Source organism: Eublepharis macularius, chromosome 2 (genome assembly GCF_028583425.1).
Source record: "Eublepharis macularius isolate TG4126 chromosome 2, MPM_Emac_v1.0, whole genome shotgun sequence".
In the NCBI taxonomy this organism is placed as follows: Eukaryota; Metazoa; Chordata; class Lepidosauria; order Squamata; family Eublepharidae; genus Eublepharis; species Eublepharis macularius.
The window spans coordinates 183244782-183316870 of record NC_072791.1 but is presented as its reverse complement, the minus strand read 5'-3'; positions in this window follow the sequence as shown (position 1 = coordinate 183316870).

The following is a 72089-nucleotide window of genomic DNA, read 5'->3' as shown; positions in this document are numbered from 1 at the left end:
CTGTTGGAAGTCAACAAAAGGGGGGGGGAAAGGGAGGACGTTAGAACTGGAATTTTTTAAAGGAAATTGATTGTAATGGACATTAAAATATTTCTAATCCAATAAAAAACTTTTTTTTTAAAAAAAAAGAGATAGACACGGTGCAGCAATGTTTTCATCTTCCTCCTGAAAAGGTTTCTGACCTCAAGCTTAGGCTTCAGGATTTTAGGGCGAAGCATAAGGTGTCCTTATCGGAGCTGCAGCAGCTCGTTGGCCACTTGAACTTCGCGTGTAAGGCGGTTTCTCCTGGCAGGGCCTTTTTGAGGCGTCTTTGTGATGCCATGTCGGCTCTGCGTGCCCCACATCATCGCCTTAGGGTTTCTAAGGGGATGCAGGAAGACTTGGACGTGTGGTCTGACTTCCTTGGGGGTTATAATGGGGTTACTTTCTGGAGGGAGGACCTGCTTCTGGAGGCGGACCTTCAGGTCACGTCTGACACATCTGGCTCTACTGGTTTTGGGGTGTACTTCTGCAGGCATTGGTGCGCCGAGCAGTGGCCACCTGATTGGGGTGCCATGGGTTTGCTTAAAGACCTGACCTTTTGGGAGTTTTTTCCTATTCTTGTGGCAGTTCACCTCTGGGGGGAGGAGTTGTGCAACCACGTTGTTCACTTTTGGTGTGACAACATGGCTGTGGTGCAGGTTGTCAACTCTTTATCCTCCAAATCTGAGTGGGTCATGAGGCTGGTCTGCTCATTTACATTGCTGTGTCTCCAACTGAACATTTTGTTTAAAGCCAAACATGTTCCAGGAGTGAGCAACGGTGTGGCAGATGCTTTGTCTCGTGAACAGATGAGGTGGTTTTGGCAGCTTGCTCCGGAGGCGGACCAGGTACCAGCACAGATGCCCCTGGACTTATGGCTTCTTGGGAAGCTGAAGCGTTCAGGGCCATAAGGCTTGCGGTGGCACCCAGCACACGGTGCAGCTACGACAGAGCGGTAGGGCAATTTTGGGGGTTTAGAATGAATGAGGGCCTACAGCAGACTTGGCCCATCCCTATTGAGCATCTGATACGTTTTTGTGTGTATCAGAAGGGGTGTGGATTAGCTGTTAAGTCCATTAGGGGCCAGTTAGCTGAGCTAGCTTTTATAAGCAAGGCTTGGGGGTTCTCAGAGGCCACGGGGGACTTTCGAGTCCAGAAAATGTTAGAAGGTTGGGCGCGCGAGGGTGGTCCTCGCGACGATCCCAGGGAACCGATATCGCCTTCAGTCTTGAAAGGCCTGATATCTATTTGGGGTATGGTGTGCAGTTCAGAATTTGAGGTTAGGTTGTTTCATGCGGCTGCTCTTGCAGCCTTTTTTGGGGCTTTGCGCATCAGTGAGTTAGTGGCTCGATCTAAGACTGACAGGTCCGACCGGGCTCTCAGGGTCGGGGATGTTGAGTTTGTAGATGGCGGGGTTTCCCTTTTAATTAGGAAATCCAAGACTGATCAGAAGCAAAGGGGGGGTGACCCTTAAATTGGGGACCTGCGTTGACCGGGATTTGTGCCCGGTTCATACCCTACGCAGATATATGAGAGTTAGGAAATCCAACCTTGGGGTTTTATTTTGTCATGAGGATGGTTCCCCCTTGACACATTATCAATTTTGGGCAGTTACTGAGTGGGCACTGGCCAAGTTAGGGCTGGCGGGGGTCAAGTTTGGAACCCATTTATTTAGAATTGGGGCTGCTTCCACGGCAGCAGCAATGGGCTATTCAGCGCAGGCCCTTCAGGATGTAGATCCATGGCTTATCGGTCCTATGTTCGCCCTTTGAAGCAGTTTTAAGTGTTTACTAATTGATGTTTCCTAGGTGCTGTGTCTCACCAAGAGAAGCGACGAATTTTGATCTGCGGGCACAGCATGGTGTTTTGGGCGGCTCATCAGGCCAGGTGGTCTCCTGTTGAGTCCCAGCTGGGTTTAAGCGAATGGGCTTCAGTAGAATGGCTGGGCCGGCGAGGTCTTTGCTGGCCTGGTTTGTTACTGCTGTTATTTGGGCAGCGGCGGGGACCCATACCACACATATTGGTTATACATTTGGGGGGGAATGACCTGGGGTTCATTCATGGTAGGGCTCTGTCTCTACAGGCCAAATGGGACATGCAGGAAATTTTGCTGCAATGGCCTGGGGTCCTCATAATGTGGTCAGCCATGTTGCCTTGCAAGGTGTGGAACGAGGCGATGGACCAGCAAGCTATTGAAAGGGCCAGGATGAAGGCCAATAGGGCCATTCAGAAGGCCCTTGGGGAAGGTTTGGGGGTTTATTTACCTCACCCCAGGATCAGGGCCAATGTTGCCGGTCTCTGTTGTAGTGATGGGGTTCACCTGTCGGAAGCTGGCAACGTAATTTTCCTCAACAACTTGCGGCAAGGGTTTAGGTTGGCTCTAGGCCAATAGTGGGGCGCAAGGGCCTAAGCAGAGGCTTGGCCCTCGCGTTGGTGGGATAAAGTTGGGCTTTAGGCAGCGGGGTGGTGAGCACCCTTGGCGCTTCCCTATTTGTGGGGAAGAGGGGCCTGCTATGAGTGGCTGGTACTGCTTGTGATGGCTGCCAGCATGCGTGGGCAGGCTGCCCAGGTTAACCCCATGCGCAAGTCCTGCCTCACTGCTGTACAGCTGAGGATTAGGAGCTTGGAAGGGGGAACCATGTTGCCTGGCTGGCTGGGTCTCCTAACCAACTCTAGGGATGGCTCGCACCCGGGGCTTCGGGGCTCACCCAGACAGGTCAAGGCGGGGGTCGGTGTGTGACCACGTGGCTTGACCTGTACCGCTTTACCCTTGCCGCAGTTTGGTTAATGTTATGTTGAGGTTAATTTAATAAAGTGCCCCTTAGATCCAACAACCTTGTCTGCCTCTTCATTCCCACTAGGGGAGCAATTGTAATGTACTTTGAAATTCTTTAAGAACTTCACTGGCTGCCAATTTGATTCTGGAAACAATTCAAAGTTCTGGTGTTTATTTTATGCCTTTATATGACCTGGGACCAAGGTATTTGAAGGATGGCCTACTGACCCCGGCTCAGCATCAGAAGTCCTGCACCATGTGACCTTTTGAACTATGGTGGGTAAGAACCATATAGAGAGCTCTTTCATGGTAGCTCCTTAGGTGTGTGTTGATCTCTGCACAGTAATTTGCTTGACTCTGTGTCGGTTGAAAACCTTTTTATTTGCCTAGGCAAATTCTTTTGTAATGTTGTGCTCTCATTTTGATACTTAGAAGGTTTCATTAAATGTTGTGTGCTGACTTGGCTTATCACTTACAAAAAAAATCTTGTTGATCTAATAATAATTTTCTGTTCCATGTTTTTGCTGGGAACTTTTATACTATCTTTTGCTGAACTTCATTTACCCTGTTGTCACTGATACATGTAACACATGATTCTACCTGCTTTCCCTTTGAAATAATAGCACAAATCAACTCTGAAAGATACAGAGATAGGCTCAAGTAAGCCTCAGAAAGTAAGGTTGCACAGTATTAGGTTTAAAACAGTGAAATCTGTGCTCATTTCCCTAAAGAACCTACTTATTAAAAAATTAGGATTCTAAACTAGGAGATCCCGGAAACATCCCTGTGGACTGCAGTGTGAAGGAGGGCTTATATTTCAAGTGATGTGCTTATATATAAACAGTTATTTATCTCATTCAAGCACTAGGGAGATTAAAACACACATGGCCATTTAAAGGCTAAAGGAAGTTTAGGGAAAATAATTCCTGTCTCCAATGCGTAGTAAAGTGGTAGAATCATAGAGTTGGAAGGGGTCTTACAGACCATCTAGTCCAACCGCCTGTCCAATGCAGGAACAGCTTAAAGCATCCCTGACAAGCAGGACTTTTTTTCTGGGAAAAGAAGTTGTGGAACTCAGTGGGTTGCCCTTGGAGAAAATGGTCACATGGCTGGTGGCCCCGCCCCCTGATCTCCAGACAGAGGGGAGTTTAGATTGCCCTCCGCACCGCTGAGCAGTGCGGAGGGCAATCTAAACTCCCCTCTGTCTGGAGGTCAGGGGGCAGGGCCACCAGCCATGTGACCATTTTCAAGAGGTTCCGGAACTCCATTCCACTGTGTTCCAGCTGAAAAAAAGCTCTGCTGACAAGTATTCATCCAGCTGCTCCTTGAAGACTGCCAATGAAGGGAAACCCACCATATCCCTAGGCAGCTGATTCCATGGCTGAATTACATAACATAAAGAAGTTTTTCCTAATGTCCAGCAGATACTTTCCCTCCTGTAGTTAAAACCCATTGTTTCCAGTCCTATCTTCTGATGCCAATAGGTACAGCTCTTTCCCCTCCCCTGACAGCCTTATAAATACTTAGAGAACTCATGTCTCTCCTCAACCTCCTCTTCCCCAAACTGGACATTACCAGGTTCCTCAGTCTTTCCTTGTAAGACACGATCTCTGGGCCTCTGATCATCCTAGTTGCTCTCCTCAGTACCTGTTCCAATTTGTCCGCCTCCTTTTCTGAAATGAGGCCACTAGAACTTCATGCAGTACTTCAGGTGAAGCCTGACCAATGAAGTATATAGTAGGACAATGACATCCTGTGATTTGGATGTCATGCATTCATTGTTACACTCCAAGACTGCATTTGCATTTTTTTGCTGCTGCTTTACACTGACTGCTCATATTTAGCTTTCCATCAACCGGTATCCCAAGATCTTGTTTACACACGCTGCTACCCAGAAGTGCATCCCCCATCCAGTATGCATGCTTTGCATTGTTGTTACCCAGGTGTTACCCAGGTGGGTAACACTTATTCATGTTTTTGTAACCCAGCACTTATTCATGTTAAATTGCATCTTATTCAGATCTGCCCACTTTTATGGTATGTTCAGATCTCATTGAATTCTTTACCTATCTTCAAGGGGTTTTGCTACTCCTCCCAGTTCGGTGTAATCTGCAGATTTAATGAGTAATCCTTTCATGCCTTCATCCAGATCATTTATAAAAAATTGAAAAGCACTGGGCACAGAACTGAGCCCTGTGGCACTCCACTGGACACTTTCCTACAATCAGATGTGATGCCATTGACAACTGCTCTCTGGGTGCAGTTATGCAGCTAGTTCCCTATCCATCTAACCATCCTAGAGTCTAGTACACAGTTCTCTAGTTTACATATCAGAACAGCATGAGGAACCTTGTCAAAAGCTTTTGCTGAAATCCAGATAAACCACATAGGCAGCATTCCTGTGATTCAGTAAACCTATCACTCAGTCATAAAAGGAGATGAGGTTGGTCTGGCATGAACTGGCGGGGACAAATCCATGCTGACTTGCCCATATCACCATGTTGTCAGTCAGATGCTTGCAGAGTTGCAGACTGACGCCTTTGGTATCTGCTCCAGTATATTCCCTGGGACAGAGGTCAGGTTGACTAGCCTGTAGTCATCAGGATCATTCTTTTTTCCTTTCTTGAAGATTGGGATGACATTTGCCCTCCTCCAGTCTTCTGGAACATCACCTGTCCTCCAAGAGGCCTGGAAGATGATCAACAAGGGTCTACAAGTTCTTTGAAAGTTCTTTAAGCGCTCTTGGGTGCACCCCATCTGGCCCAGGGAATTTGTATACATCCAGTGCAGCAAGGTACTTCTCAACTTCTCTGCCAATGTCAATCAGCAGCCCTGAAGCCATGCCTTGCCTCTCTAGGTGGACCTGTTCTCTCCTTTAGGGAGGAAACTGAGGCAAAATAGGCATTGAGCAGTTCTGCCTTCTCTCTGCTCCCTGTCACAGTTTCTCCATTTTCACTCAGCAATGGGGATATTGCCCCCTTTACCTTCCGTTTGCTCCTCACATATCTGAAGAACATCTTTTTGTTGTGGTGCTCCTCCCTGGCTGGTCTCAGCTAATTCTGAGCTTTGGCTATGTTTGAACCATTATGTGTACCACGGTTAATTTCATTAAACCAAGATTTCGCATCACATCTGAATTGTGCCTTTATGTAGCCATTACTAACTCTCATATACTTGCTACTGTTCTGCCCTCAAATCTGTGATAGCAGTTCAGGGATTTTGCTATTGTTTCTGTCTTATCATTTGAAATAGAAACATATACACAAGAAGGAAAATATACACATTGCATGGCAAAAGCAATTTGTGAGCGTACCCTAGTAACACACTGGCATTGTCTGCGTTAGTGTTGAAGCATCTTGTGCATGTTTTTGGATTCCCAATTGGTTTTTGTGAATTACATGTATGTCTGTAATGCTGTGTAAAATACTGGTTTACAGTCATCATGCTTGCTAAGTTGCTATGCAACTTACATTGCCACATGAATTTTTTTCTTTAGTATTACATGTAAGTTATTCTTCAAGATAAAATGTATAAATATGAAACATTGTAGGGAAAGGCTTACTAAATGCTCCTCTGTTTGATGGACTGCCTACCATCTACTGAATGATGGCTGATTTAAAAAAATAGACCCCAATTTTACATAGATTTTGTGCCCTAATTAGCAGTGCTAATTAGGGCACACAAGTAAATTGCATTCTACCCTGTGGAGATTCTCAGTCAGTCAACCAAACCAGTGAATCACCCAAGAGCATGACTCTAACTCTTAGTTACCATTTAATCAGGTGCAAAATTAAAGCCCCCTCCAGGAAGGACACAGCACTCTGTAGAGGAAAGCAAGGGGGGAAACTGCTCCAGGCACTAGGCCTTCTTTTGTTTTCTGTAAAGGCCAATGTTTTAACTCCAGTAAGAAATGAAACAAAAAAGGACAGTGTTCCAAACTTTTAAGAGTATTAAATCGTTTTCTGATTTGTGATTTCTTTCAAATTAAAGTTGCAGTTCCAAACAAGTTAGAATTGAAAGAAAAGATTGTGGTCTGGGACTGGTTTTGGTTTGTAGCTGTACAGCCCAATCTGCAACCCAGTTAAGTCTTATTTTTATTAAAGGTGGGTACACTGCCTTGAATTCAAGTACTTCCAATATCCTTGGTTATATACTGAATGACCTGTTTGCAAACCAGTTATGAATACTCCATCTTTAGGTGGGGTCTTCCTATAAGATGAACACACAGAAACACTTGCATGTAGACCAGGTTTTTAAAAAAAGATTATTCACCCTACTCATTACAGATTACTGAAACTTCAACCCTTAAATATGTATGAAAGAAAAAGTATGTGAAGCTGAACTGGATTTTGGCAATGTAGTTACAATGGAATCTGGTCTGAAGCAACTGGGAATACTTTATTTTGCTAGGTTGCAACTGCATATTTTCCCATCATGTCTCAGATGTACAGTCACCCTTGAGTAGTTAGTTCTATGGTAGTATAATAACCTTTAGAATGTCATCCTGGGAGATTTTCCAGTTCAGGACATGTAAAGCCTGTACATGTAGAAGTAGACTCTTCCTTCTTTCTCTTGGTTGGGGGCGGAGTACAAGAATCACATCAGTTGCATCTCTATGCTTAGGGGCCTCCACAAACTTGCCTCACACATTACCTTATGCATATGGAGAAGGTGGAGAGTATTCCAACTCCTTTTCTGCACAAGGAGGATTGCTGCCTGGAAAAGCATGTGAACCTGGCAATAGACGCATTATACCTAGTTATACCCCATTGCAGCAGCATGGAGCAGTCATGTCAGGATGTTCTTAGTAGAGATGGGCATGAACCAAAAACCCCCCGAACCATGAGATTTGTGGTTTGTGGATTTTAATGAACCAAAAACCACGAACTGGCATGGAACTGGGGCCAGTTACGACCCAGTTCGTGGTTCATGGGGTTTAAATACCCCTTTCTGGCCACTTAGCAGCAGCAGGAAAAGGGGCCTTTAACAGTTTAAAGGGCCCTTTCCTGCATTGCAAGCAACAGGTCCTTTTAAACTATCAGCTGGCAGCCGGCGGCGGGAGGGATTCCCCTGACTGCCAGCTGATAGTTTAAAGGGACCTGCTGGTGGCAGGGCCCTTTAAACTGCCCAAACCCCAGCCCCCTCACCCCACCCACTCTCCCCCACCCCCCAGCCCCCACCCCAACTTATCTCTGTGGGCCCGTTCCATTTGAGGGGCAGCAAGGCCATTCTCGGCCTCCTCCGTTCCTCTGCAGGCCTGTGCAGGGGTGGAGGAGGACCAAAACAGCCTTGCTGCCCCTCACAGGAGGAGGGGGAGGACGCCACGGACCTCCTTAAGGTAAGTGTGGGGTTGGGGCTGGGGGGGCTGGGGGGGTGGGGTAGGGTGCTGGGGTTTGGGCAGTTTAAAAGGACTTGCTGGCGGCAAGTCTCTTTAAACTATCAGGTGGCAGGCAGCAGGGGAACCCCCCCCCCCCCGCCGCCTGCCAGTTGATAGTTTAAAGGGACTGCCATTGCAGATCCCTTAAAGGGGCAGTTTAACTGTCCATTTGGCCATTTAAACTGCTCCTGTAATACGACCCAATGAACCAGTATAAAGTTCGTGGAAGTTCTGTGAAAAGAGCTCCCACAAACCCTGATTCGCAAACCACGAACCAGCATATTTCGTGGGTTTTTGGGGGTCATAATTAGGTTCATGCCCATCTCTAGTTCTTCAACAAAACCAGAAAAAGCACGCCCCAGACGGAAAGGATGTTGTATTAAAAATTTTTTGTATAGTAACGTATAACTTTGACGAAATATTGTATTTATACTTTTCATCACTGGTCTTGGTTGAAATTCTTTCCGTCTGGGGCGTGCTTTTTCTGGTTTTGTTGTTGTACTTGTTTGAAGCTTGTTACCCCCTTTTGTGTTGGTGTAGCATCTCTAGTTCTTAGCAGTACTGGATGTAACATGTAGATCACCTGTTATAAGGGGCAGATTTAGTCACAGAAGGTTAGAGGGAACAGGGTATCAGAAATATAAGGGAGTACAATGGCAAAAAGTTGGAGAATAATTGTAATTAGAAAGAAATGGAGGAAAATATTTATGATCAGTGAGACCTGCATTGACTACAGGAGTAGTTGGTTTGGAAGAAGAACACTGGAAAATTCTGAGCTACAAAATCAAGATTGTTCTGGAGATAGATAATAAAAACTACATTTCGAGAACTAGACATTCTGAGTATATTCTAGGCCCCATGAAAGAGATCCAGTGTGGGTAGAAGGACTAACTTTATTACACAGGTCATGCAGTTTGCTTATTTATTGCATTTATTAATATTTCTATGTTGCCTTTCTTCTCTCAAGAGAATTTAATATCCAAGTCCAATTGGGACATCTTCCTGTGACTTTGTCAGATCAATGCTTAACAATTCGGGACATTATACAGAAGGCGACTCCAAAAATGCAAGATCTATCTGTAAAGATGTTGGTGTGCGAGAAGCAACAGTGGGGAAGGGGAGAGAAAGAGTTGTATTTGTCCAGACACTGGGAACCAGCAGAGCTCCAGCACAACTCCCAGCTCCTAAGGGCATGTCTCAGACTCAGAGTGGCTGATGATGGGCAAAAGCCATGCCTATTGCCTTCTCTTATGCCTCTATCACCAGTAGTACTGCCAGCACCTCAGGCACACTTTAGTTGCCTGGGCAAAAAATTATCCCTGTATAACAAACAAAATAGTCTGGCATGCCACTGGTTTAGCACATGTGGTAAGGGTTACCTAATACCTACCACGTTACAAAGATTTATGCAGTGTTCAACACCACTTCTTTTTTTTTTAATTCCAGACTGATTCACTCCAAGTAAGTTCCATCTCCTGCAATCACTTATTCAGATTCATAAAATTACCATGAAAGAAGTGAAATATCTCCTGTTTTGTTCCTTCAGAATACATGGCAATGGGTGTTAAACTAGGGCTAACACCCTTGTTTGGCAGGAATAGGGCAGGTTGCTCAGGATAGGTAGGGTGAATTGGCAAACACCCTGAGGCATCTTGGTGATGGGAAGTGTGTCCAAGACTCCAGACCAGACCATCACATGCTGGGCAGTTGGGTGGTGCTGTGATGGAGTGCCCCGGGTGCTGAGTGGTATCTCCTGAACCTGGCAGGTACCTCATGGCCTGTTGGGGGGGGGCAGAAGAAGCTGAGCACCTTCATGCTTTCCCCCCAGACAGGGCTCTTCAGCATGTAAGGTTCCTTTGTAACCTCTTTACTACAGCTGACAGGCTGAAAGGCTTCTTATGAAGTATGAGGCCACTCTTTTAAACCTTCACAGAACCTGGCCCCCGTATAGGGATACCAGCCCCCAGGTATTTTTGCCCCCCCCCCCAGCCCTGCTCACTGTTTGGCAAGGGGAAGGGGGGAGGCTGGCTGGGAGCCACTAGAGCGTGCAGCATAATGTTGCTTGTATTCCAAAGGCCCTGATGACACATTTCTGTTGGAAAACTGGAAGCTACGGGGTCTCATTGGGACAAAACTGATCATAGCAAAAATGCTATTTTTGGGCCCAGTTTTGGCCCTGCTGAGACTGCGTGACTTTCAGTTTTCTACCAGAAGTGATGTTATTCAGGCCTCCAGGGTGTGCATGCAAGGAGCTTGACTGGGGCCCTGTGCCTGCCTTGTGATCCCCACCCCCATCTTCTGCCTTTGAAGTAATGCTGGCTGGCAACCCTATCTCAGTACCAGAGCCAGAAAAAATAGATTTTGGATGGGGTCTTCACAGGGAGCTTGTTTACTTCCTTGAAACAGGATTTCTACCATGCCTTGACCCGAAGTCCTAATTTAAAAAACCAAAATAAAAGCCTTACTCAGTGTATATCTTTATCCAAAGGCTGCAATATCCCTGCCCGAAAGAAGAGCTGGCTCATTCCAGTCCTATCCAGTGGAGCTCCAGGATCTCTGACCAGTCTCTAAGGCTTGCTTGAGGCAGAATCTAAAAGGTTGGATCAGAGCCCTGGAGACAGGTGGAATTTGGGGTTGGTTGCCACGAGGTGATTTATGTTTGTATGCATTTTGCCTTGCCCACCCTTAGGAGAGAATTTACACATGCTGGAAGATTTCTATGACTAGTTTCTCCTTTGGCGTCTAAGTCTAGTGGAGTAAGAGAAGGGGAAAGGCCATATTCCTAAAAAAAGTTTTACTTTTTACTTTATAAATCGGATGCCCACTGCTTGCAAGTTCTATCTTCTTCCCAGGTTCAGTTTGCAGCCTTCAGTTTTCTTGCAGTCTATCACTCTCAGCAATGTACTTCTTAACATGACACAGACTCTGGGACCAGAGCCTGCAATAAAATGCAACTCTGTCTCCATATTCACTCCAACAACATGCTCACTGGACCTAACAACACCAGTTATACTATCTAAGGATCCTTCATCTTCCAATTTATATGCGATCAAGCAATGCCCTTTCATTCCATTGGACACAGATCAGTACCAACAGAAAACAATAAATGGAAGTAAATCTGACACTAAAAATCACAACACTAAAAAAAATAGGAGAATATTCCATTGCTGACCTAAAAGTGGCTGTCCTCAAACAAAGCAGCCTCAAGGGTAGATTACAAGGTGAGATTGCTGAACTGAATTCATTTTCAAGTTCAGAACAATGGAACTCCCAGGGCTGAATAGAGACATAGAATTCTTGTCTCACTACAGATGCTAATTGCCCCCATCAGTCGGAATGAAGAGACAGACACAAAACTTGGAACTAAAGGACCACTTTATTAAACATAACATCTACCATTAAATACAGCAAGAGCTAACTAGTAGTACAGGTCAAGCCATGGGATCACCCCTGGAGTTTCACCTTGACCCACAGCCCCAGTGGGAGCCATCCTTGGAATGGCTTGGACCCAGCCAACCAGGCAAAATGGTTCCCTCCTTCAAGCTCCTAAAGCCTCAGCCATACAGCATGAGGGAAGGACTTGTACATGGGGTTCCCTGAAAGCAGTCTGCCAAGGTGGTGGTAACATCACAAGCATACTACCTGCTCCTGGTGGACCTCATTTCCCCAACAATGGGGAAGTGCCAAGGGGTGTTCACCAGCCCACTCCCTATTCCCAAACTCTATCCTGCCAGTGACCATAGTAAGATGGCACCACCATAGCCAATTACCTCAAACCTCTGCCTTCAGTGCAAGGTAGGTGAAAAACCACCTCTGCCCCATTGCCAATATGGGGGAGCATTGCAGGAGCCACTCAGCTTGATTTGCTCCAGAGCTGTTTGCATTCCCCAGTCTGCATCTGCATACAGGCTGCATGATGTTCAGCATAGCATTTTTGGTCACCAGTGGAAAAGCTAGTTGGATCCAGCTCAAAGAGTAGGAATAAAAGGTTAAGTTTCATAAGGGAGGGAAATAAGAAGTAGAGTGCCACAGGGATTCGTATGGGACCAGAGTTATTTATTGGCATGTCATCTGGAATTGGAGGGTGAGCAGCTACATTCTGACTCCAAATTATTAAGGATGGTGAGAATCGGAGGAAAAGGATCTCTCCAGACTGGGTGAATGTAGCAACTGAGATTCAGTTTAAGGGCCTTTGACCTGCTTGTAAGCCTTCTGGAAGTATGGTTGGCTTCTGTGTGAAATGTGCTGATGTACTAGACAGAACTTTAATTTAATTCAACATGGCTGTTGGTTGTTATGTTCTCTTATGGTCTTATGTTGCTGAGCCAGTTTGGTGTAGAGGTTAAGAGCAGTAGGACTCTAACCTGGAGAGCTGGATTTGATTCCTAAGTCCTCTGGGTGACCTTGGGTCAGTCACAGCTCTTCCAGAGCTCTCTCAGCCCCACCCACCTCACAGGATGATTGTTGTGAGGATAATAATAACATATTTTGTAAACTGCTCTGAGTGGGCATTAAGTTGTCCTGAAGGGTGGTATATAAATCAAATGCTGCTGTTGTTGTTATTAATTTGCTCAAATTTGTACAGAAAGAGAACCCTGTAGCCTACTTCAAATCTGCTCAATTTGTGACCTACCAAACTTAATACTGCCTTCCAATCACATACCTTGTCAGGTGCTCTGGAATTTTTTTCATACTTCAGACTGCAAAACTTTGAAGAGAGAGAGAGAGAGAGACAAAGAGAGACAGAGGTCAAGCTGATATTTTACAAATGATGCTGCTGAGTTACTGAGGAATCCGTATTCAACCCAATATGAGGTATTTTTTTTAAAAAAACTAGTGTTTTCCTTAGTGGTTGGCATGTCAGTTATGGATTGGGTTCACATCCTCATTAAACCAATGGAACTTCCTGGGCGATTCTGGTTATTCTCTCAGGGCCAAGCTACAAGTGATGAATGACACTTGAACAGCAAGTGGATTGAGTGGAGGGCAAGTGAACAGGGAGAAATAGACTTGCAGTTCAAGTGTCATTCGTCACTTGTAGCTTGGCCCTCAGTCTAATCTTGCGGGGTTGATGTGAGGAGAAATTGGAGGATGAGAATGTTATGACTGAGAAATGCAAGATGCCTTGATTAACACCATGTGGGGTGGGGGGAGAAGCTGGCCTTAGAAAAAACTCTCTATCCTTGGAAGCTAGTTGTAAATTCTCAGGGTTCAGGCTGAGAGAAGAATTGGTCCTCCTTTATGGAGACAGATAAGTAGAGATGCAATAACCATTTACTAACCTGCCAGGAAAAGGCAAGATAGATTTCTTTTTGGATATCTTGCTCTCAGGCCATAAAGTTAGAAAACGTGCTTCTGGTTATGTTTGGGTAAACGGAATGGCAGGAAGCATGTGGAACCAACGCCCATTTCAGGAGAGGTCAGGAAGGACCTCTCCCAGTTGGGAGAGACAGTTAACAAGGTTTAACACATGCTCTGAAAGGCCCACAAATCAAGAACCAGAACTGTGGAGAAGTTAAGTCTGCTTTGACCAGCCTCTGTCTCAAAGTGCTTGTGTCCATTCCTCAAAAGGAATGTCAAGGTAAAATGACTACCTTGTACAACCGCGTTAGCTTCATGGGTTTGTTTCTTTTGATTTGTTTCTATAACATTTTTGCTCATTTTTTTGATACTAGTTTCCTGTGCTCCCCCCAAAATAGAGAGATATTTTATAAATTCTTTGCTAAAGGTCTCAGACTGTGTTCAAAGCTCTTACCCAGGGGCCTGACTGCTTTCCCATGCATAGACCCAAACTCCTGACCAAGCTAGCGTTAGCTACTAGGCAAGGGGGAAGAGGGGAGTGTGGCAGCTAACACACACAGCACCTCAAACTGTTAGTGCCTCAAACTACTAACAGTAAGAAAAGGGCAGAGTTTGAGTGGGGGAAATCTAGCTGAATGGCAGCAAGAAGAGAGGGCTGGGGGAGTCCAAGCCCTCTCACACTCATTCAGCAGTCCCCCCCCATGCACACACACACACACTCGCAGGCAAGGAAAGAGGGGGAGGTGAGGGGGAGGTGATCACTACAGTGAGAACCTTGTATGTTACCCTGAACTCCTTGGAGGAAGGGTACACCCAAAATTGAATAGATAGGTATTACTGAATTATGTATAGATTTGTATGTAAATATTTAATTAAATTTGTATTAGTTATTAAATCTGTGCCTTTAACTTCTGTAGTGTTTCTTTCTCTAATGCATACATTCCATGAACTGATTACTGTGAGATTATGCTAAATGCATATTCATATGAATGTATAACTGTATGTTACCACTGTTTGTATAATTCGTTATTTATATTGGACAGCTCGTCTATTGAGACAATTTAATATCCACTTAATTTGTAACAGCCCACCTCTCTCTGCCTGTTCCAGCTTCATTAAGTGAATGGGAGTTGTGCTAGAGAAGTACTTTGAGGAATGGGCTCTAAATGTATTTTAAATTTCATACTGTACAAGCTGTGAGGGATAATTACATTGTTCTGTTGATTAGAGACTTGCAATCAAAAGTATCGTTAATCTAAAATCTGCACAATTTGGTAGGGTAAGAATTTTAAGTAGATTCCAAGGCGGTGTATCCATCTTAATGAAAATAAACTTTAATAGGGCATCTACTGCATATTGATTTGGATCTTTGCAATATTAGCTGTCTGAAGAGTAGCCCTGTATTTGGATGATGAATCATCCGTTCGCTTTCATAAATAGCTACTCCCACAAGTGGTCTATTTGTATGAATGGTGTAATGATGAGTAGTTAGTTAACTTAAAATCTTCCATTTCATGAACTGGTAAATGTGATATTTTCCCAAGTGGCTGATATGAGTTGCTTGTTTCAGTGTTAGACTAACTCATCCAAGTAGCCCACCTACACAAGTAGTTATAAGTAAAACTGAAAAGCTGGCTTACAATCAGAACTGACTGAAAACGGGGAAAGAAATACATACTGAGAGATATTAAAACTTTCTTCAGCATGGCAAACACAACCTGTTCTACTTGATTCCTCTTGTTTTGACTTTGCTGTGCTGTGACTGGTGCACTCCACTAGATGGTAGTAAAGACCATAGGCTAACTCATTAAAACCAATATATATAAAAAAGACAGACAAATCACTGAAAAATTTCCCATTTCCCCCCCAAACATACACCAATATAAGATCAAACTTACATTTATGCAAACTGTGAAAATGAATCAAGTCCATGATGCCGTCAGCAAAATATTACTTTCTCTCTGAGCAGCACTCCTGGTTTGTCAGGATAAATATGGAGTGAAATGATTATGAATCAATGTGGCAAGTTTTAATACAGATCAGAAAGCAAATTAACCAGCTCTGTCTGAATCCTCATGCCCTTTTTTCAGATAAAAATGAATGGTAAACAACATTTTGGTAATTTTTAGGTTAATCATGTAGAACTGATTACTCAAGAAGAATGCTATTAACATTTACTCAATTTATACCCTACAATGTGACAAATTAAAATTAATGCTGCTGTTTTTGGGATATCAAATGGGTCATGTCTTTAAGAAAAAAGATTGCCCTTAAGGATAACTGATAATAATTATTATAAGGCTTGGAGGTCTAAGCTTGTTTATGGCACATCCATAACTCCACAGAACAAATAGCTCAGAAAAGTAAACAAGCCTTGACAGGCTCTGGTGTATGTTTGAGGAATATATTAGTTCTGTTATTGGTTGACTATTAAGTGGTATTAATTGTTTATCAAAGGGCTTGTTTAACATTGTAGCATTTTCAAATATTCTCTTATCAGCCATTAACTCATGGATTGGCTTTAGGTGAGCTGCGTCTCCCATTCTCAATATAGAGATAAAATGTTGGCCAACCTCACAGGGTCTAATCTTGCAAAGATTAGAGATGTCCTGTTTGTGAAACATTTTGAAACTTTGACATTTCTAATGTGAATTTGTAAGATTTAGTAGCCATTTTCCATGAGGAAGGATGTTACAATAATGGCATCAGTTAAATATCTGCAGCTTCCTTTACTATTGTAAATTTCAAAAATGAAAATTCATTTCCATTGATAGTTACATCTCATCTAATGATTACAATGAGATTTTGATTTATTAAAATTGGTTTGTGATTTGGCCTTTAGTTCAATGCTATCTGGATTGTAAATTAATTCAGTGTTACCGTCTGGGAACCTTTAAAAAGCATACCTGGGAGCCACAGTGAAAATATTATCGCACTAGACAAAACTGCTATACTGCTTACCACAGATCTTTTCATTACCGAATGTATAACATTTATATATTGGATGGTAACATATTTAATTTGTATTAGAAATAATGGATCTTAACATTTCTTTATAGAATTCAAAATGTTCAGTTACATAGAAAAGTAGGGGCAGAAAGAAGTCTTAGCACTGAAACTAATAGCTTCATTTTACACAAGTACACAAATGATTTCAGAATCGAGGGGACTGGAAATGAATTGTCTCAGTTTGGAAAACACCAAGCCCTTACGAACTGAGCCCAAACCTTATTCAAAGTGTGGATTGGCCTCATAATAGAGTTGCTTCTTAATCAACCCTCCTTACTGCCTTTCCAAAGAAAGATGATCCAGCATCAAGGAAGGTTTGTGGATGGCTTCTGGTCACAATGTGCAAAAAAGGATGTTTGTACATGTGCATTCTCTTTTTTTATTGTATGAGTTTTGTGTGTATAATACAAAACAAAATATCAGAAAAGAAAAAAAAGAAAAAAAACATATTCAGCAATTTCACTCAGTTTTTGCATAAACAATAGCCATAGTGATTCAATTTGCTGAACATTCTCATGTTGAACATTCCTTCAGCTTCCTTTCATGTGCTGCGCCCTCCCCATTGTTTGTCATGTGTATTATTTACCTGTTTCACACCTTCATGAGTGGTGAGAAGTTCCAGGGGCACCATTGGGTTTGGTTTCCTTTAGTCAGAAGTAACTTGTGTCATCTGAAGCATTCTTACAAGAGGAATTCCTCCTCATACCAGTATGAGACAGAGATTTTTCACCGTAAACTGTTTCACCTTCAGCACAAATTTCTGTATGCCTCTTTCTTTCTCTCTCTCACACTCCAAAACTGCTCTCTTCACACAAAGAGATCTGCCCTCACAATTAGCGGAAGAGAGGATGCCTTTTCCAAGTTCCTTGAACAAGACAATGAAAGAGCTAATAGGAGACCATCTCCTGACAATTAACTCCCATTGAAGAAACATCTTCAGCCATTAAAGAAAGCTTGCATTATTGATGCATCAGTAAACAGGGTAAAGAGTTTCATGAAGTCAGGTGCCCTCAACACTGGCTGTGTAGTCAAAACAGATTTAAGGTGCCTTTTGACATTTTGAGGTCTAAAATACCAAGTCCAGGTATGTGTTCTTCATGTGCTCACATAAAAGAGCAGCAATTGTACTGAACCCCAGAATAAATCTTCTATAAGATACCACAGTCCCTATAAATGCTCTTTTCTATTTTTGGTGGTGGGTCTAGGCCACTCTTGAATTATCTGAACCTTGCTCTGGCTGGGCTTTATCTCACCTCCTCCCAGTACACACCCAAGGTATTTCACCTGACTCATTGCGAACTGACGTTTGGATGCCTTTATAGTCAGTCTAGCCTCTCTTATACACTGGAAAACTATAGCTAGATAGTGGAGGTTTTCTTTCCATGTTTGGCTGAATGTAGTGATATTATCTATATAAGCCAGAGCAAAATCTCTCAGCCCTGCCAACATTTTGTCAATTACAGTATCATACTTTTTGCAATATACAAATGTATTTCAATTTAATAGATTAATTAATTGCCCTATCAATTAAAAAGCATATAATTCATCAAACTATAGTAGGTTACAAATTACCATGTACAGACTTCACTGCAACCACTGTATGTTAGTTAGCACTAGACATGGGCACGAACCAAAAAAAATTAACGAACCAGCGGATCGTGGTTCGGTGCAGACCACGATCCCGAATTCCTGAAACACAACGAACATCTCCCATTGCCGAACTGAACCGGATCGTGGTTCGTGGAGGCCAAAGTGGCAAGCAAGAACTCTGTCCCACTCCACTGCTCACAGAAAGTGAAACCCAGCCTGGGAGACCACGGCTATTTATAAGCATGGGTCCCATTCAGCAACACAGGAAGTCTGTGTTTGGCCATCGGAGCTGCCTATCAGGGTTTGCAGGGATGAGATTGGAGTGCCCATGGCTACAGAACACCCCCTTCCCCCTCCCTCCCCTGGGTGTCTTCTCCCAACTTGTAACTGCTTTGCAGCTCCATGGTTGTAAGGAAGCCCTGCTGATCAAGGAAAGCTGGGCTTCCATTGGGGTTTCCAGGGCGACAGAAGGAGGGCAGACAGAGCTCAGGCATTCCCCTGGCTCCGTTGCCAGGGGAATAGATTGCTGGCGCCTGAGTGTCTGGCTTCCCGAAGAGCACACGAACGCCCCGAACCAGGCCTCTCAAGACCGCTGGTTCGTTGACCATGGCTGATCACGATCCACTGGGTCACGATCGCGCGATCGCCATTTTCGTGGGTTTTTGAGGTTCGTAATGTGGTTCGTGCCCATCTCTAGTTAGCACTGGAGGAAAGTTCTACAGATGTGAAGCAGCCACTAATAACACCTATCTATATGCCTTTGATTGAAGATTTTGTCGTAAAAAATTATCCCATTGGAGTTAAAGACTGTAGTAGAACAAACAGGTGATATGCCTTAGATTGTGCCCAAAGCTGTATATGAAAGCTGTATGGAGCAATGTTGTCATGTATTCCTGCACACACCATAGTAAAGAATTAGGGCACCAAATTCTGCTTCAGGTACTGCATCTGAATAGTTATCATGTGCCAGCCTACACAGAAAGTATACATCTCACTAGAAGGCTCTAAAGGAGTGCTAGTAATATTTATAGTGCAAACTTTTGTGTTTGCCTCCTGCTTCTGATGGTGGGAGACTAGTATCTTTTTTGTTCTGTTTTTTTTTTTACTTCCTGCATATGAAAGTCGTTTCTGAAATTGCTAAAAGGCTTATGAAGTTTGAAATGTTTGAATTGCACTTAAATTTGAACCTTGCAAATTTGTAATTCCAGTGTAATAAACTTATCAAGTAAATGGGATAATTAATGAATTGCAGTGACTGATTTTTCTAGAAAGACACATGCATGTAGAAGCAAATCACAAAAATATTCATGGATGAATGTCTGCCCGCAGCATTCTCTCTTTCTCTCTTTCTTTCTCTTTCTCAGCAAATTCCTAGGTGTCTGTTCTTCTCTAGAATGACAAGGAAACAGATTTAGGACAAGGCTATGCAACTAAAAGTTGAATTTTATGACATAAATAATTGCTCTTACCGGGCTTTTATCCACATGATTGAGGTAAGGGATAGGAGTTGCAAGAGCTCAGTTTGGGGGGAAGGATTAAAACTTTCTGTTTGTCTTCATCCATTCAAATTCAACAGGCATTTTTCTAGTACATTGATATTGTCCACTTATCTTGATGTAACTAGGTCACCATTCTTCTTTATCTGTGAAAAATCAAAAGCCTAGGAGATGTTACATTCTAGTTATTTCTAGCAACTAAGCCAAAGGAAGGGAACCAGTCTGAGATCTATAAAGCAATATACCTCACCATTTGTTATAATCTAGTTCTTTTTTACCTCAATGTTCTACTTTTAATCAGGGGTGTTTTTATGTTGTTATTAACAATTTTTATTCAGGGCAAGGTATACTCTGAGCTATATATTTAAAGAATCTGAATTCTTTGTCATGTCTCTCAAATTCTACACCAAGAAAAGCTGAAGTCTTCATTATGCAAATGAAGCAGATATGCATATGCTTGGTCACTTCACATAATTGATTCTGTTTGCTAGTCGTGACGAGGGTTAAAGAACCAAATAGGGCACTTACGTCTTGCTAACTTAAGACTAAACTTTATATTGAGCACCCTCTCTGGCCATTAAGACTTCTCCATTAGTTGGCCACAACCCTCCTTTTACAGTCTTAAATGATAGAGACACAAAAATAAGGAATCTCAAAAGGCTAAATACTGTATCTCAAACAAGTCAGTATAACTTTGGTATGATCATTAAAAACACACAGCCCAATTTTTATTGTTATTACTGAACAAAAGAGCATACCATTATGCACTTCACGGTGAATTGTTTAAAGTGTGTGGGGGGGGGGAGGTTTTTTTTCACTAACTTTGAACTGCAATCAGGGATCAAGGTTTTTTTTTCTTTAGAAACAGGCATTTTAATATGTCACTTTTCAGTTCCAGCTCAATAAACAACCATTTATTTAGAATTTTAAAGCAATCTTCAGCCTAGTCAGGTAAGAATTATTTTCAAAAGAATAAAAACATTTTCATTTCCCATCACTGCCAAAAATGAAAAGAACATGAGTTATGAGTCTTGCTATGTTGTCTTAAGTTGATTACTATGGAATGATTAAAAAACTAGCTGTGCTGTCATAACAGAAGAGTACATTATAAGTGTAATAACAGCTTAGGGATACAATCCATCAATGCCGTACTTGGAAGCTGAAAAAAAAGTTGATCTATTTCTTTGGTCATCATTTTCAGCATATTAGATGACAAATAATTGTACATTCATCAATAACAATAGATTAAAGTTGAAATGATTTATTGCTATTACACTGCTGTTATGATGGAGCACCAGGTCACTCAAGCATTGACAAGGTCTGTATTTAATTTTCGCGGGTCTCTGGGTAGAAATAATAGACAGAGGGGAAACCACCTGAAACTAGGTAGATCAAAGTTGTTGACAAGTGATTTGTAGGTTGGTTCTTCATGAGTGGTAGAGTTTGAGGTAGAAGCAACTTTTTTTAAAAAAAAGATCCGTGAACCACTAAATCAAAGAGACCTGCACATACATTGTTGTTCTACCGACTAGCCAGACATCAAAATGAAATATGAATGTCAGATGAATTGGTGGGGAGGGACAGATTATAGAAGCTACTAACAGAGATGCATAATCATTGTTCATGTTCTGAAAATAAATGTTGAATTATTCTTCCTTACACATCCAAGTACAAGGGCCGTTTGACTTCAGTTTTAAGACTGTTCTGCCATCAGAGGGCTTGTTCTTTTCATAGATAATTGTTCTGGTACATTAACTTGAAATTAGTCTAAAAATAATTCAACAGGTGTGGCTGTTTTTTTTTTTAAAATTCAGTTTCACATACAGTATTTTTGAATTCTAAGATTAACCAACCTTTTACTAAACACTTGGACACAAGGTTTTTTTTTTCCTCCTGTGCATCATTAGAATAACACCAAATGCAGTACACTTGTCAGTTATGTCTCTCTGCAGTATAGATCATCATGTCATAAAAATTGGAACCAAATACGCATCAGAAGACTATGGGGAGCACAGGATCTGATTAGAGATTAATATGTTGCCAAACTACTTGAGAACAGTGAGTACAGCACTATCAAATTCCATGTATATGTGAATGCAAAACTGTAGGATGTTGAATACTGTTAAACAAGTTCTGAAAAAGGAATTTCTCAAAAATCAGGGGATTTAAAGAAAGAATTATAAAGATTAAATCCCCCAAGAAGCTTGGAGATTATATAATAGAGGCTTAGATGAAAACATTTATTACTGATGAGAACAAGAGGATACCAGCATGGTTAAATAGAAAGTCAAAGATGTAATAAAAGAAGGTTTCCTTTTAAACAGTGTTGCTCGAATGGGGAAAAATGAAGAAGAGCACTCTGAGAAACCAAATGAAAGACAAACTAAACAGGAATTTAGGAACTAATTGCTAATGACATAGAAACAAATAATCTTAATAAATCTTTTAATACATTAGGAGCAGGAAGCCAGATTAAAAAAACATGTCACCACGGAAGATATTTGAGGAGCTACATTAAAAATACAAGTAGACACTGTAAAGTTAATTTTAAAAAACTTTGCAATTTAAGTCTTTAGGACTGCTTAAGGATTTCCTGAAGGTACCTGGGTAGCTTAGATGGATTCTCAGCCTCATACAACAGGGTTCTTCTAACAGTTCCCACAATATCGAAAAGCCAAAATAGCTGCATAGTAAGTAAACAGTATTACTTGAATAGAGAATGGGTTGGCTACATTATGCTTCTGAACACTCTACCTGCCAATAAATTACCAAAAGCGAGTGACATGAATAGCAAAAAATCTTTAATTTTCTGTCCAGTCAAATCTTAGAGTATCACATTCAATTTTCCTTCGTCTGTAATCTAAATAATTTCCCACCTTGCTCATGATGAATGTCTTGCCAGTTCCTACTCAATCCTTCCACTTTACATGACCTAATTAAAGAAAACATTCCATGATTGCCTATTTTTCCTCATGCATGACAACCTATTATTTTTTTCTACCACCTGATTAGAGCTTTATTATCCTTGGATTTAGATTGATTTGCTGGGCACTTTAATAAAACACTACTTAGTTTTATTTAAAGGGCTACAGGTTTCATTCATTCACACAATTACCCTTATAACCAATCCCCATACTAAGTACTGTAGAGTTCCTACAAAAAGAGATTTTTGATTGCCATAGTAAAAGGTTAAAAAACAAAAGAATCACAGGTGACATTCCTGTTGAATTCCCTGATCCCTTTTTCTTCTGTGGGCAGTCAAGAGAGGACATTTTGCAATATAATTTGTCAAGAGTGATAAATCTGTTTCATCATATCTGTCAAGAATGGCTCCTGTGTATTAAAACTACTATAAATATTTGTTCAAGATAAAACCAAACTTTCATATGATTAAATAATAATACATTTATGAAGACAAATTGCATTTGTGATGTGTTATCAACTATGTGAGTGCAAAGTAGGTAGTTAGAGTTCAAATGGATGATGAATCAGTTTTGATTTCAGAATGCAGGGATTTTATTAAATAAATGGGATTTACATGGTATTTTGTTAGATACAGAAATTCTTTCCTTTGAGAAATTCTACTTGGATAATCATCTCATGTGTGGAGAGAGAAAAAATTAAGGAATAAAGACTGTATAAGACAGGTGGTAAACCTCCGTCTGGATTAAACCTGTGTCTCAGCTGTAGCACTTCATTCTACAGGTGGGAACTCAATGGGTTGGATCCAGTCTAGGTTTTCTATTAATGGAGATCTCCACTATTCCTCTTTGCTGCTGCAGATTTCCCTGTTGTCATTTCACAGGGTCTCCTAAGAGATGGGCACAAACCACAAAAAAAACCCAAACCATGCAGTTCGTGGTTCATGGGGTTTCCAGGAACCAGGGACCACAAAATCCCATGAACTAGGGCAAGTTCGTGAATCAGTTCATGATTCGTGGTTCATGGGGTTTAAACACCCCTTTCCAGCTGCTTAGCAGCAGGGAAAGGGGCATTTGATTGTTTAACGGGCCCTTTAAACAGCCCACAAACCCCAGCTCAGCCGTTTTTGGCCTTCTTTGTTGCCCTGCAGGCCCGCAGAGCAGTAGAGGAGACCAAAAACAGTCCTCCCGCCCCTCAAATGGCCACCACAGCAGCCATTTGAGGGGCAGGAAGGCCATTTTCATTCTTCTCTGCTGCTCTGCAGGCCCGCACGGTGGCGAAGGAGGCCGAAAACAGCCTTCCCACCCCTCGTGGGAGGAGGGGGAAGAGGCCATGGCCACAGAGCCACCAGTCAAGGTAAGTGTGGAGCTGGGGTGGGGGGTGGGGGATCCCCCCACCACCTGCGAGCTGATAGTTTAAAGGGACCTGCCTCTTGCAAGGGGCAGGAAAAGTTTAAATGGCCATTTCCTCGGGGAAATGGCCATTTAAACTGCTTTTAATACGAACCAAATGAACCAGTAGACCAGTTCGTGGAAGTTTGTGGAAACGAGCTTCCATAAACCACTGGTTTACGAACCATGAACCAGGCTGGTTTGTGGGTTTTTTGGGGTCATATTCAGGTTCGTGCCCATCTCTCAAGAGCAGCATTTCATGGAAAGGGGAGCAGAAAAGTTATTCCCCTGATGGATAATTTAGACTGGATCCAACCTAAATTGATGTAATGCTCAAAATATTCTCTATACATAACAACAACAACAACAACAACAACATTCGATTTATATACTGCCCTTCAGGACAACTTAATGCCCACTCAGAGCGGTTTACAAAGTATGCCATTATTATCCCCACAACAAAACACCCTGTGAGGTGGGTGAGGCTGAGAGAGCTCCAGAGAACTGTAACTAGCCCAAGGTCATCCAGCTGGCTTCAAGTGGAGGAGTGGGGAATCAAACCTGGCTCTCCAGATTAGAGTCCCGCGCTCTTAACCAGTACACCAAACTGGCACCAAAGGCAGATGTCAGAGAGAAGGCATGGAAACATTCTGCAAGGAAGGAATTTTTTTGTATGGAAGAGGATTCACTTATATGACCCTCCACCATACAGCACAGACAAGTTTACTTCTTAGGCCCAAGAATGCTTCTCTTTTTCCACATAAAAGTTAATTTTACTTTGTTGTATCATAAACAATAGCTGGTCATTATTTAAGTATTGGATTAAATGCAGCTGCAGCTTTATGATATAACATCAGGGTTCACTCATTAGCAAAGCTATTATTTTGATTAACTGTTAGGGGTTTTTGGCCTAGACTACAACTAAATACAATTTTAGTGTTGCTTCTGCTGGTACTCTCAGGGCCAGTCCTGCTATGCAATTCTACTGTTCTGCTATGCAAACCAAGGTGGGAATTTGTGCCACATTCTATATGAGGCCTGTTATATGTAAGTTTTGGTGACTCAAACCATAGCTATGGCATGGTGATTTAAGGCAAGATGATAAAAATTTGTCCCCTTAAAAGAGTCCTTCTGCCCACATTGTGAGAATCAGTCCTTGGTTGTGGGTAGACATGGGCACGATCCAAAAAATAATCCCGATTTAGCTGATCATGATTCCGCGGCGGCGCCAAACCCAGGTACCTGAACCTCACTGATCAAGTCCCGTTTCCGATACAGAATCGGGAATTGGGAATCGGGAAGGCCAACGCGGGAGGGCACCCCGTGGTTTCCAGTGCTAAAGGAATGGTGGGTGAGGAGAATGGCGGCCGCCGGGCCCGGCAGGCCCGTGGAGGCGGTGGCGAGCCGCCTCCCCTCGGGGCGGGGAGGGTCTGTCCCCATGGGAGTGTGCCAGTACTGTCACAGGGGGGGGGGGAGTTGACATTTGCCCGGTGGGCGGCCTGATTCCCCCCGCTATCGGGGGACCTCACCTGAAGTGCCAACTTCTGACTTAGCATGCTTACGGCGGCAGCTGACCTCACCCACCTTCCTGCCTCACCAGAAAGGGGCAGGGCGTGTCACCGTTGGGAGGATACAGGGAGGGACTGGATGTGTCGTCGGGAGGAGGGGGAGGACCATGAAGTCCCACAGATGTTGAGTGTCCCCAGCTAAGGGATCCTCTTTACGCGGCACACGACGGCAGCTGACCTCACCCACCTTCCTGCCTCTCCAGAGAAGGATGGAAGAGACAACAGTCATGCCTTGAGACTGTTTTGCCAGCATACAAATTCTAATGGAAGTAATTCCTTGACTTTGTAAACAATAAGAGGAGGTACTTAGAAGGTTTGAGGGATGGGGCTTGTTGTCAGGAGGAGCATGCCAGGGACGGGACATGTCATCATGAGGAGGATACGAGGGACAGTACGTGCCGTCATGAGGAGGGGGAGGAGGGGGGAAGTCCCACAGATCCTTCCTGAGTGTCCCCAGTTAAGGCATCCTCTTTGTGCGGCACATGACGGCAGCTAACCTCACCCACCTTCCTGCCTCGACAGAGAAGGATGGAAGGGATGAGACATGTCATCATGAGGAGGATACGAGGGACACTACGTGTCGCCTGGGGGAGGGGGAGGAGGGGGGAAGTCCCACAGATCCTGAGTGTCCTCCTTTCCTTAGCCGGGGGTCCCACCAAGAGCCATCGTCATGGCCAACAGCACCCACCTTCCTGCCTCACCCAAAAGGATTGTTGGGACATGATGTGTCATCAAGAGGGGGGGCAGGGGGAGGAGGAAGGTCCCCAAGCATCTGTGTGTCCTCAGCTGAGGCTCCCACCCAGTGGTAAAGAGTCTGGGTGTGCTCCTGGATGCCTCCCTATCGATGGAGGCCCAGGTCACGGCGGTTGCCAATTCTGCATTTTTCCATCTTCGTCAGATCAGGCAACTTGCCCCCTACCTGACGCCCCAGGACCTGGCTACAGTGATCCATACAACGGTCACCTCCAGGCTAGATTACTGTAACTCACTCTATGCTGGGCTACCCCTGGGCCTGATCCGGAAACTACAACTGGTCCAGAATGCGGCGGCACGGGTTCTGACTGGTATACCTTACCAGTCACACATCACACCTGTCCTGCGCCAGCTGCACCGGCTTCCGGTTGAATTCCGAATCAGGTTCAAAGTGTTGGTTCTTACCTTTAAAGCCCTGAGTGGGTTGGGACCGGCATATCTTCGGGACCGCCTCTCCCTGTACATTCCCCGGAGATCGCTTCGATCAGCGAATAAATATTTACTTGTGGTCCCCGGTCCTAAGGAAGCCTGCCTCGCTTCAACCAGGGCCAGGGCCTTTTCAGTCCTGGCCCCAGCCTGGTGGAACGCTTTGTCAATGGAAACCCGGGCCCAGCGGGACATATTATCATTCCGCCGGGCCTGTAAGACAGAGCTGTTCCGCCAGGCGTTTGGTGATTGAAGGGGGCGGTGCCATGTCGGCCTCCCACCTTTGGGGTGGGGAAGGTTCTCCCCACCACTGCACCTTGTTAATTTGTTTTATTATTTGTATAATGATTTTAGTTTTTGTTTTTATCAATTTTAACTGTTCACTGCCCAGAGCCCCTGGGGATGGGTGGTATATAAATTGAAAAAATAAATAAATAAATAAAAACCAGAGTCTGTGACATTCGCCGGCAGGCCGGAAAAGGGATGTGATTGGCACACAACGTGTCATCATGGGGGGGGGGGCCTGGGGGAAGGTCCCCTACAACCCTGAATGATGCACCCCTTCAGGGCATTGTCTGCTTGGTGCACAAGCTGCACCTGGTCATGAGGAATGCTGGTTAGGATCATCAAAGCCACCTGGGACCAGGGAAGATTGGAAATGCATGCCTTGTTGGACCGCTGTCAGCGTCTGGCTGCCTACTTTCTCTGCAGCATTCATTCTTCCTGCCAGACACATGAGAGGCAGGGGGAGGAGGAGCATCCTGAGCACCAGCTTTTCAAACACATGCCCACCTATTGGAACTCCACTGAAGTAATGATAGCTTGTCTGTTGGAGCAAATAAATGTGGTGCAGGATATCATGTCCTCTGTGCCCATTTTGCAGGAGGGCGAAGAGCTCAGCATCAGCTCCACGGACTGGCTAGCCCTCTCCCAAATGGTCTATGTCCAGAGGGGGCAGCAGGGAAACCATGCGAGGGGGGGGTTCCCTGCCGTACACACACCAGCAGCAGCTGCACGGCTGCTCCTCGAGGCCAGCAGCCGCATCAGTGGGAAGCACTGCACCAACCATCCTTCACAAAAAGGACAGGTAGGGAAGGACATGAGTGGTTGCGGCTTGGGGGACCACATTGGAGCCATCTGTGCAGATCCAGAGAGAGAGAGAGAGGACGGAACGGGAACTAGTCTTGGAGAGGAGGACAAAGGGTCAGCACAACATCCATGGAAGCCCCCTTGAGAACCGAGGCAGGCTCGAGCCCACTGTGGACGAGCTGGGCCGGCCACTATGACCAGAAATCAGCCAGTGATGAATGCAGAAGGAATACTGAGCAGAAGGCTTATGCAAATGTATGTCTAGGAAATAATACCCAGAAATGGGTTACTTTGACAATTGGCAAAGGAAACACTGCGTGAGATATTCTTATATCAGATTTTAAATTGCTGTTTTTTCCAGTCACATGACCCCAAAACAGGAAGAAGAAAGAGAAACCTGAAGACTACCGAGGTATCATTGTTGCTGTCCTAAAATAGCAACAGTGTCTCATAGCACCACAAGCCTAGGGTGGCTCAGAGTCAGAGGCGAGCCTGGGGAGGTCCAGGTCGACGGGAGGGTGGCCCAGTAGGTTGAGGTTCACCTTGATGAACGTCAACATGTCCACCAGGTCCGGGTCGAGACGTGCGCGGCAGGGACGGAGGAGGTCTCCCATGTGGGAGAACACCCGCTTGCTCTGCATGCTGGTGGGAGGGAAGGAAAGGATGTTGGTGGCGACGATGGACAGGTCTGGCTAGCGGTCTGATTTCCTTGCCCAATACTCCAACAGGTTGGCATGGGGGGGCTCGGTGGTCTCCGAAAGGTACTCGCGCACCATGGCCCCCGCCGAGTCCTCTACTGGGAGGGACCCGCCCACCGTGCTTCAGCCAACCACTCCGCCCACCGCCGAGGCCCACAGATCGAAGGAGTCCATTGGGGTGGCTGTTCCCTGGCCTGGCTGTCTTCCCACCGCCTGCCCCTCACCCTCACCCTCCTCCTCCTCCACCGCCTGCCCCTCGCCGCTGCCCGGTTCCTTCCCACCTGCCCTCTGTCTCTGGAAACATAGCACCGCTCTGCGGAGCTCCTTCTTCCATTGCTGCAGCTGCCCCGCCTGCGAGGCGATGTTGCCCTTGATGCGGGGGTCACAGAGGGAGGCAAGTTGGTAGGAGAGGGTGCAGGCATTCAGCGACGCAGGCCTTGATCCTGCAGACAAATTCCCGGACCCTGTGGAGCAGTACCTCTTGCCCTTGCTGGAGCTCCTTGTCCAGAAACTGGTCAAGGGCATGTATCAGGGGGAGGACCTGACTCAGGCTGGCCTGGCAGGAGCACAGGAACTCCATGGCATCCTTGAAGGGCTTGAGGATGTGGGACATCTGGTGAAGGGCTCTCCAGTCCACGGCGCTGAGGCCCAACTCCTCTCCCCTACTCAGCACATCCAAGGACGACAGGATGTCTTGCACCACGCGCCTTTGCTCCACCAGACGACAGATCATGTCGTAGGTGGAGTTCCAGCGCGTGGGCAGGTCCTGGAAGATCTGGTGCTCGGGGTCCTCTCCCTCCCCCTGCCTGTGGAAGAGCTCTCGGGACGAGTTGATGATGCGGGAGAAGTGGGAAGCGATGCGCCGGCAGCTTTCCAGCAGACTGTGCGTCTGCAAGGTTCCCTCGTCCCAACTGTCCCTCGGCTTGCTTCCCAGCCCGAGCATGTCCCGCATGACGAGGTGCAGCTTGTGAGCCATGCACACCAGGCCCGGGAGGGATGCCTCTCTCAGGGCTGCAAACATGTTGGCTCCCGCATCCGTGACCATGTAGCCACGGACAAACCCTTCCACCCTGGATGTCCACTCCCTCAGAGCCGCCTTGATGGTGGTGGCGATGTTCTTGCCAGTGAGGACCTCGTCCATCCCCCGGGCCTGAAGGAGAACCACCCTGTAGCCCGGGCTCAGTTTGGAGGACTTTTTCTGGTGGCCAGATCTTGTCCTGGGGGGGCGGAGTTCCTGTGGTTGCCACCAGTGGGCGGTGATGGCCAGGTACCCATGATGGTAGCTGCTCCACAGGTCTGGCATGAAGTGGACTGTTCTGCCTTCAGCTGCTGCCAGGTCTCTATGCACCATGTCTCGCACCACCTCGTACAGGGCGGGCATGACACAACGCCCAACGGTGCGCCGTGACGGCATCTCGAACCATGGGGCAAAGTGGTTGAGCAGGAATCGGAAGCCCACACCCTCCACGACCGACAGGGGGAAGCCTTGCAGGGCGATCGTCTGTGCCACCACATGAATGCCCGCCTCCTGAGCCCTTGACCTCACCCTTTTCAGCGGCACCACCCCCGACCCCGAGGGAACAACTTCCCCCAGGGAGGCTTGCCTGAGCCCTCCGCTCCCATCAACCGCACCCTCGGGACATGGCTTCTTGCTCTGGCTGCATTCCAGAGACCCTCCCACCAATCCCGGATAAGACTTGCTGACGGTCCTCCGTTTCCCCCCCAAAGAAGTTTCACTGTTCAAGGAGGGAGAACACAGGCTTGGGTGGTACCTCTTCAGGTGCCGAGTGAGGTTTGACAATGACAGGTGCTGCAGGTCATTTCCCCTGCACACCATAGTCCCACACGCACAGCACAGCACCGCACCGTGTGGGGGTCATTACCAACAGCCCGGAAGTGCCTCCAAACATTGCTCTTGAACCGTGGCCCGCGTAAGGTTCCAGGCGAGGGAGGATGAAGGGTTGCTGCTGGCTGTGCCACGGGGCTTGCAACGGAAGGCGGAGTGGTGGGTGGAGTGCATGCAGAGACAGCATCACTGGTACCCTGGGATGGGGACATGCTGGAGGTCTCCGCGAACCCCAACCATTCCTCCAACGATCCCTCGCCCTCCTCCTCTTCCTCCGCAAACATTTTTAGCAGTTCCTCTTCCGCCGCCAGCAAGGATTCTTTGGCCTCCTCCTCCAAAGCCTCAAATGGTAATTTGGGGGGAGCGGGAGTCCCTGCTGCTCCAGAGCCCTGCGCAGCACTGTTTCCCATGCCACAACCAAAACAATCCCTGCACTTCCCCCCCCCCCCCCACTCTTTCCCCCACCTGGAGCCTCATACTGCCAGCCAACAACGCAGGAGGAGATGACAGAGTGTGAGCCCTCAGCCAAGGAGGTGCCCACTGAGGTTGGCCCCAGAGCTAGACGGCAGCCCTGGAAGCAGAGAGAGAAAGAGAGAGGGAATAAACTGGAGCCTTAGCCCACCACCACCACCACTCCCCCAGATCAGAGTGACCAGGCACTAGAGTGTGTAATACTGTGTGAGCCCTCAGCCAAGGAGGTGCCGACTGAGCTTGGCACCAGAGCTTGGCAGCAGCCCTGGAAGCAGAGAGAGAAAGAAGGAGGGAATAAACTAGAGCCTTAGCCCACCCACCACCACCACCACTCCCCCAGACCAGAGTGACCAGGCACTAGAGTGTGTGATACTGTGTGAGCCCTCAACCAAGGAGGTGCCCACTGAGCTTGGCCCCAGAGCTAGACGGCAGCCCTGGAAGCAGAGAGAGAAAGAGGGAGGGAAGAGACTAGAGCCTTAGCCTACCCACCACCACACCACTCCCCCAGACCAGAGTGACCAGGCACTAGAGTGTGTAATACTGTGTGAGCCCTCAGAAAAGGAGGGCTCACAAAGATCCAAGTCATAAGTGGCAAACTAGTGTGCACGTGCTATCAAGTCTGGATACTGCACATGCATTTGAATTGGCATACTCTCCTCATATTATATATGGAAATGAAGATCAGGAAAGGCGGATCAAATTGCTGCTTCTATTATGATTGTGCTGTTAAATCCAGTGCATACCATTCATATTTTGCCATTTAAATACATGTCTCTTGGATCCTGTTAAGCCAAACGGGTCAGTGTTATTGCTAACAGACTTGCAGATGATAAATAATGGGTTTTCAAGGATATGAAAATGTAAAATGGTTTTGTTCCACATAGGAGGCCGAAACATCTTTGAACAGAAGCCAACTTCAGGGACGGGATGGCCTCCTCCGAAAGCTTTTTAATATATATATATATATATTGTTATTTTTGAGAGTTGTTATAAAAAGGAATAGATTGTGCCAGCATGCTACAACAATGCAATGAAGAGAAACAAAAGGCTATTATAAAAGCTAAGTTGTGCTGTTATAGACACTCAATAGCCGACAGCTTATAGTGATTTGCTCCTAATTATTCTCAAATAATTACTGAATAGAATAGTAAATGTTATTAGGCTACTTTAATATTCACCATAAAACATCACTTGCTAGGATAATTTACTACTTTAGCATATATAGGCAATGGGAAACCAGGCTTGCTTATAAAGAGGCCTTTAACACATTCCATTGTTCTCACTATTCTGGCAAAGCTCACTAACACAGCATCTTTTTGAGTTGTGTATCTGGCTTTGCTACCATAAGTGCATTTATACAAGCAATCATCACTTCTTCAGAAAGATTTGCTTGAAATGTCTGGAGTTTTCTGAGGTGGCACAGCCCTGGTTCTGGGAAATTAAACATTTGGCATATTTGTAGTCAGATTATTATTGCATATATTATCCCATCTTTACTGTACATTGCTCAAGTGACGTGGACTTTCCTCTCCCTTGCTCCCTATTTCATCTTCACCATAACTTTGTGAGGACAGTCCATGTGGTGCATTGGTTAGAATGTCAGACTAGAACTGGGGGACTTGATATGGAGACCCAGGCTAGGCTTTGAGAAATCTCGGTAAAAATCCCTACTTTGCAATGAAGCTTTCATAGTGACCTTGGGCCTGTCGCTCTCTCTCTCAGCCTTACGATATCCACAGGATTGTTGTGAGAATAAAGTGCGAGAGGGAAAATCTGAGCAACTTGGAGTAGGGTGGGATAGAACTGTGCATGATAGTTTTGAATTCAGTCATGGAAGCTCATTAGGTGACCTTGGGCCAGGTGTTCTCTCTTAGACTAACCTACCTTGCAGGCTTATTATGAGAATAAAATGGAGACAGGAAGAATGGTATATGCTGCCCTGAAGGCTTGGGCAAGAGGATCAGATAAAAGTGCCATATATGGATAGCCTAAACATTTTAACTGTTCTTTCAGTTCACCCAGCAAGATTCACAGGTGGCTTGAGTCTTTAATCTTGTTCTCCCTAGGACTGGCACTTTGTCTGCTATACAACACTGCTTTGGTACTTCTATTAGGTCTATGAACTTCATAGTGTTTTTGAATATCTCCTTTCACCTGTGCTTACCTTCTCCTCTTGCTCCATTTACATATACTTTCCCTCCTATGCATTAATAATTAACTTGGCAAGATCAGTATGTACATGTAAAAAAGCAATGGCAGAACACCAGGTAAAAACTCTTCATTATTTGTGTTTTGCTTTGAACTCGAAGTCCTTGGGGTAATATAGCAGGCTTCAATCTTGTTGAAGCAACTAGGTAAAGAGGCAATATAAAAATTCTATACACAATGTCACTGAGAATCGGAGAAGAGAAGGTGATACAAAAATGGAATTTTGATAATCAGAAGAGTTTGATAATTGAGGTTGGGATAATGGAGTTTCCACCTACAACCCTTTTCTCATTACTCTTTCCGGTAATCTCGCAAAAGAGTTATAGCTGTTTTCTTACTACTGAAATTGCTTTCACATCAAGCAGGCTTTGAATAGTGGCTGCCTGTGAATCCTGTACTGTTGTTACTGGCTACTTTTTTTTTTTTTTTGCAGAAGTATGTATTGCAGAAGCAATTTTTGCTTCAGTGATCATTCATCTGCTTGCACAATCTTTGTCATCTTAACTTCTTTTTCCCCTTTAGTTCCCTTTGTTCAAAATCTCTTTGAGGTCTTTTCCTCTAAAGCTTCTTAAAGGCATACTTTCTCAAAAATACTAACCAAGAGTGATGTTGCTGCTTTCAAATGCAAATGATGCCATTTATTTATTTATTTATTTATTTATTTATTTATTTATTTTTCTTTCTTTCTTTCTTTCTTTATTCGTCATCATCACCCCACCTCTGTGTTACAGGAAGAGTCTCATAAGGATATGATGTTATACATCAACTTCCCTGCTGTTGAACAATAGAATCAACTCCTTTTTCAGTATTTCAGGATTTGGTTCCAACTATTTGTAGCTATGGTATGTCCCTTGCCGAAGGGCACTGTGGATTTCATTCAGAAGGAAATACAAGAAGAAGCAGCCACACAACCACTTGTGCAATTTTGCCTCATCTTCATTTTCAGAAATGTTCAGTTACCTACCAGCTGAGTTGGCTTGCATCCTGTTTGCAGATAGCCATCAATGGAGCCAAACATTTGACATGCTGTTCGGCTGCTGGTGATCAGTCAAGTCTGTTCAATTGCAGAAAAAAATGACTGTGCTTACATGATTGCACACTGCTTTACTACAGCTGCATTCCTACTTCTACACCATATCTGCCATATCCACCTCCACTTGTTAATGGCACATTGCTGACAGCGCCATCCTATGGTGAGTTACTCCAGTTGAAGCCCATTGAAGTCAATGGGCTTAGACTGGAGTAACTCTTCACTGGAGTAACTCTGCAAAAAGAACTTTAAAAAAAAGAACCCCGTTGCACTACTGAAAAAGATGTATCTTAGAGTCTGTAACATATATTATTCATGGCATGTATCATCCACCTTAAAAATGAAAAGGGATAAATTAAGTGACTTATCTAATGAGCATCCATGCACTGATTCATAGGAGTTGTAATTAGGGTTAACTGACTATGGAGCACAAGTGATTACTGAACAGGTACAAAGTTGCTTGGCCTGGCATTCAAGTTAAACATTGAACAACTCTGAAGTGAAGGAGTTCAGTCAAGGTAAGTCTGGCTGGTAATTGCATGCACAGTGAAGTTAAGAGTACTTACCTTCCCAGCCAAACCAAGGGGGCCTATGCTGCCCCATTATCCTGGAAATTCAGGATAATGCATGTTAGCAATTTTCTTTTTCCTTCAAATTTATTGGCAGATAGTAAAACACACAATTCTGTTACTTTTGGAAATAATATAATCTAGTTTCTCAAGGACAGAATTAACTTTTTGATCTAGCCTATGGGAACCTTACAGACAATTGACCCTCAGCCTCTGGGAAGATCCAGGCCATACATACTTTCTGGGAGCTTTTGCTCTGACTTCTCAGAGGGTAAAATTAGTGATAGATGAGTCAACCCTTCTGCCCTTTACAAACTTTCTTGGCAAACTCCTGGGGAAAAATGTTGTTTTATCAAAAGTTGTCATCCAAGGAAGTTTGGAATATTAATGCACCCATCTTCATGTCTTATAGAAAGGAAACTGACTGTAAAGACAAAAAAAATGATAAATCCCCTAAGTGACCAGCTTAAGTATATATTGCTAGACTAGTGTGTTTTTGTGTGCATATGTACACACAGAGAAAATACATATGGAAAGCAACTGGTAATGTAGGGAGGGTGCCAAGACCTAAATACCCTTGGCCAGTGATTTGAATTTTCTAGCGGAGTATTATTGCCCCCACAGTTGGAATGAAGAGGCAGACTCAAGAATTGGGAACTAAAGGGCCACTTTATTAAATTACAACAACGTAACTGTAAACACAACAAGGGCCTAACTCACCCCTGGTCCTCTGTCCTGACCGGTCTGGCAGAGCCTTCGCTGCCCTGGGTGTGATCCATCCATACACATGGCTGGGACCGGGACCGGCCAGGTGACGTGGTCCCCTCCCTTAAAGCTCCACCACCTGGCCGTGAAACTGGGGGAAGACTGACTTGTCCAGGGGTTTCCCACCAGGGCGTCCATCCTCAAAACTGGGCCATAAAGCAGCCAGCCACTCCTGACAGACCCCAATTCCCTACCAATAGGGATGTGCCAAGGGGGCTCACTGGCATGCTCATTTTCCTTAACTTCTAACCTGCCAAAGAAAGCGCCTAACAGACCCACCTTAAGCCAATTACCCCCGCCCCCATGCAGACAGTGCAAGGTAGGCAAAAAACTCCTCACCCTTTGCCAATTGTGAGGAAAGGAGAAAAATTTCTACCTGGTCCTGATAAACAACGACCGGCTAAACCTGCACTGACACAGGGTAGGGTGGGCCGAGCATGAGGTGCGACTGAGATGCTGTGGGGCGGAACAGGCTTATAAAGCCTCTGGCTCCGCCCCACCCAGCATTCCAGATGGCTGGGAAAGCGCCACTGCCTCTGAGGAGGAGGTAAATTGCGGCCCCTGGTTGAAGTAGCTGTTGCTTCTGGCCAGGAGTGCCATAAACCTAGCAGAACCTGGCAAATGCATCCCTTGTTCAGCATGTAATTGAGAGGTCTTGTTCCAATTATGAGTAAAAATGAACACACTCAGGAGTGTTGGAAGCCCATACTATCACATTTTTAATGCTCAGGGTATGCCTAGTGTAAATGGCTTTGCTCACAATCAGTTGCCAACATACTTGAAGTTCCCTGCTTTCGTATCGGATGAAATTATCCCCAGAGCTGATTTTGTATTATGGCACAATACTCCTAGGATACCACAGAACTCAGACTCTTCTTCAGCTATCTTCTTAATGCAAGTGTCTCCTTAACTAATGAGTCATGGCCTTTTAATTATATTGCCTAGAGCTAGAACCCTCATTTCACCATTTGTGGTTCCACTTATCTGAATGGATAATTATAGGAGAACTAGAAGAGTTTCTAAATTCAGTGTAATTTTTATTTATAAAAATTATTTTTGTGATCTCTCCCAAAGTTTCAGTATATGTTTTCACAAAAGTTATAGTCATTTGCTTTAGTTTTGGCAAAGACAAAACAACTTTTGGCCTTAAAATATTGGAATTATTAAACTTTCTATATATGGACAATTACAGCCATTCTGTATTGTTTGAGCTGTATGTAGGTGTGCCACTCAGCACGATTAAATACACTACCAACAAGTTTTGTGCCAATAGTTGACTGACTGATTTTGTGCAGAGAATCAGCAAATCCATGTATATATAATTTCACGTTGTATTTTGTTTTATAAATTTGACCGTTGCTGAGAAGTTTGCAGAAAGGGAGACTGACTTTCGAACAGACTTTGTTTGAAGTGCCTGTTTTTTTCTGTTGAGTTGAGCCTCTCTTTTGCTTACCTCCTAGATTTCCTTGCAAACCATATTGTTTGCATATCTGAGCAGTGGCATCCTTTAGAATGGTGTCTGGGCATCTGTTGCTATTATTTGATTTACAAGTCTTCCAGTCTAAAGCTATACACCTTTATTCAGAAGGGAGTCCTATTCTTTTCAAGGGCCTTACATCAGTAAAATTTACCTTTTTAATCCTACTCTGCATTTCAGCCCAGAAGGTTTACACACAGTAATCAATTATTTTAGTATTAAATTTATCACACATTACTTCTTTGTATTTGGAGGAACACCCAAAATTAAATACTGCTCTTAACGTTTTCTTGTACCATATAGTTTGAGTGTGGCAATGATCTCAAAGTACCCAGCATTGAGACAAGAGCACCTTGGAGGTTTTTGCACTTATCAACACAGGAGGAATTTTTGTGGCGTTCAGAAGTGCTGCACAAAGGGGTTAGGGGGAGGGAATGGAAACAGTTACAAAATGCTACTGACTCTTGACTAGATATGGGCACGAATTGAAATACGAATCAAATTTCGTGATGACACAGGCCAATTCGTGTATCATGATAACGCATTTTGTCGGGCCGTGTTTTTCATGAAATCCATGACTTTGGGGGCCGATTTGATTTGTGAATGCTTTGTGATGCCAGACAGGCTCGCACTGATCCATTGATTCCGTAGGCAACATAGGCCCAGAATGTCTGCAGATCTTTTGTTGCCATGGAATCCCCAATCTTAGCCCACATAATCTTGATAGGCAGCTGTCCCTGCCAACCTGAGATCTTCCATTCTGTTCTACAAGTGCAATGAGCAGGGTGGAGATGAGCCTTCTGTAGCCATGGGAACTCCAATCTCATCCCTCCAAACCCTGTTAGGCAGGTTTGTCTGCCAACCAGAGAGCTCCTGTTCTGCTCTATGTGAGTTTTTCTTATATAAGACACATCTCTGTGCCTCCTGCTTTCAGTTCCAGTAGAGAGAGGGAGAGGGAGGAGCTGTTGCTGGGATTTGGAGTGGAGAGAGTGGATTTGGGAGCTTTTGGCTGGATTTGCTGCTGCTTCAAAAGAGACTGAAAAGACTTTCTTATTTTCTGTTCTTCTCCTGCTAGGGAGGTTGTTAGGTGAGGGTGTCTTGCGAGTTTGGCATCTCTGGGTATAAATAGGGCCATTGTAGGGCCCCAGGATATGATGAATCAGGAACTTAACGAATCATTTCATGAAATGGGACAATTTCATGAAAGTTTGTGGTTTGTGGAATATGACGAACCATGAAACTCAAGGTTAGTTTTCCCCCCGTTACATGCCCATCTCTACTCTTGACACCCTCAGCATATTTATTCAGGAGAAATTCCCTTTGGACTCAGTGTAGTTTACTCCTTAAGTAGTAGGTTTATAACTGCAGAATAAAACTTCCAATGTCAGTACACCCTTGGTCAGTCTAGAAACTGAAGCAAGAGGAATTTTCTTTGCTTTTACAGGAATGGGGGAGCGGTGCAAAGGTGTGTTATTGTGTCCAAACTTCTTAGATGATGTAACACCTGCAGAAGAGAATATGATCTATAGGTTCTGCAAAGCAATTTAGAGGAATATTACTATTTACTATGACTGCGGTATCCACACCTTCTTAAAACTTAGAAAAAACATCCTTCCACAGTCTGGTTTCTGTCAATCCATTCTTGAAGATAATCACCTAAATGGGAAAAAGAATAGAACATAAGCCCATAAAAATGTTTGAAATTTTGCTTTTCCTTGTAAGATAATGCTTCCAAAAGTCCTAAATTCAATTGCTTTTGTGTAGATAAGCATAAAAAAACACATTTCCTGCTATCGGCGGAGGTGGAAGAAGGTGCTATATCAGTGTAATAGCACAGAATGATATGCTCCAGTAGTATTTTGATGAATTACATGATTATAGTTAAAATGAACAATTTCATCATGCTTGAATTAATAATGGTGGTATGATTTGGCAAGTACTCCTGCTGCATTCTCTAACTCATCACTTCAGAAGACAGACTTTCTATGGACCGTCTTTTGCCCTTGGAAAACACAGAAATACTTTACAATTTAAAAAAGAAATGGCAGGGTGGGGTGGGGGTGAGGAGAGGTGACAGAAGTGTCACTTCCAAAAGAAAAAAAGGAAAGTTATATATGTACAGCTGCCTTATCATTGCACAGGTTCACTACTTTATTTCTTATTACCTTTTTTTGATGCCTACAGTAAACAAGCTAGTTTTCTTGAACAGCCGTTCTCAAGGAAATGTGCATCTTCAACTCTATCATTTCAAACTATAAGTGGGGGCTTATAGGATTAAACAGCCCTTCATACAAACAACAAAACCCTGAACAGAGAAAGCTAGCATATTAAGGTGAAGGATAATTTTGGATACAAATCCTTCTTTTACTGGGTGGGATCTCAGCTGCTTTTCTGAAGGTCAGGAGGGAATAGCCCAAAATGACAGCACTTTATGGATAGACAGAAGAAATGAAATTTGACACCGCCAGTTTTTGGGCAGTGCAAGATGTGCCCACACTGATCTAAATCTTTGGACAGTAATTTTTTGAGCTATATACTTCTCACACCTTAGATATCTTGCATTCTGCTACTTTCCTCTGCAGCAAGAACCCTTAAATCAGTGCAACTAGCCTTCTTCCAGCAGAAGATGTTGTTCCACTGGTTGAAGACTCCCTGAACTAGAGAAAGACTCAATCCATTTTTAGAAGAATAGAACATTTGGCTCCAGCATCCAACATAAGTGAGTAAAATCTGTGAAGTCTGAGAAAATGTATCTTCTGTACTGAGTCAGTTTGGTGTAGTAGTTAAGAGTGACGGGACTCTAACCTGGAGAACCGGGTTTGATTCCCCGCTCCTCCACTTGAAGCCAGTTGGGTGACCTTGAGTCAGTCACAGCTCTCCCCGAGCTCTCTCAGCCTCACCCACCTCACAGGGTGATTGTCGTGGGGATAATAACAACATACCTTGTAAACCGCTCTGAGTGGGTGTTAAGTTGTTCTGAAGAGTAGTATATAAATCTCTTCTTCTTCCTCTTATTCAAAATATCACTGCATTTTTAGGCAGCAGAAAATCTTTTTAATAATTTAGCCTTACCAGAAAATGCTTCAGATTTTCTGGTGCCAGATGTTGTCCCAATTCACCTCCTCCTCTCTCTTTCTCTGGCTGTGTGGGGTGGACCAGCATACAAGGATCAGGACGTGAGAGTGCCTTGGAAAAGGAGCTGGTACTCAGTACTTGTGAATGCCATTAAAAAAAAATCCTTGGTGACTGCTGTCTTCCTAACGTTTCAGAAGCACATATAGTCTACACCATGCCAAAGTTCCAAATGTATTAATATTCTGTCTCTAACAGTGCCATTCTAAGCATAGTGATGCCCTTCTAAGCCCATTAAAGTCATAGAAGGGCTTAAAAGGGTGTAAATCTGCACAGGAGAGCACTGCAGATGTATTAACGATCTTAAAAAAGCTATTATGGTAGCTTACAGTAATGGGGATGGCTTGAAGAGAAGAAAACACAGAAAAGATTCAATTTTCAGTTATAGATGCAGAATCTTAAGCATGTGTATTACCTCCTAGACTTATGTTTGGGACTTTCATTATATTTAACAGACCATCAGCACCTAGGTATTCACAAGTAAGGGACCTGCAAGGATTGGGGGGGCATCTTATACTACCCCATTATTTTGTCTGTTTCTTCCCTGAAAGCTTTCATAGCGACTCTCCTTTTCCTGCTTCTTTCTGTCTTTCTCACCCATCAGCTAACCTACTTTATCTGCCCCTATCTTCATCTTTAACTCCCCACCTGGCAGTCTATATCTAAAAACACCAGTTGTATGGTGCTGGCTGCCACAGTGGGCCAGCGTTGGCCACCAGACCTGGTCCAACTGCTCAGTGGAAAACCTGCCAGAACCTATGAGGGGCACCTAATTTTCCTCTGCATCCCCTTCCACACACTATTTCCTCTTCCCCTTCTCCTGGCAGCCCCCATATCTTCAGCTTTCCTTCCTTAATTCTCTCATTCCTACCCACCCACCTACCTTCCTTTTATCTATCCCCATCTTTAGCTATATTTATTCTTTATTTACTTCATTTCTAGCCTGCTTTCTCCACAATGGGGACCTAAAGCAGCTTACATCATCTCCCCGCTACTATTTTATTCTTATAACAATCCTCTGAGGTAGATAAAGCTGAGTGTAACTGGCCCAAGGCACAGTGGAGATCTGAATGTGGGTTTCCCAGATCCTAGTCTGAAATTTTTTCCACTACACCACATTGGCTTTCATGGGGTAGTTGCTGTTGAACAATAGCAAGCAGCCAAACCTGGACAAGTCATGACTTGTGAGTAGAGATGGGCATGATGTTCATTGTTCGTTGCCATCCACAAACAGGGACTCACAAACAACCACGAACATGGCCCTGTTCACGAACATGTTCGTGGTTGGCTGTTCATGGGGGCCAGCAGGCTCTCCTCCAGCCATCATCCAAGTCAAGATCCCTACTGCACCACTCCCAGAAACCTGACCTGAGCAGGCACCAGGAAAGATACCAATAATAAATAATAGCTTGGCCCAGAGCCTGGCAGCATTGCTGGAACTTGAAGGGGTAGATCCCTATCCCACCACACACAAAGAAAATTCAAGCTCCAATGCACTATCTCTATCCAAATGCCAACAGCAACTCTCTCCCTCTCCACTGTCTGCAAACTAAGTCAGAGCTGGGAGCCCCCCTCCCCCCTGGTCTTTGCTCCCTTGTTGTAACAAATTTGGAGCTCCACACTTGAAAGGAAGACTTGGCTATCAAGCTAAATTGGGCTTAGATTGGGGTTTCCAGGTCCAGGCTTGCAACAACCACCTGTTCATTTAGAATGAGGCCTCACGAACAGCTTGTTCGTGAATAGCAGATTGGGTTGTTCGTGGCTTTTTTTTTTGTTTGTATTGGTGTTCATGCCCATCTCTACTCATGAGTCAGGTGGTAGCAAGATGCCTGGTGGTTGCTGTAAGGGCCAGCCCCAGTGAGTCTTCCCTCAAAAGCTGGAACAGCCCTGGAAAGGGCCCTGCCTCCTCCCCCTGCCATTTACTGCCAGAAAACAAGGCTCCATGTTTGGCAATACTGTTGTGGTTGCCTAGCAATATCCACTGAGGGAGTTTGTTTCTTAAAGCTACAGGCATGGTTTATATTATTTTGGGATAGTTCCTCTCTCTCTCTCTCTCTCTCTCTCTCTCTCTCTCTCTCTCTCTCTCTCTCTCTCTCTCTCTCTCTCTGTGAGTATGTGTGATTTCAGCTTTTTCTGCAAATCTGTGGCTTAAGTTTGCAAAAAGATATATCTTGTTTGTTCATCACTCCAGTATGTGGGTTTAAGTATCCACAGATTTGGCCATGTTAAGAATTTAGATATATTGAGGATATCGCCCTTCTTTAGTACTATCCATAAATATTTCCATAAAAGCTATTGTGAAACACATGCATGATGAATCATCAAGCCCAGAATATTTTTAATAAGCTCATTTAGTCTACATTATTCACTGTTAATGAGAATACATGTCCAAAATGGTTGTATGAACTAGCCCAACTGGAAGAGGATCCTTTCCATGATTCATGCATTTTAAATAAGGTAACAATCTTTCATACATTTTATTGGCATCAATAAAAGTTTTCATTAATTAATCTATGGGAGGCAATTTTAATCTATAAAGACAATAGTTAATTGGTGGGGGGTGAAATGGCATTTACTTAATTTGGAGATCATCTGATGTGTTGCTAGAACAGGGAATGAAGAATAAAGGGAAGTATTAAATAAGGCAGTATGTTGGTTCCATGGAGAACAATACTAAGTAAATCTACTCAGATTACTGGTAGAGGAAAGTGCCATCAAGTCATAGGCAATTTATGTTAGCCCTGTAGGGTTTTCAAGGTAAGAGACATTCAGGGGTGGCTTACCAATGCCTGCCTCTGCATAGACACCCTGAACTTCATTGGTGGTCTCCCATCTAAGTAATTAACCAGGACTGACCCTGCTTGTCTTCTGAGATCTGATAAGATTGGACTAGCCTGGGCCATCCAGGTCAGGGCACACAGAATACTACTCAGGTCTATTCAGTAGATCTTATTCCTAGTGTTCCTACAGCTGAACTGTTGATTTATTAAATTGTTTCTCATACTTCATATCTCATTAAAGTGTCTTTACTGAAGTTTTGAAAAGATGCAAATTTGTTAAAATTTAATCATTGTTGGCATATTGATTTAAAAGCAGTGTATTCAAAAGTAGTTTATTGATTAAAAACTAGAAATTATTTGATGTCAATGGCAGCCATTATTTCGAATTATTTTTACTACCTTTCTGCATATTTTTCTGTGCATAACATCTCTTTTTTTAAAAAAAAAATCAGGATTTACTGGAGGGGTGAGCATGTGGTCCAGCCATTGGAGACCATGAGGTGCTTCATGAGCTGGCAGTAATGTGAACACAGAAAACATGCCCCTCAAGGAGTTCTTCCCATAATATGGCTGACAGCTGGAAAACAAGGCAAGAGAAGAGCTTTGACTGCTGTTAACTACTGTGTTGCTTAATCTCTGGATAATAAATTTCAGCTTTGAATTTCTGGAGCTGTCAATCTTTTTTTTTTCCTAATGAGAACTAATTTTATTTGAAATAGTAATACTCATTCTGCTATGGATAGTACATACAGGCTTTGAGGACCATTGTACACTGAATTTTCATAATACTCCAATACATTTTGAACAGATGTTTCTGCAGTTATGATGTACTTGGTGATCAGGCTGTGTTCAATGGACTTCAGTGTACCTCTTATGCTACAAATTGGAGTTCATGCCCTGAATCTGAAAGAATTCATACAGAAGAATATTGGCTCGTGCTTGACTTTTCCCCTAGTATTCTAATCCTGGATTTTTGTCCTTGTTTCGCCCATTTCCATTTTGTACTTTTTGTCTAAAACATAAGCTTTAAATCTGTGATGGGCCTTAGAGTCATGGGTTGGAATTTAAAACTGAAAGGAATAATTGACATTTTAATTCTAAGAATATGAATCTGCAATAAAGCAGCACATTTATTTATGAGAAGAACATTAACGATTGCCAAGGAGATTCTCTTGGCTAAATGTCACGGTGCATTGCCAAGTAAATAGGTTTAGGATCTGGGCATTAGTGGCTCAACCTAATACACATCTGCAGCTTATGATTTAAGAAGTATATGATTTGAATCACACAACTTCCCATCAGTTTGGCAATTATGAGAGAATGCATGAAGATGGAATAATGGTCGCTTCTGGCAGGACTTCAACTCAGAAGAAGTGTAAAATCTCACTCGGCATTGAAGCATCAGTTAATAAGATTGGAGATGTACAGACAAATTCATAAGTGAAACCAAGCGTAATCAACGACTGACTTTGCAGGCTAATTTCTGCCCTTCGTCTTGTTTATTTTTAAGCACTGACAATTGCTCTGTTCATTTTAAAAATTCAGATGCATACATGTTGCACTGAGGAACTGTCAAACCACTACAGCTTCCAAGGGCCAAACCCTGGAAAACTTGTTCCTTACAACAGAGATATCCATACATTATATTCAATCAGAAGGTGATTGAATATAATGATTCTAGAAGGTGAAGAAGGAAGTGGAGGAATTGGAGATCATCAAGGTATTAACAACAGCAACCCCAGAGTATCAGCAACACATGAAATTAAGGATAACTTAGAGCTCCTTGATCTTACTGTTTTGATATGAGCCTATATTTAAATATAAACAAAATAAAAACTTTTTATAATTCTCATTTTGAGATTGAGATTATTTTTTACTTTATGCCATATTCTGTTTCTTCACACTGAATTCCTCCTGTAAAATGACACATTTTTTCAATGCCAATTTTATGTTAATAAATAATACATTATACATATACAAGAGGGAGAGAATCCTAAGGAGCGGGGAAATCCCATCCTTCTAGCTGCCACTTCCTCCTGTATTGCTGTGCCGCAGCTTTCCTGTTGCACATTTTCTTCCCCCTTACCCTTCCATCATAATCTTTCCTTTCCCAATTTTTCTGTTGTGTATTTCTTCCTCCCAAGCCTCTTGTCATGCACTACTTCCCAAATAACTCAGCACAAGCTTTCTTCCCTCTGCCCCTCTCATTGTCTGCTTTCTTTCTCTCCACCTTCTGGATTGCCCATTCCTCCGGGAATGAACCTTATTTTTATCTTGAATGTGTTGTATGGAGTTGCTAGGCAAAATTCATTGGAATCTTTCAACATTGTCATTTCAGAATTCAGTCTGAATTTTTTAAATATGCAAAAACACTTACAAAAAGCAGGATGAGAAAGACACAGAGATATAGTGAGGCTCGATGTGCTTCTAACCTGCGTCCCATTCCGAGGCGTGTTGGGTGTGGAGCTAGGAAATATAGCCCCCCTTCGACACTGATGTTGTGTAATGCCAGGTCCATAAATAATAAGACCAGAATGTTGCACGATTAATTTGTGGCAAATGATGTGGACCTGGTATGCGTGACTGAGACCTGGATGAGGAAAGGTGAGATGGTTGCCCTGAACAAACTAGTCCCTCCTGGGTTCTCAGTCCTTCATCAGTCCCAAATGGGAGGCCGGGGAGGAGGGGTGGTGATTCTTGTCCGAGAGTCTTTCTCCTTCAGGCCGCTCCCCATCCTGGAGATCTCCGGCATTGACTGTGAAGGTCTAGTGTGGGGTGCCGAGGAAAGTTTGGCCATCTGTGTGGTGTACCAGCTGCCCAGCGCACCAGCAGATTCCTTGCCACATCTGCTAGAGGTGGTGGCTGGATGGGCCTTGGAGCACTCAAAACTATTGGTATTGGGTGACTTCAATGTCCATGCTGACGATGACACCTCTAGTTGGGCTGTGGACCTGGTGTCCTCCATGGCTGCACTTGGACTTTCCCAGATTGTTTCGGCCCCTGCACATCAAGCAGGCCACATGCTGGATTTGATCTTTGGGATGGGGATGGATGTGGTGCTAGAAACAACTGAGTTGGTGCCATGGTCAGACCATGTGGTCCTGAAGGCTCGGCTGGATATCCTCCCCCCCTGCAAGGGCAGTGAGCTTATTATGCTCACCTGCAGAGACTTATGGATCCAATTGGTTTCCAGAATGCTCTGCGGGATCCGATGCTCCCTGGCGGTTCATTGGATGAACTGCTGGAAGATTGGCAAGTCCGTCTTTCTGAAGCCATCAGTGAAATCGCCCCCGTCGCCCTCTCCGTTCCCATACCAAACTAGCTCCCTGGTATACAGAGGAGCTACGTCAGAAGAAGCAGGAGCTGAGATGACTAGAGCAAGTGTGGCAGCGAACTCATGACAAAGAGGCAAGAGCATATTATAGGATGTTTATGAAGGCCTATGAGATGGCAGTGAAGGCTACAAAGAAAGAGTTCTATGCAGCCTCCATTGCATCAGCTAGCTCACGCCCAGCAAAACTGTTCAATGTGGTTTGACCTTTGGTCTCCTTATCAGGAGGGGACCGTCAAAATTCAAATTCGGATATTAGCTGTGAGGCTTTTGGGAGCTTTTTTGCTGATAAAATCTTGTCTCTCCACCATGATCTTCCAGCCACAGTTGATACAGTGTGTGAACTGGAGGCCCTTTGGCCACCTTCTGAGATGATATTAGACCATTTCGGTCCACTCTCTGGGGATGAGATTGACAGGATCCTGTGAGCAGTTAGGCCTACCACATGCTCCTTGGACCCGTGCCCTTTGTGGCTGGTGAAGGCCACCGTAGATGGGCTACAGGATGCCCTGGAGGCCATTGTCAACATGTCTCTGAGCTCTGGGATCTTTCCAGAAGCGTTGAAGGAAGCTGTGGTTAGGCCTCTCCTGAAAAAAACCATCTTTGGACCCTACCGACCCGGTCAGTTACTGCCCAGTTTAGAACCTCTCATTCCTGGGCAAGGTGATTGAGCGGGCGGTGGTAGAGCAGCTGCAGGTCTTCCTGAATGATTCCTCATCCCTAGATCCTTTCCAGTCTGGCTTCCGTCCAGGACATGGGACGGAGACATTTCTGGTCGCCCTGATGGACAATCTCCGTAGACAGCTGGATCAAGAAGGGTTGGCGCTGCTGATATTGTTAGATCTATCAGCAGCATTCGACATGGTTGATCATGACCTGTTGATCCACCACCTTGCCGATGTAGGGATTCGAGGGACAGCTCTGCAGTGGTTTGTCTCTTTTCTCCATGGTCGGGGACAGAGGGTGGCACTAGGGGAGAAGTTGTCATCCCACCACCCATTGGTGTGTGGTGTCCCTCAAGGGGCAATACTCTCCCCCCTGCTATTTAACGTATATATGCACCCCCTCGCCCAGCTGGTACGGAGTTTCGGACTTGGGTGCCATCAATATGCAGATGACACCCAATTGTATCTGATGATGGATGGCCGGCCTGGCTCTGCCCCAGATGTCCTGGAACGTGCCTTCGGAGTTGTGACTGGATGGTTGAAGCAGAGTTGGCTGAGACTGAATCCCTCGAAGACGGAAGTCCTGTATGTGGGTCTAGGGTCTATGGGTGCAGGACTCTGGCTCCCCGCTCTTGATGGAGCACCACTTATGCCGGTATTGAGAGTGAGGAGCCTGGGGGTGGTCCTGGATGCTTCCTTGTCTATGGAGGCACAGGTCACAGCAGTTGTTCGATCCTCGTTTTTCTATCTAAGACAGGCTCGACAACCTGTCCCTTACTTATCAACCCATGACCTTACGACAGTGATCCAGGCAACAGTCACCTCCAGATTAGACTACTGCAACTCAGTCTATGCAGGGCTTTCCTTGAGCTTGATCCAGAAACTGCAGCTGGTTCAGAATGCAGCTGCATGGGCAGTTGCCAGAGCACCAGTCATGGCTCATATAACACCTATCCTCCATCAGCTACACTGGTTACTGGTTGAATACCGGGTCCGGTTCAAGGTTTTGTGTTGACCTATAAAGCCCTATGTGGACTGGGCCCAGCATACCTTCGGGACCACCTCTCCCCATATGTTCCCCGGAGGTTGCTTCGATCAGCCACTAAGCACTTGCTGATGGTCCCTGGCCCCAGGGAGGTCCGCCTGGCCTCTACTAGAGCCAGGGCCTTTTCGGTCATGGCTCCGACCTGGTGGAACTCTCTGTCTGAGGAAACTAGGGCCCGGCAGGATTTGTTATCTTTCCACTGGGCCTGCAAGATGGAGATGTTCCACCAGGCATTTGGTGGGGACTAAGCTGTCCTCTCACCGGCCATACCACTGAGGACCTTCCACCACCCATGCAGGAAAATACTGTATTTTAATATTTTATACCTGCCAATTTTAATTGTTTATGATATAATGTTTTAATGTTTTTATAATGTTTTTACTGTTTTAAACTGTTGTTAAACTGCCCTGACTCTGTCTGACGGGGAAGGCGGTCTAGAAATGTGATAAAATAAACAAAAATAAATAAATCTTGGAAGCTAAGTAGCATCAACCTTGGCTAATAATTGGATAGGAAACCTCCAAAGAAGACCAGTGTTACAGAGGCAGACATTGGCAAACCACCTCTGTTAGTCTTGCCTTGAAAACCCCAGCTGGGGGTCGCCGTAAATCCACTATGACTTGATGGCACTTTCTACCAGAAGTAGAGTTTCATATGCTGTCAACAATCAAAGACTGGACAACTGCAGCCTTATTATGGCTATCGTCTGAGGTACTATGCGTTGGCTAATTTAGCAAATTCTATATTTTTACTGGAATTAATTTTCAATTTTTTTTCAAAGCTTCTCACATGGAACATATCACACGGAACAACATTTGGTCAAAAATGTGGGAAATTAAAAAAAATATATTTTAGTTAAATATTTACTTTGAGACTTGTAAAAGGCAATTTTCTTCATTTTATGGAAGGAACAGGATAATTTATTTGAAAACTATGTCCACTGGAGAAATCAGCCACAATTACACTTCACTTTATTCTAGTAGGAGCCCCACATGACACAGAGTGGTAAGCTACAGTACTGCAGCCCAAACTCTGCTCATGACCTGAGTTCGATCCTGGTGAAAGCTGGGTTCAGGTAGCCGGCTCAAGGTTGACTCAACCTTCCATCCTTACGAGGTTAGTAAAATGAGTACCCAGTTTCCTGGGGGTAAAGTGTAGATGACTGGGGAAGGCAATGGCAAACCACCCTGTAACAAAAGTCTGCCAAGAAAACATTGTGATGCGATGTCGCCCCATGGGTCAGTAATGACTCGGTGCTTGCACAGGGACTAACCTTTACCTTACCTTTATTATAGTAATGGATGCACTAGTGTAGAAATAGTACGGTAAGCCAATATGTGGCTCGGTGCTTCTGAAGTATCTGGAATAGACACAAGCCAATAGATACTTTATGGTGTCGGTGCAATACAGTCACAGTGCCAGGCAATAGCCAGTCTTCTCTGTAGGTGCAGTTCCAATATTTCCAAGTGTTTCCTAGGTCATTTGCATGTGTGGGTTACTCTACATAACCATCCATATAGCTGGGTACTCAGTTTTTAGGGATGCAACTATATTTCTCATGGTCTGGTTTCTTTTATTCCATTTATGCACTTTCTGTACTATCTTTTTCTCAGATTTTAGAACAATGAATTTGTCAGCTCTGTTGGTTGGACCCCTAAAATCACCTTCAGTTTTTTACCCTCCCTTAGACAAATCAGTCTTTATTTTCTTACTATTTGCTCTTCCCTTGCCTTTAAATTTTCCATAAAATGAATACATTTTTTCAATGATAGTTGTACATAGATACCTACATGCAGGGCTCATTTTGTGGGTGAACGCACAGGAACGCAGTTCCGGCAGTTTCCTAAAGAGGTCACGTCAGGTGGCCCCGCCCACCTGGCTCTCAGATATTTTGGGCCTGTTTTGGCCTGGATTGGGGCCAAAACGGCCCGGATCGGGCTTCTGACAGGTAGTGGATCATTCTCCCACTCAGCAGCAGCCCAATCCTGACAATTTTGGGCCCCTTTTCGGCCATTTTCAGTCCCTTTTTGCCATTTTGGGCCCAATTTCGGCCCTGAATGACCAGGATTGGGTCCTAAAGAGCCAGGGTAGGTGATGTAAGAGGGTGTGGCATATGCAAATCAGTTATGCTGTTGACACACTTCCAGTGCTGGCAAGGGGTGTGGCATATGCAAATGAGTTATACTAATGAGGTATGCTAAGGAGTTCCTCTAGCTCTTTTTCTACGAAATGACCCCTGCCTACATGCAGCGTGCTGTGGCCTGCATCCATCTTGATGTATGTTAAATGTGGCTCAAGATGATAGAAGAAATTCTTTGGCCTACAGAGGCTGAAAGATGGCGCAAAATCACAGGCCATGTATTAGATGGAGGAGAGTAGACTATCTCTGGGGAAAGTGTGAAGAAGGACTGGGATGAAGGCTCACCAGTAACTGGATCAGTGTGTACCAGAAAAGTTTCTTCTCACCTTATTATATTAACTATGTGCCTGCAGTAGTTCTATCGATATCCACAAAACAAACTTAGAAAACATATCCGTGTCCACTAAGTCACAAGTATACAGTGATTAGGACCAGAAGGCACGACACTAGTCTTGTGCACAAGCCATTTGCTGCTCAATGTACAGACAAGCCCTATGACTAAGTCATAAACTATGATACCATCAATGTAGGCAATATTGCTAATACAAACTGATTTTCATAGTACCCTGATGTAGTTTATTCTGAATATATCCACAGATTAATGGCTAATAGCAACCTTGTTCATACTCTGGCTGACTTTTCTTCCTTGCCTCTTAGGCGCATGATTTTGAAAATAATACCAGCAATGTTATTTAACTCTATTGCCATGCCTTTATGAAATGAAGTAGTCACTAGGGTAAATTAAATATGTTGCCCATTAGATCAATACAATTTTATTTATCTGTCTTATGTAGCTACACAAACCACTTACCATTAAGACTTATTTGTAAGTAGACAACTTCCATTTAGATTTAGATGCTTTCTTGTTGCAAGTGTGGTTACAGTGCAAATTTCAAGTATAAAACTAGATCAAATGATATCTCTGTGATACTGGAGATGTAACGTGGTATCAACTGATGAAAAACATAACATACATTTTTATTATCGATTTGTTTTGGATGTTCTATGATACATCTAGAAGGAATTATTTTTAGAATGTGCAGACAGAAACATCTAAGGCCTGCTCACAGTTGGTAATAATACTGAACATTATGTAGTAATTGCACATGCTTGTCTCTGCACATGGCACACTTCTTTGCAAAGAATATTGATCTCATGATCAGTTTGTTTGCTACTGAACTTAGTACTGCCCTCTGTTTTCTCTGTTAATTATAAACAGTGGTTTGGAGCAGACACCTAGTAATATCCCAGCATGCAAATTACGATGTAGGATTTGCCTGACAATAAAGACTGGGAAACCACAGATAAGACTGTAGAGATTTGTGTTTGTAGTTAGAGTAGCCATACGTGAAACCTAGGGTTGTCAACACCAGCTTGCAAAATTCCTGGAGATTTGGAGGTGGTGCCTGGAGGGGTGGGGTTTGGAGAGGGAAGTTGACTCAGCAGCGATGTAATTCCATAGAGTCCACCCTCTGAAGCCATCATTTTTTGCAGGTGAAATGATCCTTGGAATCTGGAGATCAGAATTTCAGGAGAACATCAGGCCTCACAAGGAGGTTAGCAATCTTAGTGGAGCCTTAGATAATCAGAAATTCTCATACTACTTTGTAGACTCAGCTCCAAGATTTGGGAGGGGTGGACCTGAGGATGCCCCTCTTTCACCCCTCCCCCATGACCTGTTTTCCCTTATCTTCTCTGAGTTCCCTAACTTCTTTCCAAATTCTGCATGTGAAGTTGTAAAATCATTTGAAAAACTGTGTTATAATGGACCAATAAATGGGGTACAGTAAGCAATGCACTATAATGAGGATTTTTAGAAGTGCAGCCAAAATGATGATAGGAAACTTGTGGCAGGGGGGGTGGGAGGGTAGGGGTTTGGGGTGAGAGTTACATAATGCATGCAAATGTTTTTAGAAGTCTCATATGGGAAGCTTTGGAAGCCTTATTAAATCAAACTACCCAATATTCTTGAGTTCTACCCATCACTACTAATAATTAACATGCAAATGCTGAAAGTACTGCTAATTAGGTCTTAAGCGGTACTATTCTTCAAATAAATGTGAACTTGGTGGGACATTTAACTCTACTTTCACACAAGAATTTGTGCAGTGCAAGAGGAGATGGAGTTACAGGGGAAGATATCAGTACTCACTTACTAAAGGTTCAAACAGTTCCAGATCTGTTATTCATTACTTGGGATGTGTCACATTTGATAAGGTGACAAGATGTATTGTGGAAAAGGAATTTTACAGATGGAAAGGAATATGTATGTAAAATTATTTGATTTGCACCTCCTTCTCCCCCTCCCATTCCTGCTATACTGGCCAACCTTAGATAATGGAATTATTTTATGCCTTTTGCACTACCATCAGGGTTTGGATGAGTGCACAAAGGCCACTGGCAAGCAAAATAAGATGGCTGTAAAAATGTAAAAAAGAAAAAAAGAAAATTGGGATTGAGAAAAGAAGGGGGGGAATAAGAAGGTACAACCAATAACTTGCCCTTAAATTTAAAAGGAACTAAATGAGGAACTTCTGGACAATTTATCTTGCTGTTTACAGATAACAAGTCACTTTGTTTTTATGTGCTCAGTCTAGTATTCCATAATTTATTTGAAAGAAGATGAGAAATAATGTAGATAAATGATGAAGTGTCAGGGTCTGACGCTCTTAAATGAAGCTATTATGGTCAAAGAGAAAACGTAAAACCTGCGGCTCATTATGAGAGTGTTCTACTTGTCAGTTAAGTGAAAAGGCCTGGAATGATTTCCAGTTTATTTGTCATTGCAGTTATTAAAGCTGTCTTTTTGGTGCCATGAAAATGAATTGAAGACTTTATTCCAAGTAAATTTGTACTAAAGCTTTCAGATGTATCTTATGTGAGCTCATTGAGGCAAGAAAACAGCTTAAAAGCTGAAATATTACAAGAAGGCAACTACTGAAGTCTTGAAATGTACGAAAAAATATAAAGTTGCACACGTAAATGAAGTATTTTATCTCCAGGGAAATAATAAACCTTCATTTTTACCATATCATAGGTTTACTTTGATGAAAAAGAAATAGGCCTTTGCTAATTGCACCAACAGTGTTTTTTTTTCCTGCACGGATTTGCATACGGTTATCAGTGCAAAGTTGACTTTCATTGCTAAAAAAACTTTATTGGGAAAAGAAAAACAAAGTGAAGATACTTTGCATGTTTTGTATGTACACAAATATATCATTCATGGGGCATTATTGTCTTATCATGCAAGAAACCTTCCCATTGAAGGACAGAAAGAACCTCTTTCACTGAAGCAGCATGTGGTAAACTTTCAAACAATCAGGATATTGTATGAGAGCTTTGAATTTGGTCCAGAAGCAAATAGGAAGCCTATGAAGTTCTTCTAATGCTGGCAAGAAATGATCTCCATAACTAGAACCCATCAACTTTGCCAAAATAGTCTGTACCAATTTCAGTTTCCGAACCATTTTCAATGGCAATCCAGAGGAGCTAGCTAAATCCACTGAACTGAGAGGAGCTATCCGAATCCACTTGCAGATTCCATTGCAACCCAGAGAAGAAATGATATTTAAAGATAATAGAATATAATTTTTATGGTCGTGATGTCCGACATGGAACATCAGTACAGAAAAAGAAATGAAAGTTAAGCTGTTGACTTTGCTACAGTTATATAAAACTAATTGAATTCAGAGTCTAAGAAATACTACATTAAAGTACAGGGAATGGCTAATATTGATATTTTATCTCATGATGTGGTCTGCAACTACCAAATGACCTCCATTTAGTTGAGCTGTCAAAACAAAATTTTAGATTACAGTAAATTCTAGTAAAAGCAGGCCCAATCTCTTTGATTTTTGTTATTGTTGCTGCAAACTTGCTTTGGCCAAGAGGTTTTTGGCATTACAGACCATCCTTTTATCTCTCCAAATTTCTTTTCCTATAGCCGTTGTCTCCAGCAACTGCTGTGATCAATCAGAACAGCACTAAGTCAGGACCGTCCAATAAGAAATTACAGTCTTTTTTATTTTTTAAATTGAAAACGGTAGAGGTGCTAAATGGAATGCTTTAACTCCAAGCTTTAACAATCTTACAGCAGCATAGTTGACATTTTATTGCAGATAATACAAATGTTATGACATGTCCTCAGGGTCAGGTTAAGAACAAAAAAGGGCTCCCCGTCCTCATCGGAAATAATCTGTCAGTTTTGTCATCAGATATTATAGCTGCCCTCACGAGTCATGTCACAGTTAAGGGTTTATCTGGCTGTACACTACATAGACCCTGATTTTCAGGGGGTTTAGAACTGTAATAAAAATTCCCTCTGGGCTAAAACTTGGCATTCACAGTCCAAAAGGATTTTTAATTAAAAAAAAAAGAGAGAGGGAGAGAGAGAAAATCAGTGAAGGTTTTCTTGAGTGATAAGAGCACACACAGAGAGACAAAAAAATCTATTCTGCATTAAAAATACTTTAAAATCTTCTAAACTGCTAGACTTCGAAATATTTAAGCACCCAGCTATCTTTACATAAGAGACTATTAAAAAGTATGAGTCCATGGAGGGGATAGGTGTCTGGTAGACAAGTGCTTTGTGCTCATCATGAGCATAAGTGTTGAGTCTTTGATGAGACGTGTAATTAGCAACACATTTCAAAAGCTCTTGGGCTCCCCTTCAGTTAAAAAAAAAAAACCTAGGCATGAGGGGATTAGAATGTCTGATGCACAAATATAAAGGCCAAGACATAGCTTACCCTCACTTCTGTTTATAATGTCTTCCAAAGAATAGAACTTAAATATATTTACGCTGTGAGGAGCCTCAGTAATTGTTACATCTGTTCTGAACAATGTTATTTTCCAAGGCTGTCAATCTGGTATTTTTATTATCTGTTATGTTTACAGTAGCTTCCAGTGACAGATTTTGTTGTGACTTATACAGAATCAGTGCCCAGTCCTTCATTGATTCACTATATCAAGAACCACTTGTAGGACAGGACACCTGACTTTATTCCCTCCCCTACTTGCATAAAAGAAGCTTTCAGTTATCCTATACTTGCAAATACCTCTTGGTATGCCAAAGTTATGCTAACACGCACAATCACATGATGCTGCCTTATACCGAGTCTGACCATTAGTATATCAATGTAAGCATTCTCTACTCTGACTGGCAGTGGATCTCCAGAGACTCAGGCAGAGGTCCTTTTAGTTTCTGATGCTCGGAAGCTGAGCCTTGGACTTTCTGTCTGCAAAGCAGATACTCTACCACTGAGCCACAACCACTCCACTTGATTGAAAATGCAGTTGTGTTGGATTTAAAAGTTTAGAAGGAGCAAAACCATCAATTATTCTAGTTCTTTCTGAGGAATGTTTTGGCTGATGGAAGGACAGTAGTGGCCTAGTCCCCTGTAATGGTAACAATGTGGCTTGGCTGCAATTTCCTGGCTAACAAGGCAGGAGTTGACTGCATTTGATTGGCTTGCCAGTAACAGGCTTAGAATTTAGCTGAAGTGGCTAAACTAGGCTGTTAGAAATGTCAGAAGTTCATGTCAGGGCCAGTTTGTGCTCTAGGCATGATGCTATTTCCTATATTGTTTGCCACAGTGATAATTGCAAAGGGTGAAGGGAGAATGCATTTCAGTAAATATTCAATATACATGGGAGCTACTGTCAATTCGTTTCCTGGCATACTTTTACTAAGTATGCTTACTTGTGTCTCTCTTTCACATTTTATGGTATTCATCAGAACATGCATGGCGTTCTCAAACAAAACATGTCTAGTGTGTTTATCAAACCCTGATTGTTAGATTGGTTTTATTGTTTACGAATCCACAAAAGGTTGTATCAATTAAGATGTTCATTTTAATCTGCGTGTGCAAGAGAAGGACCCGCGAGTCACATTAATTGTTTATCTTAACTTGTTCCTAAAATATCTGATGTAATCAGGGGTCATTTCGTAGAAAAAGAGCTGCAGGAACTCATTAGCATAACTCATTAGCATATGCCACACTCCTTGACATCACCGGAAGTTTGTCATTAGCATAATTGAGTTGATGGGGCCTGAAATGGTGGGGGGTTTGGCTGATGCCAGATGGGGGAGTGTTCCCCCACCTGGCAGTGGCCATTTTGGCCCCAATTTGGAATGAACCCCCCGATCCAGGCTGAAATGGGCCCCAAATGGCTCAAAATGGACATTTTGGGCACGTTTTCACCTGGATTGGGCCCAAAACAGCCCACATCAGGTCAGTGCCAGGCAGGAGAGGGGTCCCCCACCAGGCATCAACCCAATCCTGGTGGTTTTGGCCCTGATCCCGGCCAAAATGGGCCTCAAATGGCCATTTGGGGCCCATTTGGGCCCAAATCATTCCTGAAACAGCCCAAACCAGGTTGGTGCTGGGCAGGGGAGGGTTTCCCTGCCCTGCACCAACACAATCCTGGCTATTTAGGCCCCAATCCATGCTGAAATGGGACCAAAATGTCCCAAAATGGCCATTTTGTGTCTGTTAGAGCCAGGATCGGGGCTGAAATGGCTGGGACCGGGTCTGTGCCCTGCAGGGGAGGGTTCTACTGCCCAGCACTGACACAATCCAGCCATTTTGCCCCCAATTTGGGCTGTTTCAGCCCCAATCCTGGCCGAAATGGGCCCAAAATGGGCAAAAATCAGGTGGGCAGGGCCACCTGACACATGACCTCTTGGGAGAACTGCTGGAACGGCGTTCTGGTGTGTTCCCCCTCAAAATGAGCCCTGCATGTAATTCTGTCTCTGATATAAGTAGTTTTTGTCATGGCTAGGAACTGGATGGAATAATCATCTAGAAACGTATAAACACTACTCCAAGCTTCTTGGGGAAAAAAGGTGAGATGCAAATGAATTGCTTTTGGTATGAAGCAGAGCAGGGTGATAGATATCTTACTGGGCCATCAGACACCCAGCATGACTGGTCCACGCTGTTTAAACAGAGGGTGAGATTAACTTAGTGGAGTCTGATGTTGACCTGAAAATAATAGTTGAGCTATATGTGGTATGCTGAAGGACTTGTGTATTCCTAGTTGGATTTTTTTAAAAAAACACTTTTTAATTAATTAGTAAACCTTCATGTCCTAACATTAACTTTTTTTTGTTGAAATCCCCTATGTTTCAATGTATCTTGTGTGTCATGAAAGGTTCCTATTAGAGACATGTACGACTCTTGAGTACACAGAACTAATTGTGTAGTTGTTCTTTGAACTAGAGATAATTCTGTATCTTTAAAATTAGTATCCTTTTAATTAGAAATGGAACTACATGAATGACGGCATTTTGGGTGACATAGGTATTTTCCTTGAAACAATGGGCAAGATTATGATCTATGCATAAAATTCCAAGTATTTTCTTCACAACAGGACAAAGAATAACATATATGGAATTAGCTCACCCAGGACAGGCTCTACTACTTCTAATTAATGTCTACTAATAAAGGAATTTCTATTCCATATTGAGAAACTGATACAATGCCAGGAAATAGTATCACATCCAACAGACTTAGATTGAACCAAATTTCAATACAAGTTACAAGTTACAAGTTCAGTTTATTGTATATAGCATTTGGGTGTTACAAATTTACATTACCCTCAACAGTGAGGGATACAACTTGTGTGCAAACTATAAATCATCAAATACACAACCAAATTTCAGTACAGTTGTGATAGTCATTTGAGCAGTAATCTTAAAGGAGTTTGGAATTCTATCCGGACAAGATGCCTATTTATAGATCAAAAAATGTGATGTATTATGCAACAACAAATATAAACAAATAATCCACTCAAAATAATGGCTGTTGGGAGACAGCAAATACAATAAATTAAACCTTTCATTTAAATTTAAAGCTGATTCAGAAACAAAATGACCCACAGTGTCTATTGCTCTCTTGTTAATTATTTCTAAAAGCACTTCTTACTAGAGATGGTCTTGAACAGCAATATGAACTAAAAAAGCCACAAACAGCCCAATCAGCTGTATGCGAACAAGCTGTTCGCGAGGCTCCATTCTAAACGAACAGGTGGTCGTTGCAAGCCTTGTTCGTTGCTGTTCATCAAGCCAGACAATCTGGTACCTGCAATCAATTTCCTCGGCAACCAAAGGCAGAGACTGCCTGATCTCTGTCTGAACTCCTGCTGTTGCCCTGGAAACCCCAATCTAAGCCCAATTTAGCTTGAAAGGCAGGTCTTCCTTTCAAGTGTGGAGCTCCAAATTTGTTACAAGGAAGCAAAGAGCAGGGGAGAGGGGGGCTCCCAGCTCTGGTTTTGCAGACAGTGAGGGAGAGACAGTTGCTGTTGACATTTTGAGAGAGAGACAGGGAGAGTGCATTGGAGCTTGAATTTTCTTTGTGTGTGGTTGGATAGGAATCTCCCTCTTCAAGTTCCAGGGCTACTGCCAGGCTCTGGGCCAAGCTATCATTTATTACTGGTATCTTTCCTGCTGCCTGCTCGGGTAAGGTTTCTGGGAGTGATGTGGTAGGGATCTACCCCTTCAGGTTCCAGGGCTGCTGCCAGTTTCTGGGGCCAAGCTATTATTATTGGTACATTTCCTGCTGCCTGCTCAGGTAGGGTTTCTGAGAGTGGTGTGGTAGGGATCTTGATGGCTGGAGGAGAGCCTGTTGGCCTCCATGAACAACGAACAATGAACATGTTCGTGAACAGGTCATGTTCATCAATTTGACCATAGGGTCCTACTTTGTATAATGTTTGGGGAGAGGTAGAAAAAAGAAAAAGAATTTATATGAATATTGTGGAAAGGTGCTAAAAGTTGTGTTTTGTTCAAGCTGTTCAACAAAAGCAACTTCAGATACCCTTATGAAGTGTTCAAATAAAAGTACAATCCTAAACTGAATTACACCCGTCTAAATCCATTGAAGTCAATAGTTTAGAAAGGTGTAACTCTGTTTCGGATTGCATAGTAAATTTCCTTTTTCCAAAACTACCTTTCTACTGATATTCTGAGAATACTAAAGAAGTCAATAGTAGAGATCGCCATGGGATACGGGGAGTGAATATGGTTATCCATGTTGACTTTAGCTCCTAAGGTCATTTCACCATAACAAAAGTCAAATCATTTCCTCTGCTCCGGTTGTCAGGTTCTCCAAGCTACTAATGGGAAGCATGGAAAATTAAAAACAATTACCAATGGACAGGAGAGAACATCTTTTGCATCAGAAATATTGACTTCTGGCTTTGGTTCTATTGCTTCATTTCTTTCTTTTACTTCACTCTCTGTTGTTTCTAAAATGATTACAGAAGTGTAAGATGCAGAGTATGTCACCATGTGGTTTGTCATCACAGACAGCTGCAAGAAGTGACATGGACAATGTTATCATGTGAATGAGTGATATCTGTGGTGTGAGTCTGCACGTTGCAGATACCATGAGTAGGAGTTGTAGTGTAGGTGCTATTTCAAGCAGCTTCATTTGATCTTTAGAAATGCAAATTGTGCATCATTAAATCATTGCCGGTTTGGTATAGTGGTTAAGAGCGCTGGACTCTAATCTAGAGAGCCGGGTTTGATTCCCCACTCCTCCACTTGAAGCCAGCTGGGTGACCTTGGGCTAGTCACAGCTCTTGTCCTTAATGTAGTGTTCTTGAGAAAGACATCTTATACCAGTTTGGTGTAATGGTTAAGAGCAGCAGGACTCTAACCTGGAGAGCTGGGTTTGATTCCTTAGTTTTCCACTTGAAGCCAGCTGGGTGACCTTGGGTCAGTCACAGCTCTTCCAGAGCTCTCTCAGCCCCACCCACCTCACAGGGTGCTTTGTTGTGGGGATAATAATGGCATACTTTGTAAACTGCTCTGAGTGGGCATTGTTGTCCTGAAGGATAGTATATAAATTGCCTCATTGTACCACTTTTTTCTTTTTTAAATAAAAAATATATAACTGGATTCAAACTAGTTCTTGTGTGTATAGAAGGCACTTGTTCTTGCACAAGGGTATCTGGAATTCCTCCACTTTTCTCCTTGGAGCTGCCAACTCCAGCACCATGTCCCATGTGTCCTCCAAGGATCTTCAGGCCCACAGCAACAACTTTGCAGGGGGGTTGGTTCTGCAGCAGGAAGGCAGAAGGAGAAAGATTCATTTTACAACTGGCGCTCCATCATGGTCCTTAGAATCCAACCAAAGCAAGACAGACATGGGAGAAGGTCTCTAAGTATCATAAAGGTTATTGTTACCAGTGAGTTACACCCTTCTAAGTCTACTTATACTGGAGTAACTCTGCATAAGATTTCAGTGTTACAGTGCAATCCTGCAAACACTTTCCTGTGAGTAAGTCGCACTGACTAGGCATAAGTAGATTCTGAGTAGTCCCATTTAGGATTACTCAGTGTATCTCTGAGGTGCTCCTGGGGTTGCTTTTTCTGTTTTCATGGAGGATGTGTGTAGCAAAATGCAGTTTATTGGTAACTTAATTGTTTTAAAAGTATGTTTTGAAAATAATATCACATTAACAATCTCAGATGTGCCTTGGGTTCTGTGTCCAAAGTACAGATGACCTTCATCTTATCTGTTTTCCCCCCTTTCTACTCTGGCATTATGTCTGTAATAAGATTAACTCTGCTGTGGACATTTATGTTTCAAATTAATCTTGAATATCAGTAAACTACTCTTCTGTTTGTGCCATTATAATTCTGTATAATGCAAGCTCGCAATCCTTCCTTCGCCCACAGAATTGAAGTAAGATCAAAGAAATTGGATTTGTCCTGAATATAACCTGTCATGGTCATGTTTTGTGTTCCCCTACCCTAACACTTGCTTCTTACTGTTTTTTCTTCTTTCTTAAAACACTGACAGTGAAATCCTAAACAGAGTTCACCCTTCTAAACTCATTGACTTCAATGGACTTACAAGCATGTACTCTGTACTCATTGAACTTGCTATGGGATAAAGGGCCAAGTCCTCTTGTGGATCGAAAACTGGCTAATTAATAGGAAACAGAGAGTGAGCATAAACGGGCACTTCTCACAGTGGAGGGTGGTGAGCAGTGGGGTGCCACAGGGGTCAGTATTGGGTCCAATGCTTTTTAACTTGTTTATTAATGATTTGGAATTGGGATTAAGCAGTGAAGTGGCTAAATTTGCAGATGACACGAAATTGTTCAGGGTGGTGAAAGCCAGAGAGGATTGTGAGGCACTCCAAAGGGATCTGTCGAGGCTAGAAGAGTGGGCATCCATGTGGCAAATGAGGTTCAATGTAGCCAAGTGCAGAGTAATGCACATTGGAACCAAAAATCCAAAATATAAATACAAGTTGATGGGGTCTGAACTGGCGGAGACTGACCAAGAGAGAGATCTTGGAGTCATGATAGATAACTCACTAAAAACGTCAGCACAGTGTGCGACTGCCATAAAAAAAGCTAATGCTATGCTAGGGGTTATTAGGAAAGGGATTGAAAACAAATCAGCCGGTATCATAATGCCTCTGTATAAATCAATGGTGAGGCCTCATTTGGAGTACTGTGTACAGTTCTGGTCGCCACACCTTAAAAAAGATATCATAGCACTGGAAAAAGTACAGAGAAGGGCAACTAAAATGATTAAAGGGTTGGAACACTTTCCCTATGAGGAAAGATTGAGGCGCTTGGGGCTCTTTAGCCTGGAGAAAAGACGACTGAGGGGAGACATGATAGAGGTTTACAAGATAATGCACGGGTTAGAGAAGGTCGAGAAAGATGTGTTTTTCTCCCTTTCTCACAATACAAGAACTCGTGGGCACTCTATGAAATTATTGAGCAGTCGGGTTAGAACAGATAGAAGAAAATACTACTTTACACAAAGGGTGATAAACACATGGAATTCGTTGCCACAGGAGGTGGTGGCAGCTACAAGCATTGCCAGCTTCAAGAGGGGACTGGACAAATATATGGAGCAGAGGTCCATCAGTGGCTATTAGCCACAGGAGATAGATGGTATTCTCTTTGTGGGGAGGTGGTGCTCTGTTGTCTTGGTGCTGGAAGGAAGGCAGTGGGAGGGCTTCTGGTGTCCTGGCCTCACTGACAGTCCTTTAGATGGCACTGGATTTCTAGCCACTGTGTGTGACAGAATGTTGGACTGGATGGGCCACTGGCCTGATCCAACATGGCTTTGCTTATGTTCTTATGTTCTTAATGCCTTTGAATGTTTTAACATAAGTGTTATAATAATGGAATCTTTAATATATATTCTCGAGAAAAATCAAATGTGTAATGTGGCAATGAATTAAAGACAAAATCATAGGTGTTTAGGGATTTTTCTTCCTCTGATATCTTTAATTGTGACTGCATATCTAAACTTAAATACAGATACTGCAAGTGAGAGTATCTGTAAAAACACCAAGCTGACAAGTATCGAGTGTTGGCCATTATTTCTATTTGAGAGTCAGAGGTTTGAGCTATTCATTTGGTAGTTCGACACTCAGCCTAGCAATTCCTTAAATTCCCAAAGCTTTTCAGATGGCTTCCTCAAGGACAGCTATCATGTCTTAGTTGCTTCAATGACAGATGGGATACAATGTGTCATGTGATGGATAACATTGGAGCCACAGTACTTAATCCTTCTAATACTAATAGCTGCATTATCATAGAGATTTATGAGAATGTCAGCTCCAAGTTCCCAGTTCCATTCATAGGTTTTTAAAAACTTCAGCTGCAAAAAACATGCATCCATCCCATTAATTCTAATTATCATGGTTCATCTTCTCAGCAGTTTTGCACTCCCGGAACCTTTCAGTGCAAATTAACGTACCAAAAAAGTGTATTAATTAATATTTGTAGCTTTTAATTTCTGCAAGAGTGTTGTCTGGAAGCAGCTGGCAGTCCGGGGCCGCTGCTATTGAATCTTTGCCAAACAAGTGCAGATGTAATTTTGTTATCTCTTGCTTAGTCATTTACGCAAATTAATTTGAACAATTAGCCTTTTACTGGTCCTTCATGAATCATGCAAAAGGGATCTGCCAAAAAATTGCCAGTTGACAGAAAAGAATTGGTTAACATTGCAAGACTAGTGACAAGGCAACGTCTTCTCTGGAATTGCATTTTGACTCTGCCTTAAAAGGTATCTTTAATGGTTCTTCTTGGATTCTGTTTATTGCATTTGTTTGGGGTGGAGGGGATGCACATTGTGAGTTGGACCAGCCAACTTTCAAACGTGGAGCAAGTTTAGAGTAAACCATTTGTGGTCTAAAACACAGCAAAATGTTGATACTACAAGACATTGATTTTTTTTAAAGGATGCAATGCAAATGAATCAACCTGTAAATTAGGTTGCATTCAGGTGTCATGATAAACCATAGTTTGTGCAACCACTTCTGGCTAATCTGTAAGATGCAAGTAATAAATCCCAGTTTCTGTGTTGTATGTTTCTTGCTTCCTCTCTACCTACCATCTTCCCTATATCACTGTCTCTGTTTGCAAGGGTTGGTGCCACTCAACAAACTGAAATCAATGAACTTACAAGGGTATAACTCTGCTTAGGGTTGTAAAGTTAGTTTAGAATTGTGGTTAGGTACCTACCCCAAATCCTTTATGTAGGCAATTTGCATTAAAATGGTGATACTTGCTCAGTGGCTTGGGAGCCACTTGTGGCTCTTTGACATGCCATCTGTGGCTCTTCTAAGGATCCTTCCCAAATGTGGCAACACCCCTTCTTCCAGGAACAGTAAGACCATTGACTGGATGGGCTTGTAGTTAGCATGGGGATCCCATCTTGAAATGCTAGAGGGACTGGAGGATGAGTAAGCCATGAGCTTCCTTGGGCTGTGAGTCTCATGCTTGAAATTAAGGGCCTATCCTCTCCATCACTCCCCACCCTTCTCTGTAGCCTTTGCACCCAGGAAACTGTTGAGAATAGCCTGCCACAAAGAAGAGACAACAAAACCACCACCATGGAAACCACCTGAGAAAAGAGCAAGCTGGTTTCAGCAGGGTGGGAGTGGCTTTACTCCTCTTTCTCCATGCCTGGCTTACCCTACTTTGGGTGCTTGGGTGTAGTCTCATTCATGCCTGGTCTATGTTGAGGAGAGAGCAAGAAAGAAGTGAAGGCAGCCGTTCTCCTTGCATCAGAGGTTCAGCTGTAGTGGGGAGAGACAACCCTATATGCTCAGTAGCACTCCAATAATTTAAATGATTTATAGTTATATATTTAATAATGTTAATATGTGTATCTTATATTATTGTATGTGCATGTTTGGTGGGGTGGCACACAGAGCATACAGTAGTTGTGTGGGTCTTTTGGTTGATGGTAAATGTGAATATGGCTCTCTGCAAGCAAGGGTCAAACCACACAAGACTACACTGGAATAACACTCGAATTACTCTCAAATACAATCGAATTACAAAATGCACTCGGATTACCCAAATAATTCGAGTATATTTTGTCTCGTGTGGTGAGACCCCAAGAGAGTAAATATTGTAACAAGATAGTAAATATTGCAACAAATTGCAGTTTGATCAAACTAGAATTTATCAGGATAACTAAATACAGTCTGAGAAACTGTTGATTTGAGCCAAAGAAACCAGTCCATGCACACACAGTACTGAATTCAGGGATTCCCTAGTCAAAGATGGTAGACTGGCTATCAGGACATATAGTTGATGACTGGACATCATCTGCTCTTCATGCTGCTTGTGAATCTTGACTCTTTAAGCTGGAAGAAGTGAGGATCAGGCTACACTGAAGGAGAGGTGGCCAGGAGTAAGGGAAGGCTGGCTTTTTTTTCCTTTGGGAGGCAAAAGGAAATGTGAGTTGGGGTGTTAATTAACTGAAAATAAATTAATGGGAGAAGTTTAATGTTGGGGAGGGGGAACTCCACCTCTGTCTGGTATATGTATTTGTGATTTTGAGAAAGTTACTTATTTCTAAGTCCCTTCCCTCATTTGCCACCTTATTGGATTGCAGCAACAAATGTAAGTGCATTGTGCTCTTTGCCTTTTACTCAGCTAAAGATTTGGGAGGAAATGTCCTTATTCTAGTCTAGCATATTGGTGCCCAAACCGGAAAGCTTTCAAGCAGGGCATGATGCTAATAATATTGACTCTTATCTTCTTCCTATAGCTACTATTTGGAATTCTACTCTCTTCCTTTGAGCATGGCTCTTCTGTTCCGTTATTTCAGCTGACAGCAGGAACTTCTATTAATGGAGCTGAAAGGAGCTTCAGGTGATGTAGCAAAGGAAGGATGTAGCAGGAATATTGTTTAGCAGGCTGTGTCAGGGGGAGGGGCTTACAGGGCAATCCTAAGAATGACATCCTTCTAAGCCCATTTACTTTAATCGACTTGAAACACTCTAGCTCTGTTTCTAGTTCTGCTTTGGGTCGTATTGTCAGAGTACCTCAATTTTTGGGTCCATTAACTAACATTATCAATATTTATAGACTTTATTCTGTTTCTGACTTTATGATGTATTTCACAGTACAGACTTTCACCCTACAATGCCATTAGCTTAAATGGACTTTGGAGGGTGCAGCTCTGCTTACGATTGTACTGTTATTCAGCTACAAAATCAGTAACTATAGTTCACATTCTTCATGACTTTATAATGGAAGAGAACCAAGTAGACACCCCTGAATCTTCTTATTTTCTTAGCTTTAATACCAATTTTTTCTGACAGTCATTGTACTAAGACTTCCAACCCAACACGGGAGGACCAACAACTTCACCAAATCTGCCCAGATTTTCTTGACTGAACTTGTACACATAAACATACTTTAGGTTTTGCATAGTGGTTACAGCCCGATACTTCATTGCATAGCAATAATGCAAGAAAACCTGTAGAATGAATTTAGAAAATGTACACCAAATATATATTTCATAAGTTATTTCACCTCCAGCAATCTGCTATTTGTCCAGTTGGGGAGAATGGTTCACATCTGATCAATGAAAATGGTTTTTTAAAAAAATATAAACTACTGTATGAAAAATGAAGTTAGTTCTTCTGTAATTTAAAGTATTAGTAGTAAACTAGGCTGGAGCTTGATTAATAGTATATTAAAATCAGAGTCTTTGTGGTGAGTGCTGGATAAGGAGTTTTGGGCAAATTACTTGGTTACTTGGAAGCCTTTAAATTTTAATCATGGAGACACTTCAGCATCATTAAATCCTGAAAAGACAATGGGGCACTGGTAGGACGTTATGTGAATTGATGTGCTTCTCAATCTCTTCCCCTGGTGATATCGAGAGTGGTACATGGGCTGCAATTGAGAATCCTCTCGCTCCCCATGACTTTGATTGCTGTTGTTATAATTTAATATTAGACATTTTCTTGTGATCATAGAAATGAGATGAGTTGAGTTGCAAAAGGGGGGGGCATACAAAAATTAGGCTGTGTTGTGGCTTTATATGCCATGTGTTCTAATGTGCTGCAGTAAAGTTCCCAGTATCACAGAACTGAATGTACTTTATAGACAGATCCTTTTCTTTAAAAAATTTAAAAGATTTCATCCTGTAAGCAGATTTACAGTGCAGCCTTAAGAACCCTTTCCTAGGACTAGGCCCTATTGAATTGATCTGAGTATGATTCTGAATATACCTGTCTAGGATTGCTCTTTATGAATTCAATCCACTAACTCTCTGTAAAGTAGCCACACTGATAGCCACACACCATCAGCATATGGCCAGCTCCCCAGATACCCCATGTGATCAGGGTTGACCAGTACTCCCACAATTTTGTCCCCCACCCCACCCCCGTGCTTTCTCTCTCTCTGCAGTCCTATAATAGCATAAGGCTGAAGACTGAAAGGAGTAGTTGGCTGGAAGCTGCTAAAGAAAAAAAAATAACTCTAGTAGTTAGGAAGGGTCTGGCTCCTATCTCAAGCAGAAGTGATTGAAAATAAATTCTCCTTAAAGGCATGAGATTTCTTTCAGCATTCCTTTCAAAGTGAATTTTTTTGTGATCATGGTACCAGGCAAAGTAACTTTGCACTTTACCTATTAGGCAAATGAAATAATCTCATTTTACTGGAGAAGTGGTTGTGATCATTTGGGTCATCTTCTATGACCAACTTCTGTGAAGTATGGGATCACTTTCAGTTCATCTGTTCTTTTTTGCCTGCTCTGTCAGCTATATCCTTTAAATAAGTAACTTGGGGTTCATGAATTGCCTGCTTTTTACATCTCTATATGGACATTGTAGGCTCTGGTATATCTTAGGAATGATCTTGAGTCTGATTAAGGAGTGAATGACGAGAGCTTAGAGATGGGCATGAACAGCAATACAAACAAACAAAAAGCCACGAACAGCCCAATCTGCTGTTCGTGAACAAGCTGTTCATGAGGCTTGACGAACAGCCCTCGTTCGTTGCTGTTCATCAAGCCAGACAGTCTGGCACCTGCAATCAATTCCCTTGGCAACCAGAGGCAGGGACTGCCTGAACTCTGTCTGAACTCCTGCTGTTGCCCTGGAAACCCCAATCTAAGCCCAATTTGCCTAGATAGGCAGGTCTTGCTTTCAAGTGTGGAGCTCCACATTTGTTACAACAAGGGAGCAAGGACGAGGGTGGAGGGGGGCTCCCAGCTCTGAATTTGCAGACAGTGGAGAGGGAGAGAGACAGTTGCTGTTAGCATTTTGATAGAGTGCATTGGAGCTTGAATTTTCTTTGTGTGTGGTGGTATAGGGATCTACCTCTTCAAGTTCCAGGGCTGCTACCAGGCTCTGGGGCCAAGCTATTATTTATTATTGGTACATTTCCTGCTGCCTGCTTAGGTAAGGTTTCTGGGAGTGGTGCAGTAGGGATCTTGACTAAACTTGGATGATAGCTGGAGGAGAGCCTGCTGGCCCCCACAAACAGCCAACCATGAACATGTTCATGAACAGGGCCATGTTCGTGGTTGTCCGTGAGTCCCTGTTCATGAATGGCAATGAATAATGAACATCATGTTCGGGTTTTTTTTCTGTTCGTGCCCATCTCTTTTCAGGACCTACAACTTTGACAGAAAGGGGAGAAACAGAATAGATACTAACAACCTCAGTAAACAGAGAGGAGGGAATTCCGGGAAGAAGCAGGAAGTAACCAAAGAATAACAATCTGGAGACATGCAAGAAGAACAGAAGAGAGGAGGAAAGAAGGATCCCACTCTGCCATCTATCTAACTGTCAGACCCCCTGCCCCTTGCAGGTATTCTGTGTATTCTGCCTTTTCTGTACACAAGATGTATTTCCAACACTTATTAGCTGGATACTTGGACAGACACTACATGTACACCTACATGTCCCAAATCAAAAATCTCAGAGTTACACATTTTTTTATTCTGTTCTTTTTAAAATTGAAGGTGATGGCAGCAGGCATGTGGTATGGAGGGAGTGCTACTTTGAGAAAGGCACTGGAACCATGCAAACAGGCACTTCAAAACACATTTGGATGAATTTGTACAAAACCCCGCTCATGGCTCATAACTGGTGAGCAGGTCACGAAGAGGCGGGTGTTCAAGCATACCTACATGTAAGGTCTTTAAACCAGGTCTCATATCCAAATAGTGTACTTAGGATTGGTTCACAGACAGTGTCAGATTTTTTTAAAACAATCCCCATGATTGTTTTCATGATGGTCGGCTGTAGGATGAGATGCTGATGCTGTCTGACTTAAGGAGCTGATTCATTGTGTGCTATGAACTTCTTGTCCTTTTGGAACACTCAAATTTAATTCTGGTTCTAGGGCAACTGACCTAAATGGGCAATGAATGGCTCAAACTATGAAATATGTATGTAAATGTAAGAATTACACATTTATTCTGTAAAGTTTACAACAGTAATTTGCAATTTTTCATATTTTTTCTCTCTAATTTATCTCTTGGCTGATTTTTGCTACGTACATGGGGGCTATGTGTGTGTGGATAGTTTATAAACATCAACTTTTATTTGGACAGTGGGAGATAAAGATTTTATTGCAACTGGTCTGAGATACAATATCATCATTATTCATGAATAGCTAAAGACAAATAAATTATACAGGCCATTTCAATGACTTTTATATACTTCTGTAACTCACCCTTATATATTTGGTGAATTTAAGGAAGCTGTTCTGCATCTGCTCCATTTCTGTACCTCTGGCACAGAGACAAAAAAGAAAATAGAAGCTCGTAGCATACCACCAAAGTGATCCTTTGGTTCTCTTTGAGCTTTCTTGGCCCAGAAAGCAAAGAAGACCAGACAACTGACTGGAGTGGTTCCCTTTTTTAATGGGCTTTTACACACAAACTATTTGTCTTCCATTTGGCCCTATACTGTTGAATGGATTTTCTGATTTATGCTCAGCATTCAATACCTTCAGTGGTGATCTCGATGCAATACCAGGGTTTGCCTGAGTTTACTGAATGCTGGTTTCGCTCAACTTTTTCTTCAATGTGAGATTATGCCGGGTCTGACTCCCAAGCAAATGTTTACATTTGTCTTTCTCACACCCATTCTAGACCCGCCCCCTGCCCAATGATTGGTCTGTTCATCTCCTGCCTCCCTCTTTCCTCCTCCCCTCCTTTCCCCCCCCCTCTGGCTCCTTCGGGGCACTCAATCCATCCATTCCATACAAGTTTTCTTGCCTTGTTTTGGACATCCTGAGGAGTGTTTCTCTGATCAGTGCCTACATTCTAGCTATACACCAGGGCCGCCAAACTCCCAGATCTCCCAGAATTACAACTTCAAAGGATAGAGATCTCCACACTACAAAAATCAATTCCCCTGGGGGAAATAGCTGCTTTGGAAGGTGGACTCTATAGCATTATATCCTTCCAAGGCCCCTCACCTTTCCAAACCCTGTCTTCTCCAGGCTCCCCTCCCAAATCTCCAGTAATTCCTGAACTTGGAGTTCACAATCCTACAATACACATGTAATCTAAATGTTTTTGGATGACTTGAAACTCAAATAATCTCTACTACGCAGTGCATGTATAGCTCACACTGCTTACAATCACAGCGATTAGCCTCATTCAGAACAAAAAACTACAAAATGGATTATCAAGGCTCAACTCCTGTGCCGTGAGGCGATCTCACAAGACTTCACAACAGACTCCAGGTTTAGTGGTCATGAAGATACTTAGTTTCTCATAACAAAATGGTTTTAGCCATATGCTGCAGTTGTGGGAGGAGAGAGAGGAGAGATTCTCAGGCAGGGTGTTGGCGATTGGTTGCTTTAGTGGTTTAACAATTGTGCAGAACAATGCTGTGTGCAACTTGGTAGGCATTTTTAGAAGATCTTTCTTCCAATCAGAACTCTTTTTCTGATAAGGGGGGAACTGTGGAGAATTAACATTAGAGAGAAATCTAACACTGAGGTGGAAATGCATAATGCACCAGACAGAAACGGGCCAAATATATGAACTTTCACTTCAGGAAAGATCAGGAGCAAGGCAAGAGTACGAAAAGGGCCTTCCCCCATAGCATGGAGTGAGATAATGGCTTTAGGCAATATTTTCTGTGGAGACACAGAGAGATAGGAAGTGACACCAACTCAGTGCTACATCAAAGCATCAACATGTATCAGTGTGGGGACTCTGCACAGCACTGTATGGGTTGCTTCCTCTATGAAAGGTGGATCAATGAGTGGGAGCAAAGGGAGAGGAACGGGGCATACTGATGCTGTCAGTATGAAAGCAATGGTTATGCATCCATAAAATCCAGTTGTCTGCCTCTATCCACACTCAAGAGAATAGTCTGAGAAGGGCCATAAGCTTTCCTTATTGGGTGGAACTGCTACATTTCCAAGAGTCTTCATATCCTTCTCCAGGCAATTGGGTGGTGAGGCAGAACAATGGTGTCATGGCTGTGAGCAATCCAGTTCCCAGGCTGCAGATGTGGTCCATCTTTGCTTTCAGTTTCCGTCTGTTCTCTTTGAGTAGCCTAATGCAGTCATGATCCTGCTTGGTACAGAAAGCAGCTCAGTGCTGATATGGTAATAGGTCCAGCAATGAAGAGATGAGGTAGGAGGAGCAATGGTTACATCACCCTACCACTTTTAAAGAGAAATGCAGTTGTAAGGAGATAAGTGAAGCATTCATTTAAAATAAGTAATTCAAAACTTTGTTGCTACTTTATAGTGAGTTCTTGGACTCTTTGAATGCAAAATTAGTATCAAATATTGTTCAAGTAATATACAAACCCACTGACTATAGATTGTCATGTGTATTGCACTTACATGATTATCTTTGTGTTTGGTTTAATTCTTGGGGAACAAAGATAAATGAAAAACACCTTTCTTCTATGTGATTTACAGGGGAATATCTGAGGACTGTGATTTGCTGTTTTTTATTAATCTCTTATGTGCAACTAGTGACAGTCAGTTGGAAGAATCCCCTTTTCCTGAAACCTACAAACCACATTAACATCATTTTCAGGTGGGTAGCTGTGTTGGTCTGCAGTCCTTCTAGAGTCAAAGCTCCATTTGTGAGATATGGGGAGTAGAAAAATGTAGAAGTCCTTGTAATACAGGTAGAAGGTAGGAGGGGTATTGTAGTGTCAAGAAACTAACCATAATACATGTTGCAATTAGCTTGATAGAGCAGTGGTGTGAAGTACAGAAAATCAGCATCTGTAATGTGAAAAAAATCCTGTGTCCCAATGTGGGGTCCATTGTTCCATATTTACAAATAAACTCAGTTTCAGCAATCTTGTATTGCAATTTTCCTTTGAAGTTTCCCTGTTTTAAAAAGGGAGCTTTGACTCTCAAAAGCTCATACCCTGGAAATTTAGTTGATCTTAAAGGTGCTATTGGACCCTGATCTCATTAAAATCAGTGAAGGATATTAATTGACAAATTTATTAAAAACTAAGTTCTGTTTATCTCTGACTTCCTCATAACATTTATTTTATTATGTGATCAGAATCTAAAATAGAAAAGGAAAAAAACCTATCAATTTTGTGGGATAAATATTGTTCCTCAAAAACATTTAGATGATGCAATTATTCACTTTTTGGCAATCCTGTTCGGTATCAGTAGTCTGCTGCCCCAGTGCTATTATTTCCTCATTCATGCTTCTCCTTCTTTTTGGATAAATCACATGCACGATACTACTAAATCCGACTTCACACGATAAACAGGAGCACTCTCATAATGCTGTAGAGTCAGTCAGATGTGGCTAAATGATGGTGTAGAGATTGAAGGCAAGTGAGAGCTATTGTGAGTAAGGGCAATTGTTTGCAATGCAAATTAATAAAGGAACGTTCTCAGGAGCAGAAAAAAATTGCTGGAAAGGGCCAGGAGTTTGGTACTGGTTGTAGATAAATGAGAGTGGTTT